Here is a 60,046-nt window from a genome sequence, read left to right on the forward strand (position 1 = left end):
ATCTCGATGTTATTCTATTCACATCATTAAACAAGAGAGTGTAATTGGTGAAAGTACTTTTAGTTTTACCTAAAATAAACACCACCTCGCAATTTGCGAAATCGTTAATGTGTAGGGTTAGAAGTTTTTTTTTTCTTCGAGATAACTTGATCATATCTATAATTATCACTAAAATGATATTTTTGATGTAAAAAATTATATTTTTTCGTGAATTGATTTGGATCAAAAATCCATATTGAATTGTGAATGAGACGATCACCCGATAGTTCTTTTTGCTTTTGTGGTTTGTTAATAAAGTTTCTCAATCATTAATTAAAATTAAATTTCAGGAACCAAAATGTAAGATCTTCAAAAATGCCCTTGTGACCACCAACTCGTCAACACAGAGATTGTATGAATTTAATAGCGAAATACATATGAGGAGATCATTTTTTTTTAAAAAAAAATTGACCGAGATTAAAAAATAAAATGCCCCCAACTTATGATGTATGACGATATTGTGTGGTACGTTGGTTAGAATTGTATTACTTACGTGGTGTACATTCCGCGAATTAATTGAGACAACTACCGTGCACGGAAAAAGATATTTGAAGTTGGGACATCAAATCGGAGAAGAGTATATATACTTGGATTGACTCGATTTATAAATACAATAAGTCAATCGGATTGGATAACTGTCTTGTAAAATTGATTTGTAAAATTTTCTGATTTAAAAATAAATAATGATCCAATGGTATCAACTATAATATCAATTGGCTTGCTAATAATATTAACTATTTTCTCTCATCATAAAATAGTATGGGTGATTGGAAATGTGCTACTATAATATGGAATATTAAATAAAATGTGAATGAATGGATATGCATGAGAATATTTAATTGACGTTTCATAGACCAAGACCAAGACCAAGACCAAGACCAAGACCAAGACCAAGATCAGAGGCCAACTTTGGTCCACGTGATGATTATTATGAGTTGATAGCTAGCTTGATTATAAATTTTTAATTGATTTAATTGGCTCGATTTTACAGGGAAAAAATCCAATTAAGCCCATTGAATATTCCTACGAAGAAAATTCCAATCTTCTTACACGATTGTTAAAGTCGTGATCTATGGTTCAGTTGACAAACTGTATTTGCATGGCGGCCCAGTAAGAAGTTAGTGAGACATGGATGGAACGAAGCTTCTTTCCTTGAGAGAATGCTGATGGATTGTACGAGCCAATAACTCGAACGCGTTCACTCTTTTTCTAATGAGAATCACAGCTTTCGATTTTGGAAAATGATAATTAACTCCACCATGGAAATCCAGTAGTGTTTGGCTGGAATATTCACGTGTTTTAAGCGTGCGCGCGCTCATATAAGTGGACGTTATGTTAACAGTGTTCATATAAGTATCGACACTAGATACCTAGAAGATGAATTTGTTGGATTACATGTGAGGTTTATAGACTTGAGGTTTATGGGCTTTTCCATGTAAGAGAATGAAAATTTGGAAATATGGGTTTGTCCCACATCGGAAAAATAAAGTGGTAAAGTTAAGTTTATATTGTGTTACACTTTATGGAGGTGTGACAATGATTGGTCAAGAGGCTCTTACTCGCGCAAGCCGGTGCAGGGACTGCAAATCATGGGCCCGATTTGCAATGGAAAAAAGCTTGCCTTGTGTGCAAGCGTACAAGCGCGACCTGTGCGTCGAATGTTGGACTGATTAAGGCAAAATCGCTTAGCAGTCTATGCCGTCTTTTGTTATTTTTTTCGGTTGAGACATTTCATATGCCCTTGAGACCTATCACATGGCTTGGCTTTTGGTGCTTCGTCTCCCCAACTCTTGGTGCTTCATCTACCATCTTTAAGGCAACTTTTGGCCTTTCGTATGGATGGTATTGACATGTATAAATAAGGGATGTGCCTAGCCAAGAAAGACACACCGAAATCCACTTTCTCTGGCTACTCTGCGTTCTGCTTCTGCTCGCTTCGCTGTGCTTCTGCTTCTGCTCATTCTGCTGCACTTTTGCTCCTACTCCGTCCACTGATAAAGTTCAGGTACTGTTTTGTTCGCTAGCATAGTGGTTTGTGCGACATCACTGCTGGTCTGCCCGTTGTATCCTGAGAAACAAACGTCCGCTGAAATCTCGAAGTACATACCGGAGGTGACGAATCTGTTTTAAGGAAACTGTACATACTACATGCCTCGGTTTGATTTTGTTTTCCTTTGCACAATAATCATACTGTAAACAACACACTTGTTTCGGTTACTGTTTTATCATTACGAGTTCGTTTCTATGCTAATGTTGTTAGCATTTTTCCTAACAGAATTCGGTATATATTATAATGTCTCCATTCTTTAAAATAAAATATAAACCAGCATCATCCATATTTCATTCGAATCAAAGATGAAACTTTCAACACATGCACCCTCTGGCATAATATTGATTTGAAACATCCATTCTACAGCAAACCTGAACTAATCTGTAAGCCAAAATTAGCTTATTTTCTTTTCCTTTTTAGTTTTGTTTTAATCTCGTCTTGTAATCTTCCAGCCACTACTAGCTGTTATGGGAAGTATCACGAAACTTTGGATATAACTATTAGCTAGTAAATACCTCATTATTGGGCTTATTTAAGTATTTTTAATTTAATTAGTTGAAGGCCTATTTTGTTATTTTATGAGTTCAATCTTGTTTATTTCTTTTAATTTTAGGTTTTCTTTGGTCGCAAGTTAGAGAGTTTCCTTCTTGTTTTTGTGTCCTTATTTAAAAAGTTTTCAAGTTGATTAGGTTTCGTTATTTAAAAAGTAACCTAGTTGAGGTAGGATCGGTTGTCTATAAATATTTTATTTCATTATTGATAAATGATAGATTTTTTTCCATAAAATGTAAGAGCTTTGTGATTGTTATTTTCACTTACATGTGGAACACTAAATATTAAGTTTATCAAAGTTTTAAATTTGGCAAAAACTTGTGTGAGACAGATATCTTATTTGGGTCATCTATGAAAAAATATTACTTTTTATGCTAAAAGTGTTACTTTTTATTGTGAATATCAGTAGGGTTGACCCGTCTCACAGATAAAGATTCATGAGACCGTCTCACAAAAGACCTACTCTTTAAATTTTGTAATGTTCGTCGACTTATCGTTTTAGGTTCTTAAAGACAAGTTTTTTGTAAGTTTAAGAGTCATGCAGTTGTTTGGATTCAGATTACTAATAATATATTGAGTTCGAAAACGTTATTGTTGATTATATATCATCTATCTTAACCCGCCACCAAATAGGATTGGCCACCAATAATAAAGAAAATAACAACAACCATATCAATAATTAATATTTCATATATATTTTATTACATTTAATCAAATAATCCAATAATTAATACCATTACAACAAAAAATTAAAATATAGAATTGAATAAAGTTTTTAAAAATCTAAACTATTTTTCAAATTTCATCAACATAAACCGATGTATCATTTAAATTTTTATCTTTCTATTTACATATTTCTTTTTTCAGGAATAATTTTCAAAATATTTGAACTCTTGCCGGTTGAATTTGTTTTAATATTTACACTATCTTAATAATTTGTAAATAAAATTAGTTTTTTTTAAAAATATAATAAAAAAATGGAGATGGATAAAGAAAATAATATTCTAATTGTTGAAAAATATATTTAAAATGTGAGTATTGAATATTTGAATGTTGAATATTTGAATGTTGAAAATAAGAGTTGTAAATATTGAAAATTAGTGTGTGATGATGTAGGTAATGATGTATTTTATTTTTGGATTATTTGTAAAGATTTCCTATAAATAGATCTCTCATTTGTGAAGAAAATCACAATTGAGTAGAGAGAAAAATATTATAAAGTGTGTAGTTTGGTAAATTTTGAGAGTTTGAGATTTTTACTTTTTACCATAAATTTTTACTTTTTCACAACACGTTATCAGCACGAACCTCTAAAAGTCCTACATACTTTTCCAAGCTCCAAACAGAAGAAAAAGGTAACAAAAATAATTATATTTATTTTACTGTTATTTATTTATTGTGTATTTATTTAATATACAATATAATGTTATTATTAGAAATAATAAAAATAAATTTTTCATAAACTTGTTATAAATCCTGGGAGGATGTTAAGACGACATCCCACACTCCCGGTAAGGGATACGACAAGTATAAAAGCCTATAAGGTTTTTAAACAAAATAAATTATGACACTCATTATAATATTATGATATGATATACATAATTATTTAAACATGTCTAATATTATATATATCATATTATTATCATAAAATTATACAAATACATACCTTTATTTTTTTTGTACCCCAACGGTCATAAATGGTAAACAACGGCTATTTTTTGCCCTATAAATATGATCTCACAAACACATTCCATCACTCCAACTTTCTCTTCTTCTCTAAAAATTATTCATCATCAAATTTTTCGAAGAAAAAAGAAGATGGCTTTCTCAAGGTTATTTTTAATTATTTTGGTTATCATACTCACGAGTCTTTTATTTATCGGAGAATATCCTCCTCGTGTGTTTTCTTTATTTTTACAAATACTTGTACTTGTTACTTTGTATTGCAATAACTATTAACTAATAAAATGCATCGTAATTTTTTAGTACCACCATGTCAAATTTAACAAAGCTCGAATTTGTTGCGCTCGACATCACGGGAAAGAATTATATGCCATGGACTCTAGATGTAGAAATGCATCTTGAGTCATTGGGTCTAAGCGAGACCATTAAAGAAAATGGCATATGCACGTCACAAGAAAAGGCAAGAGCCATGATATTTTTGCGTCGACATCTCGACGATGGATTGAAATGTGAATATCTGACTGAAAAAAATCTCATGGCTTTGTGGAAGGGATTAAAAGAAAGATTCGAACATATAAGAGAAGTTATACTTCCGACCGCCCGGGATGAATGGAATACATTGAGATTCCAAGACTTTAAAAAAGTCAGTGATTACAATTCGGCGATGTATAGAATAATCTCGCAATTAAAATTTTGTGGACATGAGGTCACAGAATCTGAGATGCTTGAAAAAACATTTTCCACGTTTCATGCATCAAATATTACTCTACAACAACAATATAGAGTACGTGGATTCGCGAGATATTCTGAACTCATCGCCTGTCTTCTTGTGGCGGAAAAAAACAACGAGCTATTAATGAGAAATCATCAGTCCCGACCCACTGGATCAACAGCATTTCCAGAAGTAAATGCTGTTAGTAAAAATGAATTTAAACCTGGAAACCAAAATCAAATTCAAAGACAAAGTCGAGGTCGAGGTCGTGGACGTGGACGTGGACGTGGAATTGGCCGTGGTCGTGGTCAAGGCCGTGGTTTTGAAAATAATCGAGATAGTTATTTTTATAACTCTTCTCAAAAGAACGTCCCAAACCATCCACAGAAAAGGCATCATGAGAATACAAGTGTTAATGAGAAGCACTCAAAAAGATATGAAAGTTCTTGTTACAGATGTGGTACTCCAGGACATTGGTCCAAAGTTTGTCGAGCCCCTGAGCACCTTTGTAAACTTTATAAAGAATCATTAAAGGGGAAAGAAAAGGAGACCAACTTCACTGAACGCAGTGACCGTTTGAGTGATTCAACTCATTTTGATGCTGGTGATTTTATGAATGATTTCTCTGGAAATGATCAATATGTTGGTGGGATAGAAATGAACAATATTGATGCTGCAGATTTTCTCAACGATTTCTCTGAAAATGAACAATATAATGGTAGAATATAAATGTACAATAATCTATTTTTCATGTATTCATAGAATAATGTTTTATTGTATAATTATGATTTGTGTTATATTTAAATATATATTGCAAGTAATTTATTTCATTGCATATTTTTTGAAGTTCAAATATGGAAAATGCTATGAGCAAAGCTGAAGTTTGCATACCCGATAGTGGTACAACGCACACTATCCTCCGAGATAAAAGATATTTCTTGGAACTAAAACCAACAAAAACAACGGTGAATACAATATCAGGTCCTGTAGACTTGATTAAAGGATGTGATAAAGCACAATTTTTGTTACCTAATGGTACAAAATTTTTGATCAATGATACTTTATATTCACCACAATCGAAAAGAAATTTGTTGAGTTTTAATGATATATATTCCCATGTGTATGATACTCAAACAATGAATGAAGGGAATGAGAAATATATGTGTCTTATCACATATAAATCAGGAAAGAAATATGTGATTGAAAAACTACCAATGCTCCCTACTGGATTGCATTATACACATATAAGTCCCATTGAATCAAACATGGTAGTTGATAATTCTTCGATATTAACCAATTGGCATGATCGATTGGGACATCCTGGTTCAACAATGATGCGAAGAATTATAGAAAATACACATGGTCATCCACTGAAAGACCAGAAGATCTTTCAGAATAATAAGTTTCAATGTAAAGCATGTTCTCTTGGAAAACTTATTATAAGACCATCACCAGTCAAAATCCAAACTGAATCACCAATGTTTCTTGAACGTATTCAGGGTGATATTTGTGGACCAATCCATCCACCATGTGGACCATTCAGATACTTTATGGTATTGATTGATGCCTCCAGCAGATGGTCACATGTATGTTTATTATCAACTCGAAATGTTGCATTTGCAAGATTACTTGCTCAAATAATAAAATTGAGGAATCAATTTCCCGATTATACAATCAAGAAAATTAGACTTGATAATGCTGGTGAATTTACTTCCCAAACTTTCAATGATTATTGTATGTCTATGGGAATCATTGTTGAGCATCATGTTGCTCATGTACATACACAGAATGGATTGGCTGAATCATTGATTAAACGTCTGCAAATGATTGCTAGACCAATGATTATGAAAACAAAGCTCCCTATTTCTATATGGGGACATGCAATTTTACACGCTGCTTCATTAATTCGCATCAGACCAAGTGCATATCATAAATACTCCCCATTGCAGCTTGCATTTGGTAAAGAACCAGACATTTCTCATCTGAGAATTTTTGGATGTATGGTGTATGTGCCTATTGCACCACCGCAACGAAAGAAAATGGGACCTCAAAGAAAGGTTGGAATTTATATCGGTTATGATAGTCCATCAATCATTCGATATCTTGAACCTCAGACAGGCGACGTGTTCACAGCACGTTTTGCTAATTGTCATTTTAATGAGGAAATCTTCCCAATGTTAGGGGGAGAACAGAAACATACCGAAAAAGAAATTACATGGTATGTATCATCATTGTTACATTTGGATCCAAGAACAAAACAATGTGAAAAAGATGTACAACAAATTGTACACTTGCAAAGAATAGCAAATCAAATACCAGATGCATTTGCAGACACAAAAGGGGTAACTAAATCATATATACATGCTGCAAATGCCCCTGCTCGAATTGAAATTCCAAAGAAACAAATGGAAGATACTCATGATGTCATTAAACGCCTGAAGCGTGGAAGGCCAGTCGGTTCCAAGGATAAAAATCCTCGAAAAAGAAAATTCATAGAGAAACACGATGATCACAAAATAAAGAATGACGTTTCTGAAGAAACACATGATGATCACAAAATAGAGAATGATGTTCCTGAAGAAACACATGATGATGAAAATGTTCTGTCAGAACCACAAACTGACGAGAATCATGAAATCTCTATCAATTATATTAATACTGGCAAAATATGGAACCGAAAAGATATAGATGAAATTGATGATATATTTTCTTATAATGTGGCAATCGACATCATAAATGATAACGAAGATCATGAACCAAAATCTTTTGGTGAATGTAAAAATCGGCAGGATTGGATAAAATGGAAAGATGCCATCCAGGTTGAATTAAATTCGCTAAATAAACGTAATGTTTTTGGACCTATAGTCCTTACACCTGAAGGTGTAAAACCTGTTGGATACAAATGGGTTTTTATTCGAAAGCGAAATGAGAAAAATGAAATAGTAAGATATAAAGCTCGACTTGTTGCACAAGGTTTTTCTCAAAGGCCTGGAATTGATTATGAAGAAACGTATTCTCCTGTGATGGATGCAATTACGTTTCGGTATTTGATTAGCTTGGCGGTATCTGAAAATTTAGAAATGCGTCTTATGGATGTTGTTACAGGTTACTTATATGGATCACTTGATAGTAATATATATATGAAAATCCCTGAAGGATTTAAGATGCTTGAAGCACAAAGTTCAAACCCAGGGAATGTTATTCTGTGAAATTACAAAGATCATTATATGGGTTAAAGCAATCAGGTCGAATGTGGTATAATCGACTAAGTGATCACTTGATGAAAAAGGGATATGTAAATAATTCAATATGCCCTTGTGTTTTCATTAAGAAAACAACATCCGGATGCGTAATTATTGTTGTATATGTTGATGATTTAAACATCATTGGAACGAATAAAGAAATTCAAGAAGTTGTGTCATACTTGAAGGAAGAATTTGAAATGAAGGATCTTGGAAAAACCAAGTATTGTCTGAGTTTACAAATTGAACAAAAAGAATGTGGAATGTTTGTTCACCAGACAAATTATACAGAGAAGATCCTTAAACGTTTTAATATGGATAAAGCAAATCCTTTAAGTACTCCAATGGTTGTTAGATCATTAAACATAGAAAAAGATCCATTCCGTCCATGTGAAGATGATGAAGATATTCTTGGTTCAGAAGTACCATATCTAAGTGCCATCGGTGCCCTTATGTACCTTACAAATTGTACAAGGCCTGATATATCTTTTGCCGTGAATCTGTTGGCAAGATTTAGCACATATCCAACAAAGAGACACTGGAACGGAATTAAACATATATTCCGTTATCTACGAGGAACGACAGACTTGGGACTTTTGTATTCAAAAGATGCTAATCCAAGTATAATTGGTTATGCTGATGCTGGATACTTATCTGATCCACACAAGGCACGTTCCCAAACTGGATATGTATTTACTCGTGGAGGCACTGCAATATCTTGGCGTTCTCAGAAACAAACACTCGTAACAACTTCATCAAATCATGCCGAGATTATTGCACTACATGAAGCAAGTCGTGAATGTGTGTGGTTAAAATCAATGACCCAACATATCCAAATTTCATGCGGATTATCATCTGATGAGAAGCATGTGATACTATATGAAGATAATGCTGCATGTGTTGCTCAAATGAAAGAAGGATACATAAAAAGCGACAGAACTAAACATATTCCTCCTAAGTTCTTCGCATTCACTAAGGAGCTAGAGAAGAATAAATATATTGATGTTCGTCACATTCAATCAAGTGAAAACTCATCAGATCTCTTCACAAAGGCACTTCCTACGTCAATATTCAGAAAGCACATATATAATATTGGGATGCGCAATCTACGAAATTTGTGAAGAATTGTTCGTGTCAACATGAGGGGGAGTTTACGTGACTGCACTCTTTTTCCCTTACTATGGTTTTTATCCCAATGGGTTTTTCCTAGTAAGGTTTTTAACGAGGCAGTATAAAAACACGTAATGAAGACAATCATTATGATCATCATCACAAGGGGGAGTGTTGAAAAATATATTTAAAATGTGAGTATTGAATATTTGAATGTTGAATATTTGAATGTTGAAAATAAGAGTTGTAAATATTGAAAATTAGTGTGTGATGATGTAGGTAATGATGTATTTTATTTTTGGATTATTTGTAAAGATTTCCTATAAATAGATCTCTCATTTGTGAAGAAAATCACAATTGAGTAGAGAGAAAAATATTATAAAGTGTGTAGTTTGGTAAATTTTGAGAGTTTGAGATTTTTACTTTTTACCATAAATTTTTACTTTTTCACAACACTAATAATTAATTAAAAAAATACCAATTTTAAATTAAACACTACAAAAGATAAATGTAGTGAGGAATTGCTATGATGGTCCAGGGGTGGAAGCCCGAAGGTGGATCCATGTTTTTCTAAAGCCCAAACGGTAAAAAATAAAGACGTTGGTTGGTCAAATATATTACGGAGCACGTGAACCGATTGCACACGAGATAATGGCTTCCAAAGCTCCCCTTCTAGCTTTCTCCGCCGCTCTCTTTATTACTTCTCGTTTTTCTCGGTTCATTCCCTCTCCCGCCGCTGATCCGACGCCGGCTATCGTGTAATCACGGCAGAGTTGAAGAGTTTCCCGACCATTATGGCTCAATCTCTCTACCTGTTCACATCCACCTCCCACTCCCCAAAACACCTCATTTCAAAACCCTCACTCCCTTTCCCCCACGCTAATTTCCGTCTTCCGCACACCAAAAACCTCAATAAATCCCCCGTTTGTGTTGAAGCCTCTGCACCTGATGCCAATCCATCAATCTTTACCTCCGGCAACGGCGCTGGGGGGATTTTATCCGCTGCACTCCAGGAGCACCTTCGTTTCCAGGTGGTGTCTGATTCGAGCTCAATTGAAGTTGACGCGGTTACGGAGGCAGAACTGAAGGAGAATGGGTTCCGGAGCACGCGGCGGACGAAGCTGATTTGTACGATCGGCCCAGCTTCGTGTAAGCCTGAGCAGCTGGAGGCCCTGGCGGTTGGCGGGATGAATGTCGCGAGGATTAATATGTGTCATGGAACGCGCGAGTGGCATCGTGAGGTGATTCAGCGGGTGAGGAGATTGAATGAGGAGAAGGGGTACGCTGTGGCAATTATGATGGATACTGAGGGGAGTGAGATTCACATGGGAGATCTTGGTGGTTCGTCTTCCGCAAAAGCTGAGGTAATGGAACTTTTATTTGTGTAAATATTTTCTAGGCATTATTAATTCATTTAGTATGAACTGGTTTACTCAGCCGTGCGTGTAAAAGAAAATTGTTTGGTCGTAGACTCAGAGCATAAAGTTAAGGCTTGATATATTTCAATGTGATGAATTATGGCTTTTTCGAGAATCTTATGCGATAGTTTGGTGCTAAGTGTTTCAGATTGTAATATTTACTAATTATGAGTGAAAGAGGTCTGCGTTTTTAGCATCGGTTGAGATACTCCTTTTCTTTTATTTTTCTTTCCCGGTTTCACATGGATCCATCTGTTTTAAATGCTTCTGATATTTAAGATTCAAATGTACAAGCCACGTTGCATTAAAATTTTATTATTCTAAAATGTTAAGAGTCATACTGATTTAGGTTCATCCTTGGAAATACCTTCCATTGATGAATGGCTTGCTTTTCATTTTTTAGGGTCAACAATGATATGATTATGGTATGCATCTCCAAATAATATATTTCTTTGTTAAATTGTGTTTATAGCAAAGTAGCTTCTTTTGTTTCATATTCAGGATGGTGAAATATGGACTTTCAGTGTTCGAGCTTTTGATTCAGGTCTTCCTGAACACACTATCAATGTGAGCTATGATGGCTTTGCTGAAGGTTCGGAACATATATCTTAAAACAACTTTGAGGCAGTGTTGGACTTAAAAATTATTATTTTTCTGTGTGATATATAGCATGCACGAAAAACCATGTGATGCTAATGAATCTTGTTACATCTGATGTGGCAGATGTAAAAGTAGGTGATGAACTTCTGGTAGATGGTGGAATGGTGAGGTTTGAAGTGATTGAGAAAATTGGTCCAGATGTCAAGTGTTTATGTACTGATCCTGGGCTCCTGTTACCCAGGGCCAATCTTACTTTCTGGCGTGATGGTAGCTTAGTAAGGGAACGCAATGCAATGCTGCCTACAATTTCCTCCAAGGTACCTAAATTGCCTCTTGATTTCTCTGATATAATTTCCTCTAAGCAATTATAATTTATAAGTTTCGTCGTTGGGCTTCTTAGTTCTTGTTTCATCGAAGCATGACCTTTTCCTTTGTTTGACTTACATATTAAATGTTGCGTATTTGGTGGCAAATGACTCTTAGTTTGACTTGCATTTTAAATGTAGCATATTCGTTTGCGACTGAAAGTTAGGTTTGAGAGTGTTAGGGACTGGAATTTAAATTCACATCGTCTGTGTTGAGTTTTATTCAACAATATTAAGCATGTGGAGAAACCTCAGTAAGATCCTTAGATGAGTTCTTAAAAATTGTGTGAACATGATGTTACAGCTTTAGATAAGATACAAGGATGGAATAAGAGAGGTTGCAGTTTAGTGGTATATCAGAAGTTTGGCCATGACACGCAGTCATCGTAGTCTTGGAATGCCGTAGAGTGTGGACATAGTTATATATTGTGGGATAAAACAGGTTACTTGGTTCTCAAAGAGAAAGCTCTCATGGACTACTTTGGCAAAAGGTTTTCAGCCTCAATGCAAAAGTTTGCTATTTTTTTCCTTCTTGACTTGTTATTTTATGAAATTCCTTTTACAAATAACCGGCACTGAGCTCCAAAACATAGTTGATCTTTTTTATGCCTTTCCAATGACAAATGACTGGCATTGAGCTCCAAAACGTAATTAATCTTTTGGGTACGTGGCATTTCATTACAAAATACAGATAATTAATTTTTGTTCTATCATTGTGGAAAGTTCTGGAAATAAATTGGCCGAGGTTGAGAAAATGATTCAAGAAACACAATTTTTCTGAAATTGCCTCGTGTTAGCATAATATCAGTGATTGTATATTGTGGTTGATGTTCATATTGTTTTTGATTGAGTTTGCGACATGCTCAGATTATTTCAAATATTCTCACCTTAAAACATTATTCTTTCAGGATTGGTTGGACATTGATTTTGGGATTGCTGAGGGTGTTGATTTTATTGCTATATCATTTGTCAAGTCTGCTGAGGTTATAAAGCATCTTAAGAGCTATATTAAGGCACGAGCTCGTGATAAGTGAGTTAAAATTTTAATTAAAGCTTTGACTAGTTGTTTCAGAGTCATAGACAAGTAGCAGCCTGTCATCGTGTAGCCCAAATTATAATCTGGCGTCAATTAGATCAGCATGACCTCATGATCTCTGATCCCACACCCCTGTTCCCACTTTGTGGAGCATTTCTGTGAACATTGATTCTATGATAAAATCAACATGTACTTCAAGTCCTCAGATTTTCGTATAACTGATTTCTATGGATTTGGTCATGCAGAGACGTGTCTGTGATTGCAAAAATAGAAAGTATTGACTCATTGAAGAACTTGGAAGAAATCATTAAAGCATCAGATGGAGCTATGGTGGCGAGAGGAGATCTTGGTGCGCAAATCCCCTTGGAGCAAGTTCCATCGGAACAGCAAAAAATAGTTCAAGTCTGTAGGCAATTAAATAAGCCTGTAATTGTTGCGAGTCAGTTGCTTGAATCTATGATAGAATACCCCACACCAACCAGAGCTGAAGTAGCTGATGTTTCTGAAGCAGTTCGCCAACGATCAGATGCCTTGATGCTTTCCGGTGAGTCGGCAATGGGACTGTACCCTGAAAAGGCTTTGGCCGTGTTGAGAAGTGTTAGCGTGAGAATTGAGAAATGGTGGAGAGAGCAGAAATGTCACGAAGCTATGGAACTCCCTGGTATAGCATCTTCTTTTGGTGACAGCATTTCAGAAGAGATATGCAACTCTGCTGCTAAGATGGGTAAGATTTAACTGTGCTCCAATTTGTATGAATAGCTACTACACTGACTCTTTTCATATTTTCTGTGCTAATGTTCAGCAAGTCAATAAGTTGATATCTTGTTCATGTATCCCACGTGTAATATGGATTCAGACAAGATTTTAATCTCTTCGTAATTGGTTTTTACCTCAATTTTTCACTAGGTTTTTGTGTAAATGTTGCAGCCAATAACTTGGAGGTTGATGCGATATTTGTTTACACCAAATCTGGTCACATGGCATCTCTTCTGTCACGTTGCAGACCCGACTGCCCCATTTTTGCATTTACTACGACCACATCTGTGCGGCGACGCCTGAACCTGCAATGGGGTCTAATACCATTCCGTTTGAGCTTTTCTGATGATATGGAGACTAACCTCAACAAAACTTTCTCCTTGCTCAAAGCACGGGGAATGATAAAGTCAGGCGACCTGGTAATTGCTGTCTCAGACATGTTGCAATCTATTCAAGTTATGAACGTCCCTTAGAAGTCATAGAGAGGTGGCTAGGTTCCTTAGTATCGTTTCATCCATCAAATGGTGTTTAAGCATATGAGCATTCGGTATTTTGGTTAATCTTGGAAATCAAATGGTCCTGCCACAAATCATGTCATCAAACTCACGGCTCATACTAATTAATTATACGGTTTGCTAGGATGGATGTCAGGATGTGTCTTGGTTGAGCAACAGTTTAATTTTGTAGCAGCAAAGTTGAGTTGTATTTTCTCTTGGCTTCCATTGTCCCGAGTTTCGGTTAGAATCTTTAGTTTTTGTTGAAGAGATTCCTTGTGGTAACTCGGCATATATTCATATGCAACTGTGAATCTTGATCTGTTCTATGTATTTTTCATTTTCGTTCATTTTCTCTCACTCTCGCTTTTGGATTTCTTCCCCCTGGAATTTATCACCTCGATAAGCAGGGTGATGTGATTTTCAAAAGTTGGCCACTTGTGATGAGCACATCACTTTATGAAAAGCTGTAGCTGTTGATTTCAGGGAGAAAATAGTACTATAGGCTTCTTCGGTGTGCTTCTGCATTGAATACCGAACACTCCTACAGTCATGTTATCATCACTGAAGTGGGTATAAACCTCTCTTTGGACGAGAAGCGTGGGTTCGAACTCTTTCCCACCCACCGCTCAATGTTGTAATAAAAAAACTTAATATTTACTAAGAAAACATAATGGCCGCAGGACACAAACTGGGCTAAAATTATTAGCCGACCCTTTTTCCCATTTCCAAAACAATTTGAGATAAAGTTACGAGAAAGGACATAAAAAAAAGAAGCTTGAAAAGCACTGATAATCCCTTATCGCTTTAAGCATTCAAAAACCATCCATCTTGTGTTTTAAGACTCCAAAAAAATAGATAACAAACACGTTCTGGTTATTCTATATCTATATTGATTAATAGGGCTAGAAAAACAGCTTGAGAGAAAAGTTTAATTGAAATACTTGTATAAACAAATTAGAAAACTTTCCATACGAGCCACACGTTTTGTAACAGAAAAGGGGCCAAAAGATTGTAAATCCAGGAGCGCACTCTGGTTCAATTTACACAGGTGACATAGTGTTTTTTCTCGAATCATCGACACATCATGTCAATTTTCATAAAAATATTAAAAATTCACACGATCTAATAATATTGAGATATATAGAGATTTATTCATTTACCATTCATTACGCAATTTACAAAATCGAACTTAGAGGACTATGAAAAAGAAAGGTACCTCACAATATAACATTAAATATTTAAAAAAATTAATATATGATGTAAAATATCATCACTATTCTTAAAAAAAACATATTTTTTTATTTTAGAAAAAAAGTATAATAAATTGTTTTCAAGGGAAAAAAAAAAGGAGGGGGACCCATCATTTCAAATCGTATGGCCCGTGACTTTTCTTGTCAAAGACCTTTATGATGTGTTCGAAGGTTAGCATACTTATCATTATTAATAATTCGAAGCAGCTTTTTCCACAAATATACCCCACTATTGTTTTATATATATTATCTACTCTATATATTATCTATTTTGTTTTTAAGTTTATATATTTTTATTTTAATTTATAAATAAAATAATAAATTAATTGAAATGAAATTGCCAAGTTTTAGTTATATTTAAGTTCATGAAGCTAATAAATTGATATTTTTTATAATTTATTTCCTGAAAAAGTGAATATTAAACCTAACCCGATATAATATGGTATTCAGCTTAGGGTTCGGGAAATACGGTTCGGGAAATACGGTTCGGTCGACCCGCAGGGGTCGATCCAACGACTCGGATTTTTTCGAGTCAATTTTTTTTTTTTTACAAAGAGGTGGGCCCGGATCACTCATGTGGAGTGATCCGGGCCGTTCATTGCCCGTCCAGGCACTGCCTGCACGGGTAGGTTGAAACAAACCGGGAAATACTAGAAACCCGAAAACATGTCCACCTTTTAATCAAGAATACACAAGAAGTAAAATTGCATGTAGCTAAAGATATTAAAAACGGAAAACTATTCAAATAAATAAAAATAAAATTTTTTTACAATATAAAAAGTTATAAATACTCATAATACATGCTCCTGATGCAGTAGTATTTATTATCAATGTATAAATTATTTTTTATGATTATGGAATTTGCAATCATAATTCATGTCCAGAAAATTATCTGAATTACTACAGAAACGTTCTTTTATCAGAAAAATATTATTTAAAAATTACAAGTGTATCTAAACTTGATTAAGATGTCCTCTTATAAATTCTCGACGGAGTCGTCTTCTAGTTTTTCAATAATCTTTTGTTTCTTTTTCCAAATTGACAAAATCGACTGTACTATTTACATTTTCCCCTTTTTTTTGTTATAATTCTTTAAAATAAACAAAAATCTTTGCAAAGAATAAATTTCGTCATTATTTTTAAGAGAAAAAGACTTAATCATTAGATAAATCTAAATGAGCTACATCCATCAGCCCAGATGGATATAAAAAATCAACCCAACATAAAGGTGAAGGATGGGAAAAGGCAAAATGAGCGAGACTATACGTTACTCGATTAGCACATATGCTAATGTGACTAATACCATTAAATCTAAAAGAATAAAGTAACAATCGATCTCGATGTGTTTAATTCGTTCATGGTAAGAGGGATTAAGTACATCTATGTGAAGAGCAACCTTATTGTCACAGTGAAGCTGGATTTTGAAGGCCTTGTGGTTCCGCAAAAATTACCATATCCTTGCAAAAGTTTCAAGGGCCATCAAACAAAGCCTTTTTTTTTATCTGCTATAGAGTTAAAATCCAACGAGAATAAATTATTTGTATTGTAATTAGCTTTGCACACGCGTATTAAAAAAATTTAATTTTTAAGGACTTTGATATGACTTCTGTCAAATCAAACTAAATTCAGATATAATTTACCACTATTTTCAACTAATATAACGTTTTCATAAATATATATATAAATATGTGTTTGTATATGTATGCGATGCTGACAACTAATTATTAAATATTTTTTAAAAAATATTTCCATGTCATTGATGATAAAATCGAACGAAACCTCAAAAATTGCCGTCAGCAAAAAGGACACATTCATATGGACGAGATGATCATCTTTATATAAGGTCAATCGAACCATGTAATAGATATATTGTTCGACACATGTCCAATAAAATTCTGGTTTTGTTTTTCTTCCCTTAACTAATAAATTTAAATATTAATTAATTATTATAATTAAGATGAAGATGTTTTAATTATTGAGCCTTTGTACGTACACCATTGGTTGATTGCCTTGAAATATGAAATACTTTTTAAATTTTTAATGAAATGCTAGCATAGCGATATCGTTCCAACGTTATATCTAAAGACTCAACTTTAATTAAGTTGTGTTTAAATTGGAGTATTCGGATTTGATGATGCATTTGAAATGAAGATTTAAAACGCACTACAAGAAAATACTGAATACACAATATTTAAAATACAACGATTTTTTTGAAAAACAGTTGTCTTTTACTTTTTAACAACAGTTTTAGTGAAAATCGTTGGTAAAAAATATTTTTTTTAAGCAAAGACAACGGTTTTCTCTCTTAGATGATTTTAGTTTTGATTTAAGATAAGTTTATTCGGTTCAATTCTTGGTAAATTTTTAAGTGTTAGTTAAGATCATGAATAATATTAGCTTAGTCAGATTGTAATTTTCTGGGTAGATTTATTAAATTATAAAAGTAAAAAAAATTAGCGACGAATTTTGTCTAACCCGTCGCTAATTAGCGACGATTTAGTAAAAACCATCGCTAATTAGCGATAGTTCAGTCTAAATGTGGGGCCCTTAGCTCCTAATCGTTATTACAATGCAATCTGATTAGGGTTAAATAATTACAGCGGAAAACGAGTTTAAAATTTCTTTACAATGAGCCCAAAACATTTCTTCTATAACTTAAATACTGAAAATAGTATTTAATCTCAAATCATAAAACATGCTCACACGTAATCAAAACCAATCACATACAAACAACTCATATCCTCGGGACATGCCCCGGTATATAGATACATATACATATATACTGAGAACAAGACATAAACATAAAACCTCAGCCCAAGCTGTGGCTCCCTCCAGAAGTACCCTCTCCGGTCTCCTGATATCCTGGAGTACCTGCCATTGTCCACACACAAAGACAACAACAGCCCCCCTTGGGGGTGAGCAAAGCTCCGTATGGAACAACCAATCATATATACCACAAGTATCTAAACAATGATATATGGTATGCAATGCATGTATGTCGTGGAGGTATCAGGTCAAATGCCCATCCACTGAGCACATATCAGAATCAATCGAATCGCTATCAAATCAATGCTCGAGCTGGCACACCGGCCAATATGGGATACTCGTATGATAGCGTGGCAAAGCGCCATCAAGTCCCAAATCTCATATCCAATCATATGGGGCCACAATTGTCTATGCTTTACGGGTCATATAATACCGGCATAGCGATTGTGTTCACAAACCCCGGAATCCAATCAAATCATATCAGGGTATCCAAGGATCATAGCTCAACGTGCATGTCATGTATCGATGTATGCATCAAACGATGTGTGTTAACAAAACATTTATTTTATACATCGATATTCAAATCACAATGTCATGTATGCCACATAAACTCAACAATTAAGGCATATAGACACATATTCTCAATCCAATCAGTCAAATCAATCCAACATATATCATATAATACAGATACCTGTCGTATGTTACCCGGTCGCAACATACCTCAATTCTTCGTTCCAGTTGATGTAGCTTGAAGATATCGGTATAATGATTTATCTACATCAATAACATACTCATTTCAATCAATAACCTGATTCAAAATCAATAATATAAGTTCCAAATATCTTTTGAAACTTTGAAAATTCATATCAAATCAAAATCATAACATAATTCAATTCCGACTTCGAATACGAGTTTCTTGTCGGTTATTCTATCACATATAGGAATCTCGACTTCAAATACATGCTATTTCAGCACTTTCATATTTAGAGGTACTGAAACTAGAAGAAAATTACCTCAAAAGGAAGCTCTCGACGCGAGGATTCCGAATATATAATTTGTTCCACGTTTGGAAAACGTTTCGAGGTGATTTCGTACATTTGAATTCGAGTTTCCAACTTTTCTCTCGAATTTCAGAGGAAGAGATGAGGAATTTCTCATAAAACTCATCCTTGTCAGCCTTAAATCGTGTGATACAGAGGTATTCGCGCATATGCGCGACATGTTCTGCCCGCGCGCGCAGTTCTGCGCGGGTGCGCGCCTTGATCTGTCCGAAACGCTATTTTAGGTTTCGAATTAGCAAAAATGGTAAACAGGAAAGTTGTAGATCTATGTCTTGGCTTTCATTTGCCACTGACCTCACTCAATTTGGATATCTGATGCGAGAGTTATGCTCATTCTCCCAAAGTTGTAGGAACTACAACGCACACGATACACTTCGGGATGATTTTGCCCATATTTCCAAATGGATTTGGACAAAACTCAAAACATGAAAGTTTTAGTATTATGTATTACTTTCCAATGAAATTGGCCTCATGTCATTTGGACCAATACTCTGTTAATTATGCTAAAAACCATAACATGTGTCATTTTTCTGTTGCGGTTCATCACATGTTCCAAATACAAATCAATTTCTAATATAATCTTTTATCCTCACCACCTATTTTCTCACTTTCATTGTCATGATATACATCATATACATAATCACATGAAAATTTCATGAATTATCGATAATCAACATAGGATTTACGATAATACGATACACGGTCCTTACATTTCTCCCCCACTTAAAAGATTTCGTCCTCGAAATCTCAAGTGTCCATATATACATAACATTGGCAAACATATAGTACGTCACCAATTATAGTATATATCAAAACTAAAATCAGTAAATGGATCACTATACATTGAATACAATGGAACAGATGGAAGAGAATCAAACAAATGCGGATATGAATCTCGCATCTTGCTCTCCAATTCCCACGTCGACTCTTCCACCCCATGTCGTGTCCATTGCACTCGAACTAGCGGAATCGATTTATTACGCAATATTTTCTCCTTCCGATCCATAATACGAATGGGTTGTTCGACATAGGAAAGAGAAGGATCAAGTTCAACCTCATCAGGTGCAAGTACATGTGATGGATCTGGTTCATATTTCCTCAGCATAGAAACATGAAACACATCATGAATAGCAGATAGAGCTTGTGGCAATGCCAATCGATACGCAAGATCACCAACTCGATCCAGAATCTCGTATGGACCAACATAACGAGGAGATAATTTCCCTTGCATGCCAAATCGAACAGTGCCTCTAAAGGGAGATATTTTCAAAAATACTCTTTCACCTTTCTGGAATTCCAAGGGTCGTCTTCGTTTATTCGCATAACTCGTTTGACGATCCTGAGCAGCTTTCATCCGCTGCCGAATTGACTGAACCTTATCATTCATTTCCTGTATCATTTCAGGTCCAGTCAATTGTCTCTCACCAATCTCATCCCAGAATAACGGTGATCTACATCGTCTCCCATATAGAGCTTCAAACGGTGCCATACCGATACTCGTCTGAAAGCTATTATTATAAGAAAATTCGACCAATGGTAAGGCATCTTGCCATCCCATTTTGAAGTCCATCACAACAACACGCAACATATCCTCTAACGTTTGAATCGTACGCTCGGTCTGGCCATCAGTTTGAGGATGATAAGCAGTACTCATAGCCAAACGCGTACCCATCGCTTCCTGAAAACTACCCCAGAATTTAGAAGCAAATCTGGGATCACGATCAGATACAATCGAGACTGGCACACCGTGCAGTCTCACCACATTCTCAATGTATAAACGGGCCATTCTCTTATAAGGATAAGTCCGCTCATACGAAATAAAATGTGCAGATTTCGAAAGCTGGTCAATAATAACCCAAATAGCATCACAGCCCTTGGGCGAACGAGGTAAATGAGTCACGAAGTCCATAGCAATATGTTCCCAATTCTACTTTGGGATTTCGAGACTATGGAGTAAACCTCCAGGTTTCATTCTTTCGGCTTTCACTTGCTGGCAGACAAGACATTTCGAAATAAACTCAGCAATGTACTTCTTCATACGTTTCCACCAGAATTGAGGTCTCAATGTCAAATACATCTTCCGACCTCCAGGGTGAATACTGTATTTGCTACAATGTGCTTCTCGAAGAAGGGCAGATTTCAAATCAGAATCATCAGGAACTACCAGCCGACCATTAAGTCGTAAAGAACCATCAGAAGAAATTTGAAATCCAGACTGATGTCCAGCAGATACCAGTTCTTTCGACTTTTGGATCTGAGCATCGCTTCGTTAGGCCTTTCGTATTTTCGATATCAAGTTCGGCTCAATTTGCAATGTTGAGACAGTGACAGAATTCCAATTCGAGTGAAAAGTCCAGCCAGAAGTACATATATCCTCGTGTACTTTGGCGACACAAACAGAGGCTAAAACAGAATCATAAACTTTCCGACTAAGGGCATCCGCAGTAACATTCATCGATCCAGGGTGATATTGAATCTCACAATCAAAATCCTTCAGGAGATCCATCCACTTGCGTTGCCTCATATTCAAATCAGATTGAGAAAAGAGGTATTTCAGACTTTTATGGTCCGAATAAATAACAAACTTTTCTCCGTACAAATAATGGCGCCAAATCTTCATAGCAAACACAATGGCGGCCAATTCGAGATCATGAACAGGATAACGAGTTTCATGAGATTTCAATTGACGAGACGCATAAGCAACCACTTTGCCATGTTGCATCAGAACACAGCCCAAACCTTTACCAGACGCATCTGTACACACCACAAATCCTCCGGTACCTGAAGGAATAGTAAGCGCAGGTGTTGTGGTCAATCTCGTCTTCAATTCAAGAAAACTAGCTTCACATTCATCTGACCAAATGAATCGCTGATTCTTCTGTGTCAGTTGAGTAATAGGTTTAGCTATTTTCGAAAATATATCCCTTATCGAGAAGATCCTGTAATTGTTCTTTCAATTCTTTCAATTCCAGAGGTGCCATGCGATAGGGAGCTTTAGATATGGGAGCAGTCCCTGGCATAATATCAATACTAAACTCAACTTCTCGATGAGGAGGAAAATCAGGAATCTCATCGGGAAATACATCTGGGAATTCTTTCGCAACAGGAATCTCAGATAAAGAAGACTCCTTCTTCGAAATATCAATAGCGTAGATAAGATAACCCTCATCTCCGCTAGTCAACAATCGGGACATTTCCAAGGAAGATACCAATGGAATTTTGGCTTGGGAACCCTTGCCATAAAAATTCCACTTGGGTCCATCAATCGGTCGAAATCGAACCACTCCATGACAACAATCAACAGTAGCTCGATTTGTTGTCAAGATATCCATGTCAACAATACAATCAAAGTCGTGCATTGGGAGGACAATCAAATTCAGAAATACTACATTATCCTCGTATATCAATACACAATTATGCACAACTTGCTCAGACAAAATAATCTTCCCTGCTGGCGTGGCTATCGATAGGGTATCATACAACGGGGTACACTCAATATCGTGAGATACAACAAATGCATGAGATATGAATGAATGAGATGCTCCTGTATCAAATAAAACACGTGCAGGATAATCGCAAAGCGTGCAAATACCTGCAATCACGCCACCAGGAGCTTCTCTCGCCTGATCCTCGGTCATGGCGTACACTCTCACTTGGGGAGGAACTTGGGAACTCTGACCACCCGGTCCTCGATATCGTGGGACACTCGACTGCTGAAAAGATGGAACAGGAACAGCAGGTCTCATCATAGTACTAGGGCCACCTCTAAATCCTGGCTGGGGTTGAGCAGAAGTCGTACCCCTGTTCGGACATACTCGAGAGAAATGGCCTTCCTGCCCACACTGATAACAAGTACCAAACATACCTCGACACTGCTCGATAGTATGTTTACCTCCACAATGACTACAGTAGGGAGCAATCACAGGACTCCCTCTCTGGGATCCACTCGAACTCGAAGAAGACGAAGAAACAGAGCCAGTCTTCTTGAACTTCTTACCCCTCGGTCGCAAAGTAGGCAGCTAAGCTGACACCGGAGGTGGAGGAGTATACTGTGGACCTCCTCTCCTAAGTCCAGCCTCGGCTACCTTGGCTCGTTCAACTGCCTCCGCGTAGCTGGTAGGCAATCCAGAAACAACATAAGTATATATAGCAGGATGTAATACATTCAGAAACCTGTTATATTTTGCATTCGCATTCCCAGCTACGTGAGGTGCATACTTCGACAGAGTAGAAAACTTCGAAGCATATTCTGCAACATTCATCGTTCCCTGCTGCAGATTATTAAATTCATTCTCTTGAGCAGTATAATAAGAAGGAGGAGAGTACTGCTCCAAAAACTGGGCCTTGAAGACATCCCAAGTGACTTCAATCTCGGCCTCTTTCAGTCCAATCTCAGCGGCTTCCCACCAAGATTTAGCTCGGTCTTTCAACTGATAAAGAGCAAGTTTCAGTCTCCGAGCCTTGGAATACTCAACAATATTAAACATATGCTCAATATCCTTCAACCAGGCTTCAGCTCTTTCAGCACTCTCAGTGCCAAAGAACCTCGGTGGTTTTAGATCCTGGAATCGAGCCATCACCACATCCATGGACAATCCTTCAAATTGCCCAACTATCCTCTCAGTACTGCTACTCGCAGTTTCATTTGTGGGATCCATCTACAAATCAAAAGATGAATATCACAAATCAATAACAATTTCATAATCTCATCATCTCATACCATCAATCTCATCAGATACTTACTCGAATCAAATCAAGTAGGAGCAAGTAATACAAATAAATCAAACACATACGCACAATTCATTGGTGCCTATTCACGTGTACACAAGACTCAATCGAGCATTCCCAGCTATGCTCTGATACCATACTGTGTGGGGCCCTTAGCTCCTAATCGTTATTACAATGCAATCTGATTAGGGTTAACTAATTACAGCGGAAAACGAGTTTAAAATTTCTTTACAATGAGCCCAAAACATTTCTTCTATAACTTAAATACTGAAAATAGTATTTAATCTCAAATCATAAAACATGCCCACACGTAATCAAAACCAATCACATACAAACAACTCATATCCTCGGGACATGCCCCGGTATATAGATACATATACATATATACTGGGAACAAGACATAAACATAAAACCTCAGCCCAAGCTGTGGCTCCCTCAAGAAGTACCCTCTCCGGTCTCCTGATATCCTGGAGTACCTGTCATTGTCCACAAACAAAGACAACAACAGCCCCCCTTGGGGGTGAGCAAAGCTCCGTATGGAACAACCAATCATATATACCACAAGTATCTAAACAATGATATATGGTATGCAATGCATGTATGTCGTGGAGGTATCAGGTCAAATGCCCATCCACTGAGCACATGTCAGAATCAATCGAATCGCTATCAAATCAATGCTCGAGCTGGCACAACGGCCAATATGGGATACTCGTATGATAGCGTCGGCAAAGCGCCATCAAGTCCCAAATCTCATATCCAATCATATGGGGCCACAATTGTCTATGCTTTACGGGTCATATAATACCGGCATAACGATTGTGTTCACAAACCCCGGAATCCAATCAAATCATATCAGGGTATCCAAGGATCATAGCTCAACGTGCATGTCATGTATCGATGTATGCATCAAACGATGTGTGTTAACAAAACATTTATTTTATACATCGATATTCAAATCACAATGTCATGTATGCCACATAAACTCAACAATTAAGGCATATAGACACATATTCTCAATCCAATCAGTCAAATCAATCCAACATATATCATATAATACAGATACCTGTCGTATGTTACCCGGTCGCAACATACCTCAATTCTTCGTTCCAGTTGATGTAGCTTGAAGATATCGGTATAATAATTTATCTACATCAATAACATACTCATTTCAATCAATAACCTGATTCAAAATCAATAATATAAGTTCTAAATATCTTTTGAAACTTTGAAAATTCATATCAAATCAAAATCATAACATAATTCAATTCCGACTTCGAATACGAGTTTCTTGTCGGTTATTCTATCACATATAGGAATCTCGACTTCAAATACATGCTATTTCAGCACTTTCATATTTAGAGGTACTGAAACTAGAAGAAAATTACCTCAAAAGGAAGCTCTCGACGCGAGGATTCCGAATATATAATTTGTTCCACGTTTGGACAACGTTTCGAGGTGATTTCATACGTTTGAATTCGAGTTTCCAACTTTTCTCTCGAATTTCAGAGGAAGAGATGAGGAATTTCTCGTAAAACTCATCCTTATCAGCCTTAAATCGTGTGATACAGAGGTATTCGCGCATATGCGCGACCTAACTCGCGCATATGCGCGATATGTTCTGCCCACGCGCGCAGTTTTGCGCGGGTGCGCGCCTTGATCTGTCCGAAACTCTATTTTAGGTTTCGAATTAGCAAAAATGGTAAACAGGAAAGTTGTAGATCTATGTCTTGGCTTTCATTTGTCACTGACCTCACTCAATTTGGATATCGGATGCGAGAGTTATGCTCATTCTCCCAAAGTCGTAGGAACTACAACGCACACGATACACTTCGGGATGATTTTGCCCATATTTCCAAATGGATTTGGACAAAACTCAAAACATGAAAGTTTTAGTATTATGTATTATCTTTCCAATGAAATTGGCCTCATGTCATTTGGACCAATACTCTGTTAATTATGCTAAAAACCGTAACATGTGTCACTTTTCTGTTGCGGTTCATCACATGTTCCAAATACAAATCAATTTCTAATATAATCTTTCATCCTCACCACCTATTTTCTCACTTTCATTGTCATGATATACATCATATACATAATCACATGACAATTTCATGAATTATCGATAATCAAATTATGGGTAAGTGAGAGTTGATTAAAGACGGAACAGATCAGACCGGGATAGACGAGAAAAGACACGAATTAGGTGCGAGGGAGGTGCCACTCGCGCACATGCGCGACGTAATGCGCGAGCTGTGCGCGAATTGGGCAGAAGATCCCGCGCATCTGCGCGGAGTGATTGCGCGCATATGCGCGAGCTGTAGTATGCTTTGTCCAGAGAACCTCGCGCATATGGGTCGAGTTGAGGCGCGCATATGCGCGAGAGATGCCGAGACACGCGCGCCGAGACATGGTGTCTCGCGCATATGCGCGATGTCAGTGCGCGCATATGCGCGAGTAGTCCTGTAGCCAAAGTTTCGAGACAGAACCTTTGGCGCATATGCGCGGAGTTGAGGCGCGCATATGCGCCAGAAGTTGTGAAGCAGCGCATCGAGACCAGTAGGTCTCGCGCATATGCGCCGGTTGGGGTCGCGCATATGCACGAGACATGCAAATTAAAAATCAGCCACGTTTCATTGGCATGCGATTTGATATATATATATATATATATATACATACATACAAACGTAAATCTTGAAGGAAATCGAGGGAGAAGCTCGAGGAAAGGGAAAAAGGGTTCCAAATCGTAGAATTTCGATTTTTACGAGATCCGCCCGTCTGATTTTAAATCCGACTTCAGTACTGTGTTCCTATCGACGTAGGCTACAACTGGACGTAAGTTTTGTTACGTTTTGACATGTTCTGAAATTATGATGTTGTTGGAATTGAATGGAATTCATATATGATGTTCTTGACATGTTAGACATCATAGAATCGAAGTCAGATTAAGAAACAGACTGGTTATGTAATTGTTATGATTTTTGGAATTGATTAACTGAGATTCGATATCAGATTGGTGTTGTTATTGAAATTATGAATTGCACCGATATTGATTATGAGTTCTGGTATTATATCTGTGGTGTTGGAATTGACGGGGTTATCGAGACTATATTGTTATGCCGTCGAAACATCAGTTGATTGATATTGATCAGATTCGATATTGGTTGAGATGGTATTGTGGTATCATATGTCGATTGGCATTGATCAGATTATGTTTTGATTTGAGTATTAATCAGAACAGGTTTTGAACTGACTTATATACTGATATTGTATCTATTCGATTGTCATTATCAGATTGGGTATGGACAGAGTTGACTTCAATACTTCGTCTTCGTCGGACCGAGAAGATAAATGTATAAATTAATGTTGAGTTGGGATTGCACAACTCGAGTGAGGTTTGGCTCGAGTTTCCCTAAATCACATACTTTACCTTATTGTATTGATTTGATTGATGTACTTGTTCTCTTGATTTATAGACAGCAGGTATTAGACTAGTAATCTTGTGACAAAAGTGCCTGATAGTGGTGGGATCGCCACGGGCACATTGCACGATGTCACAAGATAGTGTATTGGCGATTGTGCCAAAGTCTGTCACCGGATGATTGGCTATCGATGTGGATAGAATTATAACTTCTTCTATTACTGATGATCGATATTATATCGATGTGGATAGAATCGGAGCTTCTTCTATTACTGGTGATCGGTACCGTATCGATGTGGATAGAATCATAACTTCTTCTATTACTGGTGATCGATATTATATCGATGTGGATAGAATCGGAGTTCTTTCTATTACTGGTGATCGATACTATACCGATGTGGATAGAATACGAGCTTCTTCTATTACTGGTGATCGATACCATATCGATGTGGATAGAATTGATATTTCTTCTATTACTGGTGATCGATACCCTATCGACGTGTATTGAACTGGAGTCTTTTCTATTACTATTGGTCGATATGGGAATGCCAACTTCTGGAAACCGGGATCTCTAGACTAGGATTCAGCACTGAGATATAGTTGAACCTAGTTGAATTCTTGTAGATAATACAAGATTTGTATAATTATGTTTAATATGTAATTTGAATTGAATTACATTACGTTTCCGCTTTGTATTTTTAAAAAAAAAATTTTAGACCCTGTTTATTATAATTGGTTGAATTATTCCTAAAGACGATTAAGGAATGAATTAGCGTCCGGATCCCCACAATTTACGTGTACGTACATTTATATTTTAATATCATATAAATGCTCTGTTGAAAGATTGGATAATAATATGCCAAAGCCGAATACGTACGTAAATAGTCAAACCCTACAATAATTCCAAGAAATTAACCTTGACCTTCAGTACGGACAGGGACGTAACCAAAAATTATTAATTATGGATGATTTAGACTAGAGACTACTCCCAAATTTATCATCTCTTTTATGCAAAAAAATATTTTTTAAAAAACCATTCAGTTTTTCATTTTATACGAAATAGAACTTCATTGAATTAAACGAATAATTTACATGACAATTGCAAGATTTTATATTTATATAAATCAACTTTAACATAGACAAAAATTATAATTAAAGTGTACGTTAGATATTGACAATAATATGATTTCAAAATGTAACAAATTCAAACATATGAGGCAATTGCTTAACTTTTCCCCCACTATCCTCCGTCCGGGGTACGGATGTCATCAGTAATTTTTTTTTGACAAAAATTTGTTTGAGACGATCACAGATATCGTATTTTGTGATACGGATATCTTATTTGAGTTATCCATGATGGTCGGAGCACTGATTCCCGGTGGCGCAGTGGTCAAATCGATGAGGAGGAAGAGAGGTGACACATTAGATAGGGTTTGCGCCTGTTTCTCTTTCTTACTATATATATATATATATATATATATATATATATATATATATATAAATGGAATTGTAAGCCAAGTCCATATATAGACAAGAGCAAATAAAGTGATGGGCTTATGATAAAATATTGACAAATAATTAGCAAATAAAATTAAAAATTAATGAGAAAAAAATCAAAGATTTGAAAAAAATTATAGGCAATCATATATATATATATAAATTGGAGAGAAAAATAGATAAAATAAATGTGAAAATATTTGGGTTGAATAAATATTGAAGGAAAAATGACATCAAGTAAAAATGTCATGATAACTAATCTAATATGTTTTTTTATTTTACATATTATTAATTTTTTTATAAATATTATTATTAAATATTTGTAACAACATTTAATTAAAAATGTCTATAAAAAAATGTCACAATAATCATTTATCATTGTATTGAAACTGCTAATTCATCTTCTTAATTTTAATTTCTGAAACGAAAAATATATATCTGCATTAGCTGTCTTATTCAACCTCTCTTTAACTTCAAAAATTAAGAGAAATCAGACTGTGTCGTAAATATGACACACACGTACCACCGATCAAATCAAATGAATTTAAAATAGTACGTACAAATATACAATCTTAATGTGCGTGGGACATTTATTTGAATCATCATTCATATGTATAACATATGCATGTGCAACGAGCCTATTCAACATCACGCGAACTTATAATCGTGCTCCAAAACAAATAGTCACATCTTTGGCTCTGTCTATCTACGGAATTACTAATAATACTACGTATTATTATTTCATTACGTTTTGATCAGATTAATTTTAAATATATCACAACATAATATGCACATTTCATGCAACACATTAGTTGCATTCGTGATTGGATCTGGGTTATTTTAGATGCACTTTGTTTTCGTGAATTATCAAGGAATACATTTTTTTATATGTGTCACTGTTGTTGAATTTGGTAAACAGGTTACAAGTTTTCCAGTAATCTTGAAGCAATGTACAAGTATTTATATTTGTACATAATTTAATCCGTCTTGTTCTAATTATTTGATACAAGTATTTATATTTATACATGATTTAACCCGTCTTATTCCGATTATTTGATAATTTAAATCGAAATTATGGGTGCGAAATAATTGAGGTCCCATGTATTAATCGATGTGATGGGACGTGGGCTTATCAAGTTGAATATTGATTCTTCATCCACCTTACATAAAAGATAAGCAAACACATAAGCCCCACACATTATCACACAAGACCTAATACTTCAACTGTAATAATAAAACTTTGACAGAAAATGACATTGATTTTTAGCCTCGTTCCCCCACAAGTCTCCCATTTTTAGCGAGGCAAATCTGTGGTTTCCCAAACAAAAAGCTTGTACTATTTGAGACATCCCCACAATTAAGTGTAGGGTATTCAGAAAAAATATACCCATTAATCGTTTTTATTATTATTTTACTTGTGTTTTTGTGAGTAAATTAATTATACTAGGTGAGAAAAATATCTTTGATTGCAATCTAATTTGACAGAAATTAAGCTACATTAAGTGAGGTCTGTTTAGTCAATTAATTATGACGAAGATAAATAAGGACCACGGTTAATCATATACGCTTACACGTACGCCAATATTTCTAGGTTTTCAAGAAAAAACAACATTGTATTAATTAAGATCATTGTTAATTCACAACTAGTACGTTACGTGTAACATAATATTAGATATTTGAAATATTGTTTAATCAATTTATAAAACGAATATTTGACATTTCTAATTTGATATGAATACTATAATTATTGTGTTTGTACACGTTATTGTGTATGACAAAAAATCTTTCTCTATTAAACTTAATTTCAATAAAAAAATATAACAATATTACGGTAGAAAAAAGAAAGATTTTTTTGCGTTAAAAATACTAACCGTAAGGTTTTTTTAAATTGAGAAGTTTACAAATGTGTTGGTACGGTTAGAGCTTCCATTTTTGGGGAAGATTTCAGATGTAGGATTGACGTGGTTTAAATTATTATAATTTATATGTGGTGTTGAAGAGAAGGGTAAAAATGGAAGAAATTTTGGTGTCCTCTTCAAACAGTTTGTCTAACCCACTCACACTTAATAATATAATAATAATATAATAATATAGAATAGTATAGATAATAACAATAATAATATAAGATTGACACCGCATATATATTCACCGGTTAACGAAATGTTAGTTTTAGGATATTATCCCAAGTTTGCATCCAATTATCCATTTAATTCTTATATTTGGGGTCTAAAGAAAAATCATGACACGATCACATATCGATGGATTTTAATAGATGAAATTATTTGATTTAGGGAAGTATTTGAGAGATGAATTTCAAATTACATTCATTTTGAGAGTATTTGAAATTCATTACAATTATTTTTGAAATTATATAACTTTATATAGCGTAAATTTGAAATTTACTTGAATTTTAGCTCATTCAACCAAGTCAAAAAAGTTGAAATCTATTATTTCAAATATATTTATTCTAGCACAACCTAGAATACGTAGGTTGAACTCAACCCTATTCACCCATACAAAAGAAGCTTTTGCTTAATTAATAAATATTAATCGTATGCATTTTCTTTTCTAGTAATGTATAATTGTAAACTGACAAATTAATAACAGATTCAAGGTTAATTTCATTGGATTACTTTTTTTCACAAAATGAAGGGACCAACTTCACCATCATAATTTTTGAGTCATGCTAAATATACATTTAGATTAATACACGTGATCGAATGTATTTATATATATAATTTATCATGAAAACATTAAGAGTACATCCAACATTTTTTCGTAATTTTTTTACTTTATCTAAGTTACAAATTAGGCAAAGATTCTTGAAACTATTAATTATAATAATTAATGGAATTCACGTATTTTACTCTCTTTTTTTAAAAAAAAAAAAAGGGTCTACACATGAGACATTTATGAGCACTAAAGAGATGTAATAATTTCATGGCAAAATCATAAAGAAAATGTTATAAAAAAATGTGTCAAATTTTTTTGTGAATAAAGTGATGGCTCAGAAAAGGAAGCCGATCGAGTTACTGTTTTATTTTATTTTATACATATAATGAATATGTTTTCTAACTAAAATTCTAAACCCCTCAGTATTTGGAACATATAATTCTAAATTTGTGGTTGCCCTCGTTTCTTTAAATTTTAGTGATCACTGTGAGTTTGGAATTAACAACTTTCGTTGAGTGTTGTTCTCTTCTTTCACGATTATTTACTTATTAAGTTTGAATTGCAACGTTACAAGCGAATGTGGTAGTTCATGTATTTGTTAAAACGGTCGATTCTTAAGCTACAGTCTTTGAGTTTTTTTAAAACTTTTGTTTTTGTTTTTATTGTTTTTCTTTATGATTGTAATGACTTGACTTTGATTTAACGAAGGTTTAACTTTGGTTTGGTTTTAAAAAAATATTTTAAAACTCACATGCATTTGGAGTGTGAAATTCAAACATAAGACTTTTTGGATCTTAGGGTTTGCCCTTACCACTAGGATATTGAATTCTTGGTATTTAATGATAAGTATACTCAAATTTAAAATAAAATAATAATTTTGAATGAACAATTATTTTATCTCTTTTATTTAGATTTTTTAACTTATTTTATATAAAAATTTCTTCTGGACAAAATTCCTACTAATTGAAAACAATTAATCGAGTCAAATATAGTCAAGCGATGGACCTATGTTGTTCAACTTTGACCATTATTATTTAATTTTCTACCAACACAATTTAATTTTGCATCTCATTTATGTACTTCTCCTTAAATTCATAAATTTCATTGGTCAAATAAAATTATTTGTGGATATATAACTTGAGAAATTATGTTGGGTTGAGAAATACAAGAAATCTTGATTTTGATGATAACAAAATTTGTTATTGTGTTTCTAATATATCTAATCAAGTGTGTAATTGTTAACTCAAGTTGGAAGCTGAAACTCAAATTTAGCCAAATTGAAATCTGGCGAGCTTCAGTGTTTAGATAACATCTCACAGCTCGATAATGAAAATGACAAACCGTCAAAACTACTTAACAAAAAACCCAATTTGGGAAGAGTTATATTTCACGTCACTGGAGTTTAATCGGATGTTATATAGGCAAACTGATTGTTGCAAGACAACAAAACTGATTGCAAAAAAAATAGCAATCAATTGGGCATGAGAAGTTGCAGTATATTGGTCAGTCTGATTAACTCGATAATCCAAATTAAACGAATCAGTATACCTTACAAAACTAAGATGATGATCTAAAAATAATATTCACAAGTCAAAGTCTAAATCGGATTGTAAAATGACGATAAATGATGATAAATATACGAGTTCCACGCACTCTATTAATCTTTTTTTCTTACAAGGGTATATATATGTTTTGAAATGTTATTTTCACTCGTAAATAGATCATCATATCGGAATACATTCAATTATTTAATTATCTAACTATTTATGTCATGTATGTTGAGACACAACTCAAATTTAGATCTGATCAAGTTCGAGTTGTGCTTGAATAGTGAGAGTTTATATTTTTTTTAAAAAAAAAAATTATTATTTAAATTTTTGTCCATTCTTATGTTAATTATTTATCACATATTCTATTGATATTTTTTTTAAAAAAAAATAGATGATATAATTGTGGTAATAAATTAGATTGCAGCTCAAGTCGGTCCAGTCTCACGGGTCGTATTTTGTTAGACGTGTATCTTATTTGGGTTATCCATGAAAAAATATTACTTTTTTTATTCTAAAAGTATTATTTGTATTGTGAATATCGATAGAATTGACTCGTCTCACAGATAAAAATTCGTGAAATCGTCTTATAATACCGCAATTTTACGGTGCCATGATGACCACGATAAGTAAAAGCTAGGAATAGTTGTGATTTATCTGGACGTATGCTTGTACGAGGGATCATTATGAAAGCATTTTTGCATTTTTGTTTCATTCGAATTCAACCTCACTTTTGATTTAATATATAATGTTTTCTGATATTTTTAATATAAACATTTATGTGACAAAAATTGGAAAGGGTTACACTTTAATTTAGAAAAACCAAAAGATGTCAAATATAAGTTCTAAATTTTTCTTTTAGATTTTTATATATATAAAAAAAACTTCTTTTCATCTTTCTCAACCAAATACAGACCAATTTAAGTTTTCCTAAGAAAACATACTTGAAATAATATTACATGTTGTGTTATATTCAATAAACTTTAAAAAATGTATACAATTGTAAAAAATTTAATTTTCATTATTTAGGTAACTCAGCTTTTGATTTTATAAGAACTCAACTCATATAAAACATTGCATTGTCAAAAGTCGAGCTATTTTAATAATTTATAGTTTATCTGATATCAAAATTTTAAATTTGAGACGCGGTATCGAGTTTGAGACTAAATTATTCAAATTTCTCAACAACAACAAAAAACGAAGTTATCCTGATATAAAATAAACTAATAAATGAATGCATACCAATTCGAGGTATTTAGATTTGTGATAAGTTCATCGTGTTATCAATTTTTCTCCTCGGATGGATTTGGATCGAGTAACGAGTTTTATAGGAGCGGGCAAAAACCCGACCCATTTAGCAAATAAATTAAGTTAAATAATTCAACATATATTTTAAGAGCCACTAGAAAAACTATATGAATAATTTCTACTTCACTTATTAAACCACGTCACTTAAAAAATATTGCAAATTTATTTATTTATTTATTTATACACACTTGTTGAAATGTTTCCATCTATCAATTTATCCAATTATATTTGGCCACGGACCAGTAACTATTGTCATAAATATATCGGTTAAAAATTACGTCAAAATAAAATAAATACAATTGCTTGCAAATCTAATAAATGTAATTATTAAACTTTTGAAATAAAAACTTGTCTGAGACGGTCTCATGATCGTATTTTGTGAAACAAATATTTTATTTGGGTCATTCATGAAAAAATATTACTTTTTATTGTGAATATCGGTAGGATTGACCCGTCTCATAGATAAAGATTCATGAGACCGTTTCACAATAGACGTACTCAACTTTTGGTACAGATAGAGACGGCCGTTAATTACATCAATACCTCTGATATAAAATCATAGAAACAAAAAAAAACTTTTAAAATTAATAAAATTCTAGGCCCCCTATTTTTTAAAACTAATATAATTGTAAGGCCCGAGATTTTAATTACTGTAATCCGAGATTAATCTGAAATGATTTATTGATTAATTGATATGATTATAGACAGAAAAATCAGACCGAGAGAGCCGAAAGAAGATTTGACATTTTGTGCAAGAAGAGTTCGGCGCACATGCGCGACGTGTATGGGCCCACATGCGCGAGGAAGACAGAACCATGCGCGCACATGCGTGGCGGAATGCGCGCACATGCGCGGAACGTCCAGAGAGTTCGGCGCACATGCGCGGCAGAAGGCGCGCATTTGCGCGAATGATGAAGGCACGAGACAGTAGGTCTCGCGCATATGCGCGACTTATGTGCGCGCATATGCGCGAGCAGTCCGGTAGTTCGGATAAGGCTTCCAGCGCATATACGCGGCCTTGTGCGCGCATATACGCGCGACATGCAACACGAAAATAAGCCACCTGCCCCTTGAACATGCACGATATATATATATATATATATATATATATATATATATATATCATGAATTGTTTCAGAATTTTAGAATTCAATCTGACTTCAGCACCGAGTTCCTAGCGACGACAGCTACAACTGGACGTAAGTTTTGTTACGTTTGAACATGATTTAAAAATATGATGTTGTCAGAATTGAATAGGAATTATATATGGTGTTTCTGATACAGTGGACATCGTATAATCGAAGTCAGATTAAAGAACAGACTGGTTATGTAATTGTTATGATTTTTGGAATTGATTAATTGAGATTCGATATCAGATTTGTATTGTTATTGAAATTATGAGTTCTGGTATTATATCTGTGGTGTTGGAATTGACGGGGTTATCGAGACTGTATTGTTATACCGTCGAAACATCCGTAAATTGATATTGATCAGACTCGGTATAGGTTGAGATGGTATTGTGGTATCATATGTCGATTGTGATTGATCAGATTATGTTTTGATTTGAGTATTAATCATAACAGGTTTTGAACTGACTTATATACTGATATTGTATCTATTCGATTGTCATTATCAGATTGGGTATGGACAGAGTTGACTTCAATACTTCGTCTTCGTCGGACCGAGAAGATAAATGTATAAATTAATGTTGAGTTGGGATTGCACAACTCGAGTGAGGTTTGGCTCGAGTTTCCCTAAATCACATACTTTACCTTATTGTATTGATTTGATTGATGTACTTGTTCTCTTGATTTATAGACAGCAGGTATTAGACGAGTAATTTTGTGACAGAAGTGCCTGATAGTGGTGGGATCGCCACTGGCACATTGCACGATGTCACAAGATAGTGTATTGGCGATAGTGCCAAAGTCTGTCACCGGATGATTGGCTATCGATGTGGATAGAAATGTGGCTTCTTCTATTACTGGTGATCGGTACTGTATCGATGTGGATAGAATCGTAACTCTTCTATTACTGATGATCGATATCATATCGATGTGGATATAATCGGAGTTTCTTCTATTACTGGTGATCGATTCTATATCGATGTGGATAGAATCAGAGCTTCTTCTATTACTGGTGATCGATACCCTATCGACGTGGATAGAACTGGAGTCTTTTCTATTACTGTTGGTCGATATGGGAATGCTAACATCTGGAACCGGGATCCCTAGACTAGGATTGAGTCTAGTCTTAAATGTGGAGTCATGAGTCTAATTGACAGTTTATATTGAGTTATGTTGATTATGTTCCTGAATATGGTACATGATGAGTTATGTTCCTGATGATGGTACATGTTTATAATAGGATTTATTCTTGATATGGATTTATATTCTGATTGGATACATATTCGAAATATCCGTTATATGCTTTTATATTGTTGTATGATTGCATGTATACATGATTTATACTGAGAATGTAATTCTCACCGGAGTTATCCGGCTTTTGTCTTGTTTGTATGTGTGCATGACAACAGGTGGGATAGGATCAGGGTCAAGGGAAGAACGAGGCTGGACTAGATAGCGTGGAGATCCGGGCTTCGAAGCAACTTAGGATTTAGCACTGAGATATAGTTGAACCTAGTTGAATTCTTGTAGATAATACAAGATTTGTATATTTATGTTTAATATGTAATTTGAATTGAATTATATTACGTTTCCGCTTTGTATTTTAAAAAAAATATTTAGACCGTGTTTATTATAATTGTTTGAATTATTCCTAAAGACGATTAAGGAATGAATTAGCATCCGGGTCCCCACAATAATGGTAAAATATGTTTGCTTTTCAAAATATCAAAGATATATTAACTTATTAAATATTTTCCCAAAATTTTATGTTTTTTATATTTTAAAAAAATGTTAATGCAATTAGTCCATCGAAACAGACACGTGGATCTTGGATTTATTTGATTAATTTGAGGTGAATGTGAACCCAGAAATATTAACGGTTTGATTGAGAAAACCCGGTCCAAATGATTGTCATTTCAATATGTGAGAAGTAAAATAATCAAAACCTGGTTATGCTCGTCACACCTGATCATAGCCTGAATTTCAGGAAATCTATGTTACACGTGTCAGTTCAACACTGCTCTATATAAATCCCCACACCCTTTGGTTCTCAAACAAGTCAATTAATCCGGAAAAACAAAAGAGAATTCAAACCGAAGCATCTCACCGCCGGCGGGAAACCTCGCCGGAGTTGTCTCATGTCTCTAGAAATGCAATGCTATTGTCTACGCTCGCCCCTCATAAATCCTAGCTATAACTGAGAAACTCTTCGTTTGATTTTATCCTTTTCTCTCTGCTTTTTCCTTTTTTGTTTAGTTGCTGGTGTGAAGAGTTTTTCTTTAGATCTCTTTTGAAATTTCTTCAGAAATTCTGATGATTCAGTGGTGAGATTGTATTTTGGTTGGAAGAGAAGGGCAGTCAGGGTTTCGAAATGTTGAATTTGGCTTAACTTTTTGGTTTATTTGAGTTGATGTTTTCGAAGTAATTTTGGCGATTTCATGAATTGAGTAGTTTTTAAGAGCTCTGGGAATCTGTTCAACTGACACAAGCAGATAGGATAGTTTGGTCGATTGCCGTTGTTGGCGTTATAAAATGCCTTTCCCCATGAAAATACAGCCGATCAGTTATAGTGAGTCCTCGATCCGAAACGATGCCATCGCAAAGATGCCGGTGTTGAAGTCACGGCTGAAGCGGCTATTCGATCGTCCGTTCAACAGTGTTATGAGGATTTCAACGGTTGATAGACCAGCGACCGGCGTCGCGGCAGCTGAGTTTGAGCCGAGCTCAGTCTGTCTAGATAAAATGGTCCAAAATTTCATCGAGGAGAACAATGACAAACAAACCGGCGGTTCAGTAGCCATGAAATGCGGGAGAAACCGATGCAATTGCTTTAACGGAAACAGCAACAGCAACGACAGCTCCGACGACGAATTTGATGTCTTCTCCGATTCACTAACTGCAAACTCTTCTTTCGGTGATTCCTCGGATACTCTCAAGGTAAGGATTTTCGTTTATGCCTGTCAGCTTCACAGTTATCAACAATAACAGTTTTGAAGTTTATTTTCAGTTTATTAACTGAATTGGTTTTCTGAATTCAGAGTTTGATACCGTGTGCGAGTATGGTGGAGAGAAATCTATTGGCAGACACGTCGAGGATCGTGGAAAAGAATAAAACCTGCAGAAGAAAAGACGATTTGAGGAAAACAGTCAGCGATGGATTGATAACTCTTGGCTATAACGCCTCCGTTTGTAAATCCAAATGGGAAAAATCTTCCTCCATTCCAGCTGGTAAAACTCTGAACTTTCTATTTGTACATATCCTTCTGTTTATCAATTTTACTTCGTGCGAATTAATTTTACTAACTTTTATGTTATTACTTCAATTCCTGTTAATATTTCCCCTGCGTAAAGCAATTGAACACAACTTTACCAATTTGAGAGTTTCGACTCTGGGATCTCGAATCAATACTGGGTTGGAAGTGAATTTGAAATCCTTTGGAAGACAAAATCACAGATTTGTTTCCTAATTGAATTTAAAAATTGAAATGATTGCGTACTGTTGAACTTTCTCAAATGCAACTTCTGGATCTGAATGAATAACCCTTCATTCCTTAAGATTTTACGATAAATATTATGGTGCATCATAATCAGTGATTTTTTTCTTCGAATTATGACATGGAAATTAATGGGCTTTACATGTTTTCGCAATGGTGCAGGTGAGTACGAGTATATTGACGTGATATTAGATGGCGAGAGACTAACAATCGACATAGATTTCCGATCGGAATTCGAAATCGCTAGATCCACCAGTAACTACAAGGCAATTTTGCAGTACTTGCCGAACATCTTCGTCGGGAAATCCGATCGGCTTCTTCAGATCGTGTCGATCGCGTCGGAAGCCGCGCGCCAGAGCCTGAAAAAGAAAGGCATGCATATCGCGCCGTGGCGCAAATCCGAATACATGAAATCTAAATGGCTTGGCCCTCACACCCGAATTCTGCAACCAAAAGCAACTACCCATCCCCAAAACGACACCGACCAGAAGCCCAATGAATCCAAGCCCGAACCCGAGCTATTGCCAGAAACAGAAGTTGGGGAGGTGTCAGAAAGCGAGGTTGGAGAATTGGATTTGATTTTTGGAGAGAAGTTGTCGTCCGAGGCCGATTATGAGCTGCCCAAATTCCCGGCTAAATCCGGCGATGTTTCGCCGGTGGTGGTGTGGCAGCTGCCGGCGGTGAAACCGAGGAGTTTAGAGAGGGGTAATAAGGCGGTGATCACCGGATTAGCTTCTCTCCTCTCGGAAAACAATTAGTTATTATTATAAAATAAAATAAGGAAATTTTGATCTTGATTTTAGTGTTATTTGTTCTGAAGTCATTATTTCCCACCTGTTTATGAATAGATTTTGTACAGATCTCCCACATGTAAAAGTTGGAGATGTGAACGTAGGGATTTTCTTTCTCTCTCTTTTTTTATGGGTAGAATTTTGTTTTCCCTTGTTTTTAAAAGAAGGGTCCATGTAAAAAATTCCAAAGACCGCTATCGCTTACAATTTCGTATCTAATAATTCTCAAGTCATTAATTATATATGTCATGAGTCCAAGTGACTACATTTTTCATGCATGTATCATCTGTTAGACAGTTTCACATATTTAAGGATATGATTCGAAAACGTGATAGAAATTGGAAAAAAATGATTGAGATTCGTACATATCCAATGTTTACTAGCGAGGAAACACAAGGAATATTTAAAATTTAAAAAACATTTATTGGTTAGATACATGCATAAGAAAATGTGTAAAAAATAAGGTAGTAGGATGGTTTGGTTTTAGGGGATGACGGCAACGGCTCGTGCCGTCTCGTACGCCGCGAAGAGGAGTGTGGTTTTCAGATAAAAATATACATTTTATGGCATTGCAAGGATCTTTACAATGAGATAAGATTCTCGTTTCAGATCCAAAAGATACCAATAATTGTTTTTTTTTTGGTGGGATAAGCGAAATTGTTTTAAACTATGTTTGAGTTGGAGAGCAAGTACAAGAGCCGATAATCCGCGCCATGAAACATGTGTTTAATCGGCCCTTTGCAAATCCACGTGAGAGAATGATGGTTGTTCTCGTGCATAGACTCTCCATACGATGAAATGCATATAATTTTTAATTAAAAAAATTTGAAAACGATTTAAAATTTAAAAAATATTAATTTTTTTTAAAAAAAAACAAAAAATTACTAATAAATAAGAATGTATATATATATAATTATTGTTATGTGTATTTTTGGTTTTAAATTATTTTTATTTTTAAATTATCACCTTGTTTAAAAGGACTTGATCAAACATATATTAGATTTTAAATGATAATGCATTTTAATCACGTGTATATTTAATTATGTGTATTTTTGTTTTTTTAATTATGTGTGCTTTTTAATTATGTTGTCTGATGTTTTGATTTTGTTTTAATTATTCTGTTTTTAAATACAAAGTCATCTAATGAGATAAAAAAAAAAAAAATTCATATTTCAACCGGTACTTGTTATTAAACTATTATATGAAGTTACCAATGCTTACATCTTTATCTTACTCTTGAACATGTCATTAGATAATTTTAAAAAAAATCAACCGGTACTTGTTATTAAACTTTTGATATAGTGAACAAACAATTTCTACCAGTAGATTTGAATTGGATTGAATTTGAATAGATAGATTTAATTTGAATGGAGATTTGGTGCACAGATGGATATGATATATGTATTTGAAATAACATTCGTATAAGATGTATTTGAAATCCATCACAATTAATATATATATTTTTTACTACGAGAACCAGCACAATTACTATTGAAATTCATATATGAGTATATTTGAAATTCAATTCAATTTTGTTCATCCAAACAATTCAATGAACTTGAAATCGATAGAGTTAAAAATCATCTTCCCAAATTCTTTACTCCAAACATAACCTTAATTATTTGTTCTGTATTTTCTATTAGTCCATTTAGTGCTTTTAAAAACTTGTGTTTTAATTGTTTTAACCAGTTTTGGATTTATTTTTATATTTAATGAAGTTGAATAGGTATTACCATTATTATTATTATTATTATTATTATTATTATTATTATTATTTCAGCACGATTAACATCATATGTAGTTCCTTTTTGGTTACATACATTCCACGTGCATAAAATTTAGGGTTAATTAGATATATTTCTCTCAAAGTTTATTATAATTACAAAAATATTCAAATAATTTTGAAAATTAAATATACGTCGCCTCAAATTTGTATCAAACATTAAAATTTACACCCATTAACTTTAAAAATTACATTTACCTCCCCATAATTTTTTTTATATATCTTACAATTACCACTTTTTGGTCATAATATTTAAAAATAATATAGAAAATGAATATAAAATAAAATTAAACCAAATAAAATTTATTATGTTGGTTTGAATGTTAAAAATAAAAATATTACATTTTTCTCGAATGTATTTTATAATTAAAATAGATAAAGGCAAACCAAAATGACAAAAACTTGTGTGAGACGGTCTCATGGGTCGTATTCTGTGAGACAAATTTCTTATTTGGGTATTCCATGAAAAAATATTATTTTTTATGCTAAGAGTATTATTTTTTATTGTGAATATCGGTAGGGTTGTCCCGTCTCACAGATAAAGATTCGTAAGACCGTCTCACAAGAGACCTACTCAAACAAAATATATCTATTATTTGAATTTTTAATTTGTTGTTTTATTTTATTGTATTTTTTGTTCACCTTTTCATTTAAATATATATATGAAAAACAAAACAAAAATATACTCATTTTTAAAATAATCATATTTGAGAGGTAATAGTAAGATTGACATTTATTTAAGGGGAGATATGTAAAAAAATTTAAAATTAAAAGTTGTAAATGTAAGCTCCACATAAAATTGAGAGGATATATATCCGTATATGTAAGTTTTTAAGATAGTTGCTTTTTTTTAATATATAATTATGGTAAAACACAAAGGAAATATATGTAATTAATCCTAAAATATAATTATCGAGTGATTTTTATCAAACAAATTAATTATAAATACATTTATTCAAAAACAATCTTAAATATTTTTCATAATAATTATTAAAGTTAGTGGAACATATTAACAAGAAAAATAAATCTCTAGTATGAATAGTAAATAGTACGTAGATTAAGGGAACCTTGTATTTTGTCGCGACTTGAGTCATCCGACGGTCCCGAGTTGAATGGACGTAAAAACCATTTTTAACTTTATCTTTTCCAGGGGATGACACTTTTTTTTTTTAACTTTTACCAGACAAGACAATGTGGGGGGGTTTGAAAATTAACAGAAAATTTCACAAAGTAGGAAAAATATTACTAAAGACACTTTTACACGTGGTAACTTTTTTTGAGAAATGCAATAAAAATTAGAGTAGGTCTATTGTGAGATCGTCTCACGTATCTTTACATGTGTATAAAAAAACAAAAGAGAGAAAGTAGTAAAGTATACTAGTTTTTCATTTTATAAACACTTGTCAAAATCAACTCCAAAAAACCTATCGATATATGAGTCCACAATGGTTGATTAGCTAACATTCATACTATACTTTGATGAATTATTTTTCAAAGATAAAAACTTGTGTGAGACGATCTTACATGTCGTATTTTTTTAGACGGATCTCTTATTTGGGTTATTCATGAAAAAATATTACTTTTTATGCTAAGATTATGACTTTTTATTGTGAATAACAGTAGGATTGACCCGTCTCACGGATAAAAATTCGTGAGAGCGTTTCACAATAGACTTACTCCTTTTCAAATTATAATCTCGTAGAAATCATACATTTTTATTATGAATTAATTAAACATATTATATTAATATAAATATTCTTTAAATTTCAACATCCAAACTTAAGTTTGTATTCAATATCTGTTAGAAAAATTATGTATTTGCATTTTGTGATCCAAACAAAAAAAATTTCTACACTCCCTAAACCCACATATTTTTTCTCGGATAAAAATCAATACAAAATATTAAAATTATAATATTAGTATATGATATGTGAGTACAATATATTTAAGATCTTTAACTAATATATGATTTAATGTGTACTCGAACATATATAACAAATATTAATTTTAATGAAAAATTTGTATTTTCGAATGACAATATATATAAAACATTGAAAATATGATACTAATATATGATATTTAAATTTCAAACATGTGTAACAAATGTTGATATTAATAAGTTTGTTATAGTTTTATACTCAAGATCTTATATTGTGTATTAGATCCAACATAATTAATATTCAAATATTACATATTAATATTACATTTTCAATTTTCGTACCGTCCAAAACATGTGAATCTAAAAAGTACATGAATATTTTTTTGGATCAGAAAATGTAAAAGACATATTTTTTTACAGATATTACATATAAAATTAAGTTTGGTTTTGAATATTTAAAGCAAATTTTATTTTATTTTATTTTTTAAAAATGGTCACAATCATTGACATGGGACCATAGTTTTATCTTGATACACGAAGTGACCCAGGACCAATTTACAAAGCTGTGATAAATAAAATAGAAGTTGTTGGGTCATTTTGCTGTTTAAATTTAGTGCGGAGTGGGACCTTCTTTCTCTGCGTAAAGTAATTTGATGATTATAATAATGAACATATGAAAGCAACTCACCCCCCAATCTACTCTCTCTATGCTCGTGGTGGAAATGGAATCGATCAGCTAATTATTCTTGCGCATGTCTTTCGTGACATGATCTCACGAATTTTTATCTGTGAGACGAATCAATTCTATTGATATTCACAATAGAAAGTAATACTCTTAGCATAAAAAATAATAATTTTTCATGGATGACCCAAATAAGAAATACGTCTTACAAAATACGACCCGTGAGACCGTCTCACACAAGTTTTTGTCATTATTCTAAGAATATAGTTTAAAAATGTGTTTTCATTTTATAAACTTTCAAAATTTATCTACAAATAGTTTATAAACCATCAAAAATTAATAACTTAATAAGTAAATTTGAATACCTAATTTATTTTCAAAAAGATCTAATTGTTATATTTCATTACAACCAAACACTTTAACAACTTGTTTTTACAATAAGACGTCATATGTAAGATCTTATAAGTTATTTTAAATAATATTTAACCAAACACTTATTTATTTTCACTCCTCTCACCTTGAATATCATGGACTCTCCTCATTATCAACCCATTGTGTACCGCACATTATATAAATCTCGCTTTCAAAAAATCGAAAAATTTTATGAGTAGTCGAATTTGCGACTATTGGTTAAACGATTACTTAATATATTAACTCAGACATTCTCTCACGAGCTTTCAAATATGTCTCTTCAAACTTTTGTTAGAGATTTTCTCTAAAAATCATGTTTATGAACGTATATAAATATGATAAACAAATATGCGGAAGCTAAATCGAGCGTTACCTCCAGCCATTGAATCATTTTTAAGTATTCTGATTTTTCTCCTATTGAAGCCTTCTAAACACTCCAATATCTCTATAGATGGTGTATTATTCTATATGAGATTGTATGCTTAGAGACCTCAATCGCCTCTATTTATAGGCATTTCTCATACCATCAACGGGAAAATTCGGGAGTCGAGAGTAAAAAGAATCGTGTACGCATCTAAATTTTCTTGGCCGTCGCCAATTTCAATTTGTACACGCTACTTCTTTTAATATGTGTCACGTTTTTCTTATATTCTTCCACTTGACACATATATCTCATTTACCATAAGAGAAAACAAAATACATGAATCAGGGCGATAGGTCATCTAAAAACGATTATTATCTGAATATGTACATAATTGAATATGAGAAATATCATAATTGAATACGTTTCATTATCAAAACCAAATGTATATAACATAAATTTATTATGGAATCAAATCCATTAGTAATTACCATATGATCCTTTAACATCTGAAATTTGCATGTCTTTAGGTTAAAAGATCATCAATTCAGTGTTAACGTGTTCAATGACCACTTTATTAACACGTTCTCCAACGGTTTAAAATACATTATGTCGATATACTTAATTCGACCACCGCTTTAGTCACAAAGACCATAACTGAATTGCAGTAATATAATCTTAATGGCTTAGGCATAGAATCCAATTCTAAGCCTATAATGAAACTCCTTAAAATACACCACACAATAGTACTTCAATGTCGAATTTTGACTCAACAGTGGAAGTAGCAAATCACTTTCCAAATTGTGAATTCGTCTCACATAAGCATGTAAAACTTTAATACCATAAAGGTATCCCAAAACATTTTGCAGCTTTTTAGTGGTCAAACATTTATATTACTCTGATTTTAATTTCTTGAAAATAATGTTAGAGGTTTTCTCTAAAAATCATGTTTATGAACGTATATAAACATGATAAACAAATATGCGGAAGCTAAATCGAGCGTTATCTCCAGCCATTGAATCATTTTTAAGTATTCTGATTTTCCTCCTATTGAAGCCTTCTAAACACTCCAATCTCTCTATAGATGATGTATTATTCTGTATGAGATTGTATGCTTAGGGACCTCAATCGCCTCTATTTATAGGCGTTTCTCATACCATCAACGAGGAAAGTCGGGAGCCGAGAGTAAAAAGAATCATGTACGCATCTAAATTTTCTTGGCCGTCGCCAATTTCAATTTGTACACGCTACTTCTTTTAATATGTGTCACGTTTTTCTTACAACTTTATATTTAATTACATTTTATTTATTTGTAATCTCAGCAAATGGTAAAGAAAATATTCGGGAAACTTTGCCTCATGAGACACATTGAGAATCGATAAAAAGACATGAAAGCCCGATTATTAAGCTAAAAAAAGTAACGAAGGAAGAAATAATCAAAATTCCATTACAAGGAACGCAGGTGGACATTATCGCACGTTCAAATCTTTGTTTACAACTTATTCCAAATATTAAAAATAAAATAAACATTATATTAAAAATAAACTCAGACCGTATCAATTCTTGAAACTTGCATCTCATTTTCGGGCCTCGATTTTAAATTGCAGAGAGCCATAAACTGAATACACTGAAAACGATTCATTGGAGAAAGGTGACTGAAAGAGACACGGCACTAAATATTCTTCTACAACAATGCCACAACATGCACTAAATATCACAAGCCAATCAATCATGTATCCCCGTGAGCCATCGCTCATGATTTTTCGATTTCTCTACCAACATTTTATCAGACGAGTCTATTGTACATATTTATCCATTCATTCCAAGATAAGGAAACGAGGTAGAATCGATAAAATTAAAATAACTTCATACATAAACTACTTGGGGGAAACAATTTTGATCCCCGAGTTTTTTGCGTTAAATCGATTATAATTAAAACCTGGATTAATATGGTAGGTGTCAGGGCCATCTTTCGTTCTATATGTGCAATATTAACCACACATCTTTCTTCTTAATTTGGACACTTACTTGAATTATATATATAGATACCATAAATAGATAGTGTGAGAAATGTCTACACAAATTTGTTATATCCCTTTCATGAAGTTAATTTGTGAAACGTCATTGTGTTCACAGAAATGGGAATTGGGGGACCATGATTTCTCAAGTTTCTGAATTATGCAAGTCAGGGAGTTGAATCGTAATAAATTTTGGGTTTTATGTTTCCATAAATTCAATTAGTTCAAATGGGCATATGCTCACACACTACGCTACATCCACTTCTGCACTCACAAGGCCAGAGTAGATATTAATCAAGAGATATAAGTTAAATTAAACCCTTTAGGCTATGAAAACATATTTTTAAAAAATTAAATTTCAATTTTTGTCCATTATTTGTTTTTTTCTTGTTGACATTTTCAGTATTTTTTTTTTTTACATGGAATTAGCGTTGACGTATGTATTGTCACATCAACACTTTGAGAATGAATGACAAAAAAAAAAAAAAATAGATTCAAGATAAAAAAATATAACTTGATTAATATAGATAACTTTAAAATGGACAAATAAATAAGACCAAAATTACAATATTTCATATAAAAGATCCAATGGTTGTAGTGACAGGGTGAGACTTGTATAGGGTTTGAGTCTCACTTGTGTGGGTTGTTAGGCTAGATAGAAATATTATATCAAATTTTTTTTCTTTGGCATATTTCTTTAAAGGCAAAAACTTGTGTGAGATAATCTCACGGATTGGATTTTGTGAGACGAGTCTTTTATTTGGATCATCCAAGAAAAAATATTACTTTTTATGCTAAGAGTATTACTTTTTATTGTGAATATCGGTATGATTAACCCGTCTCACAGATAAAGATTCGTGAGACCGTCTCACAAGAGACCTATTCTTCTTAAATTAACAGAAAGCGTATTTGAAATCCAACTGGGGAGATAACTTTAAAATTCAAAGCTAAACAAACTTTAAATTCAATTTTTTTTGGCATATTTCCTTAAATATTTGGCACTTTATCTCTCACATTCAAAGCTAAACAAACTTTAAAATTCACTTTTAAAAAAGATTTATTTATTGATTTAACAAGATATTAAATTTTTATTGCTTAATTCTATAAAAATAAATTAATTTCATGTCTTAAAAAATTATAACTTAATGTACTTCATATGTATTGTTCATCAAAGAAAGCTGAAAACGACAACTAAATTTAAAATGAATTTAATTTGATAGTTTTTTTATTTTGTGTTTGTTGGGAAAATGCTCTCAACAAAACTAACACAGCAACCCAAAAATATAAAGTTGATAATCCCCCAAATTAATACATAATTCCAAGTAGAGGGAAGTGATAAAGTATGTTTAGAAATCATTGCAAAATCGTGTATTTTCCATAATTATTAAACAGAAAAGGTAGAAAATTTGATTAAGTGGAGTTGGAGGTGTAGGGTAAGCTCAAGCATAATGTTCGAGCATAATTTAATGATAGTACAATCAGTACAAATCTTTAATCTATCTTCTCTAAATACAAGTTGTACTTCGAGATTGAATTGTTAAAAATTCTTTTATGTTGGTTACATTATTTTGTTAAAATTTTTTAAAAAATAACGGTTATGTTGGAATACAGGGCTTCCAGAGATCCTTCTGTATTTGAATAATTACCGAAAACTCAAGACCAAAGAACTCAATGGTAGCAGCACTCAGTGCTCGGATTATATATTTATAGCAAGTAAATCAGTTATTTCTTATTAATTTTTATGTCAAGTCCATGAATCGAATTATCAAGTTAGGGATAGCCCATATTACAGATATGAGTTACCCCATGTTCAGGTCCGTAGGGCAAAGGATACGCCCATTTCTGGACCACGGGCCTCTTGTATCCATAATTTATTTAAAATCTAGGGAGAGGTAAAACTTGGCTGACATCCTAAAGTGAGGACGTTCTCCACTTCATTCCTTGCCATCGGCAGCCAAGTTGAACTGGAGCCTGAGTCCCCAAAACTTTCGACCACCCGTATGTAGAAAGATCAACACCCTTTGTTTTCTCCGGCTCGAGTTGTTCCTTCATCCTTGATCCAGAAATATGCGATTCTCAGACCAGCCTGTTTAAATGTTTTGAAAGGAAAAATCGACACGATCAATAAGTTATACGTGCAACATATACATATTAAGGTAACGCAAAGACCAGATTTTGTACCTTAAGTTTCATTGAGGGCGCACGACCGAGCTTTTCTATCATTAGAGTGTTGTCCGAGTATCGACCATGTACACCCTCTGGTCCCGGAATATGATGGATTGGCGGATTCTTGTTTTCAAATCCAAGGACTATCTCCGCCATCACATCACTTCCAATATTGACAGCTCTCGGAAGTCCGATTTGGTTAGCCTGGTCTTAACTTACTGTAAACACTTGTCATAAGACTCATATGAAACGATTGAATTTGTGGTTGAATGCTGATAAGTGCAAGATTTGCACTTAATTTATATAAGAATTCATATTGAATTATGTTAGTTTCAAGTGGAATTATGCGTTTTAGGCCTGTTTTGATTATCATTTCAGGTATGGAGAAAAAGTGGAAACGATGCCAAGTGGACCAAGAAATGCACAGCCACGAGCACGCCATCGGTCAGAGGCGCGCGCGCGGTCGCGCCACTTCACGCGCTAGCCGCGCGCGCACGAATGAAGAACGAAGACCAGAGGCGCGCGCGCGGTCGCGCCACTTCACGCGCAGACGCACGCGCGCAGACACGCAACCAAGGCAGAAGCTTGCGCTCGGCCGCGCGACTTCATGCGCGATCGCGCGCACACATACATGGGCCAGCGAGCAGAAAGGCGCGCACGGCCGCGCGAGATCATGCGCCACCGCGCACACCGAGCGTCCATAATCTTATAAAATGCGCGAGCTAGGTCAGAAACGGGAGATCGAGCCGCCGTGGGAGAAAAGAACTCGAGAAAAACACCAATTTGGAGAGAAAAGCTCACGGGATAGAGACACGGACACGAGACGAAGATCTAAAGTGCGAAGAACAGTCACAAATACGAAGAACGACGGATCTGGGGACGGAGATGACGCGTCAGATTTGTTATCTTTTCCTTCGCTTCTTTATTTTACTGTGTTGCGATGTCTAAAACGTTGAACATGTCTTGTTTTCGCTTGGATTTCGTGATGAGCTAATTTTTCATTCTAGAGAATGATGTATCTTTGTGGACACGATGATTTGACGTGGTTATTTTATATGATTGAATTCCATTTCATATTTAATTGTGTTTCTCTGTGTTTATTTCACTGCAATTTACTGGCCATAAATTGTTTGTTGTTTGATTAATTCTATAACTCGGGAGAGGGACTAGGATTGTAGATCATTAGAATCACATCGTTGAATGTTTATATCGTTCGGAAGGCGTATAACTTTAGCGAGGCTTAGGTAAGAACATCGTTTGTATTTATTAATTAAACTTAGATTTTATTAGGAATAATTGAATTGAAGTTTGATTGATACAATTTATTCGTCACTTGGGAAAGGGGGAATAAAATAATTAAGTGTTCTTGGCCATTAAATAATTGGAATTCAGGAATATAAATTTAACTGGGAATAATTGTCGTGAAAAATTGGTGAAATCATTTCTCTAGATATTTTCTCTAATTGTTACTCTTAATTGTTATTCTTCAATTCGGTGATTAGATTAATCGTTTGTTTTTATTAATTCGTTCAAACAAACCAATCTGGTTATTGATTTGTCTAGATAAAGTCTTGACTATTTTAATTACAAGCATTGATATATATTTTTATACACACTCCTCGTGGGACCGTCTCACAAGAGACCTAATTTTTATAAAAATATTATTTTTTATTGTGAATATCGGTAGGGTTGACCCGTTTCACAGATAAAGATTCGTGAGACCGTCTCACAAAAGACCAACTCAGAAGTCGTAGAACACTGTTCCCCAACTATGAATTTTTTTCTTAACAGTGAACGTTTAAAACCTTCTTTCGAAATTATTTTTAGAATTTGATAAGGAAAAAATGCAACCTATTTGAGACAAAAATAACCTATGCATTATATTAAAATTTTATATGAGTCGATCTGACATCAAGATCATAAGTTTGAGACGAATTTTCATTTTCGAAAACTAATTATAGAAAACTTCCTCAGAAAATTGTAATAGTTTACTTACTGATGACTTCTGATTGGAATTTTTTATGAATGAGATTTTGATAAATGGTTCAAACATTAGTATTGCATGAGTTGAACTCCTACTTACCCTTATATCTGTAGCCCAACTCAATGTAACAAACCCAAACTTTAATGGGCTGAAATAAGGCCCAAAATATTTCTAGAAGTACTTAAAAAAATTGCTGATTTCTCCCTCACGCATTGGCCCGTATACAGAGAGATGCAAAAGAGAGATCAGAGCAAGTTGGGTGGAGCATCCGGCGGTTCGGCCGCTCCTGCCGCCAAGAGAGGCCGTCCTTTCGGAAGCGGGACTAATTATGCAGCCGCGGTTGCTGCGGCGCTGGGGGGTGATTCCGCCGCTCCGTCAGTCCTCCTCGGTCCGTCCCTCCAGGTTCACTCGGCCTTCGCCGGTCAGCATCTTCTTAAACCCTAGTCTCTCTCTATAGTTATTTTAATTATTTTTTTGATTTTTCTTTCTATTTCCTGTCTGATTCCTTAATACGCGATGAATGAGTTATTCTATGATGAAAACTTGGAATTATTGTGTACAACTAGTAGGTTTTTTTTCCCGCACAAGAAAGACAGAAAGTACAAACTACGATTATATGAGCTCCTTGAGATGGTATTGTAAACTTCATCACGTATATTTTTCGTTTATGAGTTAGAATAGGTGGGTGCCTCAAGTTTTGGAATGATTTCATTTAAAATTTAGATAGCTTACGCTTTCAGAGTGATGAAGGATGTAATTCTACTTTTTTTAATCATTTATGACCTTGTCCTATCTTAGTGTACATGCGTAAGGGATTTAAGATATCAAACACCGGGTTAACAAATGGGTGTTATTTATTCAATAATATTATTTCTGAGATAGAATGAGAGACAAGTGTTGATACTTTTATTCTTTCCATCCAATTTACCCTGTGTGAATAATGAGCTTTATCTTCTTCTGCGATAATTTTATCAGAGCAGAACAACAAAAGGATAGTTTTGGCTCTTCAAAGTGGACTAAAAAGTGAACTGACTTGGGCTTTGAATGCTCTCACATTGCTTTCTTTTAAAGAGAAAGATGATATCCGGAAAGATGCAACTCCTCTTGCCAAAATTCCAGGGGTGCTTGACGCCTTACTTCAAGTTGTATGTTTCTTCTCTTGCAATTTTGTTGTATGCGTTGCATTTATCATGTCTGCACTCCCTATGATTTGGCTATTTTCAATCAGAGCAGATAGATGACTGGCGTGAGATAGCTTTACCCAGGGTCCTTACAAAGGCACCAAGGATGAGATTGCTCGGTATGAATACCGCTGTTACTGGATTTGGGAATGGATACGAGACTGGTGATTCTGCTCCACATCCTGGGTGAGTCACTGTACAGCAACACGCATCAGTACTCAAGCTTTCTATTTTGAGGTTGACGGTGTTGGTTTGGAACTCACATTTATTTCAATCCGTGGCAGTACTGGATCTGGTTCCCCAAATGAAGAGGTTTCTGCACAGAAGTCGACTGCCAAGTCTCGTCCTTCAGGCTGGTGGTTTGAGGAAGATGGCCTCTTTAACCTTGACGAGGAAGGGCGCGCAGAAAAACAACTTTGTGCTGTTGCGGCTTCAAATATTATCCGGAACTTCTCTTTCATGGCTGATAATGAAATTGCTATGAGCCAGAGTCGTCACTGTCTCGAAACTATGTTTCAGTGTTTGGAGGATAATATTACAGGTCAGGAGAAAATTTTCATGTACTGTTATCATTTCTTACAACTTTTGCTGCTGTGGCATTGAATTTTGTTTTCCCTCCGTCATTTTAGAATGTTGCTGTTTGTTGCGAGATCTATGTAATGAACATGTTATGTGTTTTATTTTGATTATATGTACCGAGAAAATATGCTTAAGATATGAACAAAGTTAGATCTCTTCAAAATTTGCTGGTATGTTTGGATTGATGGATTTTAAATTAAAGAATTTCAAATTTATTATTTAATTCCATTACATTTGTTCTAATACCTGTGAATTATTTGGATTTCAACTTCTCTTATATTATTTTAAGCTCGAGTTTCAACTATTTAAATGGATTTTCAATTCTTCCAAAGTAATTTGAAATTGATACATCAAATCCATTCAAAAATGTAATTCTATCTAATAGTCCTCTGATGTTGACAGAAGACGAAGAACTTGTTACAAATGCCCTTGAGACCATCATGAATTTGGGCCCTTTGATAGACCTTCAAATGTTTCTCCCTTCAAAACCTTTCATAATGACGTAAGTTTTTTTCCTATTTAATTTTATCACATTTCTTAAATTTGTCATCTTAAATGTGAAATATTGGTTCTTGATTGCTTCACTACAGACCAAAACGTGTGGTTCAGGTCGTCATGGCAATGTTGGGATCTCCTGTCAAAGCTTGGCAATGTGCAGCTGCAGAACTATTTGGTCGTTTAATACTTAATCCTGATAATGAAACTTTCCTTCAGTCTTTTGGTCAACAGGTCGACTATGTCCTAATATCCGTGTCATATTTAATTTTTGGTTTCATTTTCCGTTGGCTTCTTGACTTAGGATTGATTAAAAAATGCAGATTTATCGGAGATTAGTTGACATGATGAGCATCCCATCTACTGATGCTCAGGCAGCTGCAATTGGGGCGCTTTATAACTTTGCCGAAATTAATATGGACTGTCGGTTGAAACTTGCTAGTGAGAGATGGTTGGGTTAATTTCTGAAACATCTCTGTCCTACGTTTTTTTTTTCTGTTTTAACAGGTAAAGCTTGTATATAAATCATATGCCTGCTATTTTTTCAGGGCAATTGACCGACTCTTGAAAGTGATTAGGGCACCACATCCAGTTCCTGAAATTTGCAGGAAAGCGACATTGATTTTGGAGAATCTTGTGTTGGAGCCGCAAAACAAGCCCCTTCTGCTAGCATATGAAAATGCATTTGCAGACATGCTTTTATCTGATACAAGGTACTCTGATACATTCGCTCGTATATTGTTTGAACTGACGTCTCGACCGAGTAGTAAAGTGGCATCGGCTCGTGGTATTTGGGGCATGTAATACAACCCTGTAACATTAGTTATTTTTCGTCTTAGGCTCTGAAAAGGTATGGCTAGTTGGTCATCTGATTTTCATGCTCACACTTGCAATCTATTTATCTCTGCTGTACTGAGTCCGTAGTGTCTCGCTCGCTATGTAAGCCTTTTTGATGAGTTGGTTGTTATGAATACAAGTCACTCTGGTTTAAATAGTGGCTCATCTCTTGAAATGACATTCAACGTTGATTCCATACCTATACACACAAAACAGTCTTGGTGACACCATTTAATGAATATCACGCCCGAGTATCGGTGTTCGTTATAATAAAAACATAATTACGCTCTGAAAATCTTACTTGTAACGGGACAAGGGGCACCCGAGTCTAGCGGCTTAGCATCCTGAAAGGAGTGGAAGTTGATAAGGGAGGGACCCTGAATTAGGTGTGTGCAATGTTATTTTTGCTATCAGCTGCTACTTGGTTGGACAAGTGCATATTTGTGTACAATCCACCGAATTGGGTGACCGGTATGTATATGCATATATTCGGTTTTATGGTTGGTTATCGGTTATTCTATCCGACTAAAACGAATCATCCGATTCGACTAGCTTTTAGTATATAGTCTCAATTTCTAAAAATTTAAAGTTAAGAAGCTAAACATAAAATCTCTAGTCGTTAAGTACTTTTAAATATGATACTTTTAGTTTTCCTATTCAAATTTATTATTAGGTAACGTGATATAAGAATCAAAATATCACAAATTTGTTGAAGAACACTAAAATGGACAGCACAAAAACTCTTGTGAGACGGTCTTACGGATTAATTTCGCGGGTTAAATATCTAATTTGGGTCATCTAAGAAAAAATATTATTTTTTATGCTAAGAGTATTACTTTTTATTGTGAATATCGATAGGGTTTATCCGTCTCGCAGATAAAAAATTTTGAGATCGTCTCAATAGAAATTTATTTAATGGACATAATATCGTGGATATTATAATTGTTGGTATACGTTCTGGAGCTGGTAATTCTGGAAATTTTAACTTCCAATTGAGCGGATTATATTGGATTCGATGTATTTTTGGGTGGCCGGATCTGTTTAAACACCTAACATGGTTGAAGAGGATATAGACGAACAGTGGAATGAGTGGCTGGACTACATGTGCATTAAAATGCGCCTATTGATCTAGTCAGGAGTCATTGTTTGCAGCGATATGTCACAAGATGAAAAGGACTGCATAGATAAATGATGCAGGCTTCTGTGATTATGCGACGTTTATTTATTATTAGTAATTGAATGATGGAAGCCTGATTCCAGAAGCAAGGCCCACGAAATTTTACAGTTCAAGCTGTCTACCTACGATACAGACCACCCACTCCCAACTAAATGCTCCCCTCACCATCGTGTCGAAGCTTTCAAACAGCCCCCATCGTATTTTCCACACAATTTATTCGGCGCTAATTTTCAGCCGATTTTCTGTACTTATGAATCAACATAGATCACAAGAAGCCTTTTCATTTCGGTACGAGATCATCTGCTACATCTAGTGTTTCAAATAATGTTATATTTTGCTCAAAAAAATTTCATTTGCACGAATTTTAAAAAATTAAGCTCACCAGACAATATACACAGACATAATAAATCGTAGATAAAACTTTTCGATGCATGTTTATTTTTTAAAAAATCAAAAATAAATTGTTTTAATCATTCATCGTGCTTGATATATTTTTTTCAAAGAAAAAATAGATGAATCAAATGTTTTGTATGTGATTTATTGTATTTTTTTAATATATAATGTTTGGTGCGTTTAATTTTTTAAAATTCGTTCAAACGTGGTTTGTTTGAACAATATGTAACATGGTTTAGGGTATCAAGTCTAACAGATGATTCTGTTCCCTTGAATTCATCTCAACTATTACACAACACGTTATGATATCCGCTTTTTGTAAAGGATCAAATATATCCAATTCTTTTCTCTCAAGGATCCAATTTGTTGTATATATTGATCGAGCTCTAGTGGCTTGAAACAAAGATGCTCGAGTTTTGTACAAAATCTTTGAACTCGAACCCTAAGGGGTATGGGATTGAAGGGTACACCTTAACTTAAAACAGTTTGTTTAGTGCATGATTATGCATGTGAGAAAACTCAATATACAATGAGAATTGAACCTCTACATTTCCCTTAATCTTCCTTTTGGACACCTAATGAATAACTTCCTTAATTGGAATGGTATCTATAATAATTTCTAAAATGCAATCATTACATCACACAAATCCTTCACAATTTTCAATAAAAAACACGTCCTATCTCAAAGATCAACCAATATGTGCGACTTTTGGCACCTCAACAGGGAACTCATCAACCTCATCCATCCAAGGGTTATTCTCCTTAGCCGGTTCAATCCGCCTTAACGCCTTCCAAACTGCACTGTTGCACTTGAATCCAGAGCCAAATGCGATTTGCCACGTCCTGTCGCCCTTCCTGATCCGCCCCTTGGCCTCGGAATATGCCAACTCATACCATAATGAACTGCTGGATGTGTTACCGAACCTATAAAGAGTCATCCTTGATGGCTCCATATGCCATTCGCTTAACTCGAGATTCTTTTCAATCTCATCCAAGACCGCTCTTCCACCGGCATGGATGCAAAAATGCTCAAAAGCAAGCTTGAAATCCGGAATATAGGGCTTAATTTTCATCTTCAACACTTTTCTTGCTACTAGTGTGACAAAGAACAGTAATTGTTCGGACATGGGGAGGACTAATGGACCTAAAGTGGTGATGTTTGTCTTCAGCGCCTCTCCTGCCACGGCCATCAAGTCTTTGGAAAGTGCGACGCCTATTACTTTCTTGTCGTCCTCCTCTTGAAATACGCAGCTATAGCTCCTATCATCCGCACCTTTGTGGGTCCGGACGGTGTGTATGAGTTGATACTTTGCACGATGTTTATCAGATGGCTTGTTGGATAGGAGGATGGCGGCTCCACCCATTCGGAAGATGCAGTTGGAGACGAGCATTGACCGATTGTTGCCACAATACCAATTCAGCGTTATGTTCTCCATGCTCACTACCAAGGCATATGAGTTGGGGTGAACCTGTCACATTGATACAAAATTTAGGCGTTAGGCTTGGTAAGATTTTTTTCCAATGTGTGACACGTGATTTGGTCATCTACCAAAACTTAATGTGTAACCTTCTGGTTCCCGACAAACCATAACTCCGGTAAATGAATTTTAAGGAGTCGAATGAATTCAGATTGTTTGAAATAAATCATTCGCTGAGAGTAAATGTTTAGCACAAAAATGAAGAGTAACAAAGGAGCTTTTCCATTTGTATTCCCTTCTAAAACGAGAAAACTTTTGCATTTAATACGAACATTTTAGCTTTGACAATTGGTAGTTGTTCATGCCAATTATAATAGATGTCATAGACCCTTGCATCTACATCCTTCATATGGTGGAGAACGCATGATTTGCAGGATGTGCCCAACTTGCCTTTAGAGGTATTAAACATTGGCTGCTTTAGGTGTTCTAGCGGTAGAGCACAAATTTCTTGGGCAAAATTATCTAAAACTTTAAAATTAGTCCTTATTCAACCAATCTTATTCAAGTCACTTCTATTTTTTTCCCGATCAAATCAACAAACTAAATCCTAGGACGGTCATCAGGGAAAAAAAGTCAAAACTAACTTGTGAATAAACTAAACGAACACAAGGATATTACGAAAACAGTAAGATGAAGTCCAATTTCACAAGGGTAATTAAACAAAAAACTAACCAGCAGAAGTTGCTTTGCAAGATCAATAGATATCAAACCAGCACTGCATCCCATTCCACCAAGATTATAGCTCAAAATATTCCCTCTAAGCTTGTAATGGTTCACGACCATTGCCGAAAGAGATGGTGTTGGGTTAAACAAGCTGCAATTCACCACAAGAATCCCAATATCTTTAGCTTTTACACCGGTTTTCGCTAGCAATTCATCAATCGCCCCGAACATAACCATCTCCGCTTCTTTTCTTGCCTCTGACATGCATGGGTTTGCAGGCACACTTAAAATGGCTTCCGGGAAATACGTCTTCTGTCCCAAACCCGACCTTTCCAAGATTTTCTTTTGAAAAGCTAAATTTTCAGGTGTAAAAGTATTTGCTTCAATTGATCTTTCCATAAACAGTTCTTTGCTACAAATAAACTTAGAATCGGGCTTGTAACATGCGAAGTCTACTAGGTACACTTTTCTTGGCCTAGTCATGAAGTAAAGAGTGGTTAAAAAAACCATGAGCGAAGAACATACGAAGACCGAGACGATATTGAATTTGATCAGTTGATACCATAAAAGGACCAAATCATCGACCGTTACACTGGAGAGATGAACCGAGGAAAGCCCGAGTAAAGGGAATAGAAACAAGTACATGGCATGTGATATCAGGTAGTGATAGCCAAGTTTCACATATTTCAGCCTAACAGATTGAACAAAGTTGGGAAAACTATTACACTCTTTTCTCTCACTTGTACAGTCGATCAAAATCTTTCCGGTTTCGGCATTTTTTTTCATGATCTCTTCATTCCCCATGTTCCTAAACAAATCGTAGGAACAACCCCACTGATCAAAACGAAATCTTTGGCTAAGGCAAACCCAGAAAACCGGTGGGAGATTTCCAGGAATGATGAAGAGGAGAGAAACAACAGCTTGTGATGTAAAAATGGAGGGGAAATATGTTAATATTTAAAGGGCGGAAGTGTGTGTAATGTGTTGGAATGGATGCAACCACCCCAACGAACCTTTTAATTGTAGTCGCGGAGTGGCATTGAATTTGCCAGACGGGGAAATAGCAGGATTTCGTGTGGAGTGATTTTATCATGTTATTTTTATATAAATTTCATTGGTTGGTTTGGTCCACGCTTGCCAGGTTTATTTCTGTTTTGCCACGCCTTTGCATGTGGCTAGCTGTTCAGGTTTCCAGCTTAATTATTTTATTATTATTTTCCATTCACATCGCGTTAAACAGTATGATGGATACGATTCAGAGATTGAAGTTAGAGAAATTTTTCACTATAATAATGAACTGTCAAGTAGACAATTTTTTTTAATAAATGATCATTATTTTCATTATATGTTAAATGTTTTCGAGTCAAATAAATTAATGTACTTCCGATTTTACAAACAATTAAAATGGACGAAAGAATATTAGTGTTAATCTAATGTGCATTGCTTTGATTGATCTATTATATATACTTAATGTGTGTGTCCTTCGGTTTTTATTCATCTGTTTTTTATTATTTATTGAGTACATAGATTTTTATATTAATAATGATATATTTAGCTTTTTTCGTACAAAAATTTAATAAAAAAGTTGCAGTCATATGCATTAGATTTTGTCATATTTCTCATAAACAATAAATTTATCCTTAAATTTTTTTAAATTTAAGTCAATTGAACTATAGTGTCATTTAAATTAAAATATATTCAATGTATAATTTATCATAAATTTTTTAATTTGTGTAATTATCTGATTATAATGATTTATATTACTTCATTTCACAATAATTTTAATTAATACACTTACTTAGCGATAATTTTTTTAAAAAATCATATTTTAAATTCATTAGGGTTAGGATGTGTGATATTTTATCGACAAAATTTGCTTAGTTTTTTTATGCAACTGCAATGCATGTTCTTCTTAAAACGTAAATATATTCGATCATTTTTTTATTTTATAATAATTTAATATTATGATTCATTTTTTTGGTCAATCAATATAGATTCCTTAACGCGATTTCGTATTGTTTCTTCATTTTTTCCAATCAACTAAACTTTATATAACATGTGCTTAAATTATTTTCCTTTATATTGAATATGTAAAATTGTTTAATTTATTTTCAATTATCATCTTGTTAAATTAATATTATTTAAAAAAATTATATATAACTCTTATGATTTCCTATATTTTAACTTTTTTTTAAGATTTCAAATCAGAATTTTTCTTTTTCATTCAAAAAAAAATGTA

At 34.4% G+C, this 60,046-nt stretch overlaps 4 protein-coding genes and 1 long non-coding RNA gene across 5 annotated transcripts; 3 read left to right on the top strand and 2 right to left on the bottom strand.

The window, feature by feature from the left end:
* The first annotated feature begins 10,029 nt into the window (after nucleotides 1–10,029).
* On the top strand, nucleotides 10,030–14,407 carry LOC142517952 (pyruvate kinase isozyme A, chloroplastic-like). Its single transcript, XM_075620487.1, has 6 exons — nucleotides 10,030–10,752; nucleotides 11,308–11,398; nucleotides 11,530–11,723; nucleotides 12,680–12,801; nucleotides 13,053–13,531; nucleotides 13,735–14,407. Exons 1-6 carry the CDS (start codon nucleotides 10,183–10,185, stop codon nucleotides 14,034–14,036), a joined length of 1,758 nt encoding a protein of 585 aa, XP_075476602.1. The 5' UTR covers nucleotides 10,030–10,182; the 3' UTR covers nucleotides 14,037–14,407.
* A 23,073-nt stretch (nucleotides 14,408–37,480) lies between these two features.
* Nucleotides 37,481–39,964, top strand: LOC142518171 (uncharacterized). Its single transcript, XM_075620879.1, has 3 exons — nucleotides 37,481–38,372; nucleotides 38,474–38,663; nucleotides 39,092–39,964. Exons 1-3 carry the CDS (start codon nucleotides 37,968–37,970, stop codon nucleotides 39,685–39,687), a joined length of 1,191 nt encoding a protein of 396 aa, XP_075476994.1. The 5' UTR covers nucleotides 37,481–37,967; the 3' UTR covers nucleotides 39,688–39,964.
* Nucleotides 39,965–48,563: 8,599 nt separating this feature from the next.
* On the bottom strand, nucleotides 48,564–49,232 carry LOC142519219 (uncharacterized). Its single transcript, XR_012813725.1, has 3 exons — nucleotides 49,110–49,232; nucleotides 49,036–49,065; nucleotides 48,564–48,940 (listed from the first exon to the last, which is right to left on the bottom strand). It is a non-coding gene; the product is annotated as an uncharacterized LOC142519219 (long non-coding RNA).
* Nucleotides 49,233–51,208: 1,976 nt separating this feature from the next.
* Nucleotides 51,209–54,292, top strand: LOC142519064 (armadillo repeat-containing protein LFR-like). Its single transcript, XM_075621956.1, has 8 exons — nucleotides 51,209–51,425; nucleotides 51,980–52,149; nucleotides 52,238–52,371; nucleotides 52,470–52,726; nucleotides 53,167–53,266; nucleotides 53,355–53,493; nucleotides 53,583–53,710; nucleotides 53,808–54,292. Exons 1-8 carry the CDS (start codon nucleotides 51,236–51,238, stop codon nucleotides 54,061–54,063), a joined length of 1,374 nt encoding a protein of 457 aa, XP_075478071.1. The 5' UTR covers nucleotides 51,209–51,235; the 3' UTR covers nucleotides 54,064–54,292.
* Nucleotides 54,293–56,137: 1,845 nt separating this feature from the next.
* Nucleotides 56,138–58,817, bottom strand: LOC142518381 (3-ketoacyl-CoA synthase 11-like). Its single transcript, XM_075621143.1, has 2 exons — nucleotides 57,817–58,817; nucleotides 56,138–57,135 (listed from the first exon to the last, which is right to left on the bottom strand). Exons 1-2 carry the CDS (start codon nucleotides 58,609–58,611, stop codon nucleotides 56,356–56,358), a joined length of 1,575 nt encoding a protein of 524 aa, XP_075477258.1. The 5' UTR covers nucleotides 58,612–58,817; the 3' UTR covers nucleotides 56,138–56,355.
* Nucleotides 58,818–60,046: the final 1,229 nt, after the last annotated feature.

This window comes from Primulina tabacum, chromosome 11 (assembly GCF_025594145.1).
Source record: "Primulina tabacum isolate GXHZ01 chromosome 11, ASM2559414v2, whole genome shotgun sequence".
NCBI lineage: Eukaryota > Viridiplantae > Streptophyta > Magnoliopsida > Lamiales > Gesneriaceae > Primulina > Primulina tabacum.

Coding starts and splice junctions, on each gene's coding strand:
- LOC142517952 (XM_075620487.1), top strand. CDS start 10,183: ATGGCTCAATCTCTCTACCTGTTCACATCCACCTCCCACTCCCCAAAA. Junction 12,802..13,052: donor AAGGCACGAGCTCGTGATAA/GTGAGTTAAAAT, acceptor TTGGTCATGCAG/AGACGTGTCTGTGATTGCAA. Junction 13,532..13,734: donor CAACTCTGCTGCTAAGATGG/GTAAGATTTAAC, acceptor TAAATGTTGCAG/CCAATAACTTGGAGGTTGAT.
- LOC142518171 (XM_075620879.1), top strand. CDS start 37,968: ATGCCTTTCCCCATGAAAATACAGCCGATCAGTTATAGTGAGTCCTCG. Junction 38,373..38,473: donor ATTCCTCGGATACTCTCAAG/GTAAGGATTTTC, acceptor TTCTGAATTCAG/AGTTTGATACCGTGTGCGAG. Junction 38,664..39,091: donor ATCTTCCTCCATTCCAGCTG/GTAAAACTCTGA, acceptor GCAATGGTGCAG/GTGAGTACGAGTATATTGAC.
- LOC142519064 (XM_075621956.1), top strand. CDS start 51,236: ATGCAAAAGAGAGATCAGAGCAAGTTGGGTGGAGCATCCGGCGGTTCG. Junction 51,426..51,979: donor GGTTCACTCGGCCTTCGCCG/GTCAGCATCTTC, acceptor TAATTTTATCAG/AGCAGAACAACAAAAGGATA. Junction 53,494..53,582: donor TTCAGTCTTTTGGTCAACAG/GTCGACTATGTC, acceptor TAAAAAATGCAG/ATTTATCGGAGATTAGTTGA.
- LOC142518381 (XM_075621143.1), bottom strand. CDS start 58,611: ATGGGGAATGAAGAGATCATGAAAAAAAATGCCGAAACCGGAAAGATT. Junction 57,136..57,816: donor TTGCAAAGCAACTTCTGCTG/GTTAGTTTTTTG, acceptor TCAATGTGACAG/GTTCACCCCAACTCATATGC.